Source organism: Talpa europaea (genome assembly GCF_964194135.1).
Source record: "Talpa europaea genome assembly, chromosome: X".
Classification (NCBI taxonomy): Eukaryota; Metazoa; Chordata; class Mammalia; order Eulipotyphla; family Talpidae; genus Talpa; species Talpa europaea.
In genome coordinates this window covers 93,570,465-93,640,999 of record NC_140081.1, presented here as the reverse complement: position 1 = coordinate 93,640,999, position 70,535 = coordinate 93,570,465, and the positions used below count along the sequence as shown (strand labels likewise).

General features: G+C 55.1%; 1 protein-coding gene across 2 annotated transcripts; it reads right to left on the bottom strand.

Annotated features, from left to right (window-relative positions):
* Nucleotides 1-21,481: 21,481 nt before the first annotated feature.
* Nucleotides 21,482-58,748, bottom strand: MAMLD1 (mastermind like domain containing 1; the record flags this gene model as incomplete). 2 transcript variants are annotated; one of them, XM_084258728.1, is made up of 4 exons in its annotated part: nt 21,482-21,522; nt 27,320-27,566; nt 45,502-47,242; nt 58,624-58,748. In XM_084258728.1, 4 exons carry the CDS (start codon nt 58,746-58,748, stop codon nt 21,482-21,484), a joined length of 2,154 nt encoding a protein of 717 aa, XP_084114854.1. The 2 variants fall into 2 exon arrangements, with proteins under 2 accessions (XP_084114854.1, XP_084114855.1); XM_084258729.1 differs by having other exon boundaries at nt 45,502-47,202; nt 58,653-58,748.
* Between the last annotated feature and the right edge of the window lie 11,787 nt (nt 58,749-70,535).

The window sequence follows — 70,535 nt, the reverse complement described above, 5'->3', positions numbered from 1 at the left end:
CTGGGTCTCCGGGCCTGAGGAGCAATGGGGCAGTGGGGTTAGCTACACTCCCAAAATACATGTGGCATCCTGGTCCGTGCTGAAGCATGGGCCAGGTCTCTACACCTGGTGAGCTTCTCCAGACATCCCGGACATCCTGGACACTTCTCCAGACATCCCAGGAAAGAGCAGTTCTGGAAAGACTGGCTCTGCCATCTACTCAGACCTGTTCCCTCCCAGCAAGGTGGCCAAGCCTCCTCACAGATGTCACCAAACCCCTGCCCATCAGCAGCTCACCATGGCAGGGCTGCAGCTGCTTGGGCTAGGCTTGGGGATCAGGAGGTGACACTCCTTTTGAGGTAGGGGCAGCATGGTGGCATCAAGCACTCACAGCTTCCTTCCCTGTTTCCGGGGCTAACTTGTGCTCATGACCCAGCACAGGAATCATCTGGTAAGGAGCACTTCCTTGCTCAGGCCTGCTCACCCGCACAGTTCCCCGCCTTCCTGTGGGCAAGACTGAGACTAAATGGTTAAACTGCTCTCAGATCCTAGAGCACAAAAGAAAAAATAAGTTATTGAACTTACTCTTCGAGACTCGTAGTCACAGGTGCAGATGACACAGCTTGAACAAGAAGTGACTAAAGTTGAGCTGAGCTCCAAGGCTGGCTGCAGCCAGGAGGCTGCAGGCACGGAGGATGGAGGCTGCCGGGCGCTGAGGGGCCCTCCCGCAGAGAGTCAGAACTCCAGCGGCCCACAGACATCCTTCTCCATGTACGAACTGCCCCTCCGCTGTCAATGAACGTCGACCAAGTTCACATTTCTTTACCCCAACCCACTTTTCAGCCAATAAAAGTTAACTCCTTTGTTCTCAACGGGGCCTCCCCAAGTCAACGTAAACCCTTTTCCTTTCCCGGCTGGGGAAGCAGATCCGAGTCTACCTCCTGCCTCCTTGCAATTGATTTGCAGTAAAGCTTCTGGCTTTTCTCAGCATCTGGTGTCGTCATATGGGCCTCTGCGCACGCCAAGGAATGAGCCCCCCGCCAGGGGAGGAGGCTCGCGACCACCCGCGGGGCAAGGGGCTGGGGACCCGGAGCAGCAGTGCTGCCTCCAGGGGCCCCGGAACCAGCAAGACCTGGAGCAGCAGCTCGCGCGTGCGCAGACACCCGCTCCACGTGGAGGTTTGCAGGGAGCTGAGCAAGCAAGGCCGGGGCCACCCCAGGAGCGCCAGCTCCCAGGCTGCGGCCCTTGGGAAGTTCCTGCCAACCTGGTTTCCGCAGCTCCCCATTGCCCCTTTGGGGTCTGCAGACCAGGCGCTGAACCTCTTCAGGTGCAGCTCCTGGCCCTTGTCCCTCATTTGCAAGCACAGGGCTGGGGGTGTCCCCGGGAGGTGGAGGAGCTGGTGGTGCTGCGGCTTCCTCTGGTGGCAGCCTGGCGTGGCATGGCCCTCCTGTGCTGAGGGGCGCTGGCAGGAGGGGCGGGGGTGGAGCTGGGTGACACTGGCTACAAGCAGGTTCTGCTCTTGGAGGCTGGAGGGGAAGCTGTGGGGTGGGTCCCGACATGTGGGGAAAGCGAGTAACCACAAGTCCCAGCACTGTCTGTCTGGAAGCCCCGAGCTGTAGCCACAGGGGGACCACTGGGCTCCCCAAGGCTGGCCCTGCTGTGGCTCCTTTAAACAGCTGAGCTGGTACCAGGTCTGACCCATCCCCCTCCCTCCCCCTGGCCTTTCCTGGCCTCTGACTTCATTCCCCCATCTGCCTGTCCTTGTCTCACCCCCTACACTTGACCCGCGCTGCTGCCCTCTGTCTGGTTATTGATGTGATCCAAGCTCACGCTCACGCTGCCTGCCCAGAGCGCTTCCGGGGCCAGGCCTGGGCTCGGGGTCACACCAAGCAGCCCTGTCTCCTCTCACCTTCGCATGGGAGGGCTTATGGTTGGGGTGTAGGCAGAGGGGTGCTGCCCGGGAGACTGAAGCCAAAGCCAGGGTGCGGTGCAGTGCAAAGCAGTCAAGAGCTCTGTCCAGGGAAGCTTCTAAATGGCCGAGTGTGGAGATTCGAACCCAGGCCGAGCACTCATCTCAGGCTCACTGGACCCTGAGGCCGCACCTGGCTTTGGATCTCCGCTCAGCCACTTAGCTCGCTGCCCGAGCACGGCGCCTTGGCTCAGGCCTCGCTCATCTCGCCTGTAACCAGGGGCCGAGCAAGGGGGCGCTGCAGGGAGGGTCTTGACCTGAAAGGGTTCTTGTGAGCCTGGCATGAAGGGCCAAATGAGCCCATGCCCATGAAGTGCCTCGTGCCTGCCTGGCACCCAGTAGTTGTTCCTCCCCACGTTCCCAGGACCCCTTTCGAGTCAAGCCAATTCTTTCTGTTGCTTTTCCTGCCATCTACCAACCCACCCTCTGTCACCTCATTCCCTTCCCACCCATGCAGCCACCACTTCATGTGAAGAGGATCTGTTGGGTGTCAATTGTGTGCCAGATACTACGCTGGGCACTGGAGACCTCGCCGAGGCTTCTGCCCTCACGGCCACTCAGTTCCAAGAGAGCTGGGCTACAGAAGCTGCCCACACCCCCACCAGGAGCCACAGGACAAATCCATCCACATCTCCCCAAGGCCATGTTCAACAGAGGATAGGGCCCCTGCCCTGGGGCTCCCACTTTCTGTGAGGCTCTGGGGGTGCTTCCTGATGCTACTGGAAGAAGGCAAAGGATGCCAGTGTCCTGTCTCCCCTGCAGCCTTTCCCAGGGCTCTGCGGGTGCCCTGGCCATTGGTGATGAGAGGCCACGCAAGAAGGGTGGTCCTGAGCCCAGAAGGCCCTCTCAGGGCCACTTTGGGTGATTCCTTTGGGGTTCAACCCAAGCAGCTAGAGAACTGCTCCCTCTACCAAAACTCAAATCCTAAAATCCCTTGAAATCACAGTCATGATGGCTGCGGGGAAGGGCGCATCGGAGTGACAAAAGTCCTGTTGCCTCGAGGGGCTTTCTGGACACTCTGGTCACCAGCGCAGCCCCCATCCTGCTCTGCCGCTTCCTGTTGGCTTCCGACAGCTGCCACCGGCCAAGTCAGGCAGTTTAAACTCCTCCGCTTGTTCTAGAGCCCTAATCTTGGTGGCGCAGCCTTTCTTCTCAGAGAGGCCTGGCAGCTCCACGCAGAGAGGATTCCCGCCACCGCCACGAGCCCCAGAGCGCCCCGGGGATGCCCGCTCAGGGACCCCTTTGCCTTTCACAGGCCCACCCCGCTGTGGCACTCTCTAGGTGGGCAGAGATGTCATTCTGAGCGGGGTTTCTGGCTTGGCGGCAGCTCCAGATCGTGTCTGTGACAGCCATGGGTGGGGGGCATGCCGATCCTTTTCCTCGAAGAGAGCCCCTCCTTTGCCGCTCTGTGCTAGTCATCGCTGGGGTTTCTATTCTTGCCCTTCTGCGTGCTAACCACGCACTTATTTTAGGCCCCTCTCAGGAAAGCCTGCTCTGATTTCATTCCTTTCAGTCACATTTTCACACAGCGCTAACCTATTTATACTTACCAGTGAGCACTGAAGCGCCTCGATTAGAAGACCCATTTGTGGATGAAGAAACACTTCCCCAGGGAGCTGTGCGCGGCAGGTGTCCTGTGCCCAGACACATGGGGAAGGGTGAAATCGAGTTCGATGGATCGGGCCTTCCACATGGAGTCATGAGCCAAGACAGGCTACCCCTCCCCAGAGCAGCTTCAGGTTTGTCAGCTTCAGGTTTTGGTCACCCTGTTGGCATGGGCACATTTAAGGATGATCCAGATTGGGGGATCTGGAGGGACAACGTCATCTTTCATGGGCAACTTCTGGCTTTGACTCCTGGACACTGGATGCCAGCTGGGGCAGGACAGCCACTTGTAGCCTTAGAAACGCTTTCCTTTTCTCCAATTCCCCCCTTGTAATTAAACCCTGTTGTTGTTACTCCATGTTTGAGGCGTGTCCTGCGATTGTAAGCACATGGGCGAGGACCACGAACCACATTTGTCAGGTTTGCAGGATTTCAGAAAAGCCTTATAACCCAGCAGTCTTCCTCTTGCGCGCTCACCCACAGAGGGCGAGACCAGCAAGAAACCCATCTATTCCCCAATGTTCACAGCAGCGTTATTCACAATAGCTCAGACGCGGAAGCAGCCTCCTAAATGTCCCTTGATGCACGGTTGGATCAAGAAGGTGTGCTATTTGCACACCGTGGAATATTACACATCCATTCAAAAGGATGAGAGGCAGTCACTCACTACAAAATGGAAGGGATGTGTGAGAATTGTGTGCAGCAGAGTCAGTCGGAACAGTAAAAACAAACACTGGACATTCGCATAGCAGGTAATTCGACGACACAAAACCCTTTCTAAAACTAAGCCTCCTAAGAGCCGGGAGGTGGCGAGGGAGGGGAGCAAGAGGGACAGGACACAGGGAGGGCGGGGGAAAGATGAACTAATAAAAAGTTTGAAAAAAGAAAAACTTGGAGACATTGCTCTCTGTGCCCTTCTTGATTTCGACGTTATGGTATGAGAACTTTTGCTTAGGGCAATAAATAATTCCCCCTTAATAAGCATTCCCAAGCCTTCTAAATCATTCCTCAAATGTCCCAGTTTCTCTGAAAGGGAGAAACCCCAGGACACTGCTATCTCAGGATGAAGGTCATGTCCGTGTGTTCACCCCTCCAAATCTTTACTTTGCACGGCGACGTGCCAGGCATTGTTCCACGTGCCAGGGGGGCATCAGTGCACCAAGTGGGGAGAGAGGCAAGCTGGGAAGAAAGAGAAGGAACAAGGTGTGATGTGGTCAAGAGCCGGCAGGCGGGGCAGTCAGGAGTGTGCTTGACGAGGTGTCGAGGAGTCATTTAAACCGAGGTCTGGACCCTGAGGGGCGGGTGAGGACGGGGCGGGCATGGCAGGGCAGGGAGTCGCAGGGGCAAAGAGCACGTGTGGGGAGGAACTGGTGTGTTGAGAAACAGAAAGCCAGCCAGCCCGGGGAGCCCGAGGGGTGTGGGACGGGTGCTAAGTGAGGGAGTTGGGCGGAGCAGGCCGCAGGACCTTGTAAACCAAGGACAGGGGCCCTCTGGGGGCCAGAAGAAGGGACTGGTGGAGGGAGGATGCTTCAGTGGTCCCTATGAAAAGGCCAAAGCCCCCTCCCCTAGTCTGAAAGGAGCTGGAGGGTCTTATCCCGCTTTGTCGTGCCCCACAGTTTACCCCACTTTCTCTGCTCCGGCCACACCGGCCTCCTTTAGCTGTCTTACATTCCTGCAGGCTTCTTCTCCCTGCAAGACCTTGTTCCTTTCTGGAACGCTTCTCGTTGAAACCAAGGTCAGGTCAACTCCAGAATGCTACACTACACAAAACTCACCAAAGATTTCCCCCTGAGACTCGCTCCCACAGATACAGCCAAAGTCTCTGCAAATGATACAGCCTGAGACCGCGAGCTGAACCCCAGCCGGCCGGAGCCAGGAGACCGCAGATGTAGAGGAGGAAGGGGAACCGGAGGCGGGGGCCCCATGACAGAAAACCAGACTCCGGTGATGCAGAGAAGAGCCTCTTCAGAGGGCCACGTGTGAAGTGCCCTGTGACTGGCCAGGAAACTAGAGCCAAACCCGCCTTTCTTTGCTTTTAGCCTCCTCCTTAGCCAATAAAAGGTAACTTCTTCATTCGCAAGCACAGTCCTCCGAACCTGCATTCCCCTTCTTAATCACAGAGGCAGATTGGGGGTTTTCTCCTGCCTCCTGGTCAATCAATTTGCAATAAAGCTTCCTTCTTTTCAGAATTCGACGTCATGCTATCAGCTTCTACGCACATCGGTGGTAAGCCCACGGCTCAGGAACGAATATCCCACGTAATTCCTCCTTATCCTTCAGACCAGCTCAGGTGGCCAGCTCTTTCCCCCCTGAGGGTGGGGGATGGGCCTGCCACTACACCACTATCCCATTGTTCCTGGGGGGCCTTGGGAGCCGGTGGGTGACAGTGTCCCCTCATTGGCTTGTCTCTGGAACGCCGCTTTGTCCTCTTAGACAGGTCTGAACAACAAGTTCTTCCCTTCCAGAACTTTCTGAAGCACCTCCCACCCCCTGTTCCTGCCTGGGTAGAGTGGAGACCCTCACCACCCCCATCCCTTCTCCTCTGTTCTCTGCGTCCTGGCATGGAGAAGTCACTCACTCTTCCAGAACCCCATCTTCTAATGAGTGAGTGAATGAATAAATGAACAAGTGGTTTGTCAAACCTATAACCCATATTTCTTGTGCATTGGTGCCCCATCTGTTGTCTTTGCTAGTGAAGCTTTAGACCACAAGACAAGTCAGTATAGGCTCTGGAGTCAGAATTTTGAGTCCAGATTCGGCCACTTTTCAGCTGTGTGACCTTGTCAAGTCCCCTCACATCTCTGAGTTCCAGTGTCTCCTCTGAAATGAAGTCGGCAGGAGATGGGATGAGATAACATCAGCCAACCGTGCAGCCTGTTGTCAGAGAAGGAGCTTCTTCACACAGTGGCTGCAGCTGGCAATGTGGCCTCATGGTCAAGAGTGCTGGCTCTGGACGTTCTTAGCTGGGAAAGCCGGATCCGGTCCTGATGTCGCCCATGATCATACAACCAGGAAGTAACCGTGTGTAATTCAAACCTACAATCTCCAGACTTCCCTAGAAAAAAAATGTGAAAGAGCAAGAAAGAGCCCAAATGTTTCGGCCATGAGATGTTGTTTGGAAAATGTGACTTGGAGGCCCTGCTGTTTGCTGCGCAAGCTCTTCTCTGCTTGTCGCAGCCTGGGTTTGAGACCAGAATGCTCCCCGGACTGCCCCTGCCAGGTTCCCAGGCTCTGCCTTGCTCCTCTCCCCAGCCTTTGGGCAGCTTGTCCCTGGCACCCCCGAGCCCCTCTCTTGGGGCCTGGAGCCTAGCCCAGCCCAGTCTTGCTCAGCTCTGTGCATCAGGACTTCTGAAGAGAGGCGGCCTTTGTCAGGCTCTGCGGGACCCTTCCTTCACTTTCCCAGAACCGAGAGAGGCCAGGCCTGGGATTCGCCAACGATAAAACAAACAAAAAAAAAAAAACCAAAGCAAAACACTGCCCCAAGGAGCTGGAAGAGACTGGCAGAGAGAGGGACGAGGTTTCTAGTTCCACCTCCCCCGACAGCCGTTAAAGATGCCCGGCCCAGGGCCAGGTCGTCCCAGAGAGAGCACGGCGAGCACTAGGACCAGCGGTCAAAGGAACTTCGGAGGCGAAGATATTTTAGGCCAAAGACAAAATCTCTCAGAATTTTTGGTGAAAAATTTCCATGTTTTAAAATGTTGCAGTGAAGTCACACGGGAAACAACACGACGTGCCCAGGGTCCTTGTCCTCGCCGCAGTTGTCTGCCAAGGGAGCGTGAGTCTCTTCGCATTGGAGAAAGCGGCTGGCATGTCTTTAAGGCATCATGGAAACCAGAAGAGCCACAGAGGGCCCAGCTGACCTCCCGGTGAAAGGGCTGCTCCGTCAAGGAACACCTGTGGAGACGCGCAGCCCTTTGCGGTTCCGGGCTGTCTGCCGTAGGCTTGTGGCAGGTCATTTTGCTGGCGACCGACCTTGTTCTGTGGACCTCTCTGACCTCGGCCGCCGCTGCACTGTGACGGCGGCTGCGCGTCAGACACTGTTGGATCTGCCCACTGGAGTTAGAACAGGAGTCAAAGGACCGTCCCCACTGGTCGCTCACAGGGGCTTTGTTTCTGTCCCACTGGGATGGCCCTGAGTGAGGGTGACTTGGTTGTCCGGGACTTGGTGAAGCTCTCCCCCGTGCCACGCTCTCTGTTCAACTTGGGCAGTCTCCCGCAGGAACACTGGCGAACGGGAAACACCCTGCTGTAGGGAGAAGACAGAGGGGCTGTCGTGGGCTGCAGGTTTGGGTCCCCCCAAATGGATGTGTTGAAGCCCCAGCCCCCAGTGGACCTGTATATGGAGATGGGGCCTCTGAGGAAGTCACAGGAGCCGAAGGAATGTACAAGAACAATCTTTTCTCTGCAGACCCAGCCTGGCTTTCAAGACTGTTGTCTGTTTGTAGACACAGAAATCCTGTTTGGGGCATCAGAAACCGACTCTGAGTTCGTGTTATCTTCCTTGTTGAATTCTGCCTGGGACTGGAGTATCGTGGGTGGGATATCACCCACAGGAACCCGACTGAGCAGCGCGTCACTACAGTTTCAGCGCGACATTTTCCCCAAGAAGGACATTGTGTTCACAATTATGCATCATCTTACTGGAGGATAAAAATAATCAACCAAGGAAACCACCGGTTCCCATTTCAGAAGGTGGGTGGTGGCGGGTCCTGGGCTGGGGGCGCAGGCTGCTAAAGCTCCAGGGAAGTCGAATCTGAAAAGAGATGAAGACAGAGCATGGGGCGAGCCGTTGGCCCTGGCTGGTACGGAGGGACCCCAGAGGAGGTGGGCCTGGCGCTTACGGAGGCAACTTTTTTAGTCAAGCGTTGTTGAGCACAGGGGGTCCGGCCTGAGAAATGTGTTCGTAGGCGGCGGTGTCGCTGTGTAAACAGGAGGGGGTGTCAGTACACTCACCTAGGCGCTCCAGCCTCCTGAACCTCAAGGCAGTATACTGGCTGGTGCCCCTGTCGCCTACGTGGTCCCTCCTTGACCGAGGTGTTGGGTAAGTGACACACAGCTGTATCCCCAGGTGCCGGAGGTAGGAGACAGACTCCGTCCCCAGCTGACTTCTCGGCCAGGGTCCATCTCGCCCGGCAAAGGACCAGCTAATGCCAGCAGTCACCGGGTGGGGACACTCACCTGAGAGAAAGAACAGTGGGCAGACAGGGTGGGTGGCAGCCCCTAACTTCCCACAGGGGCATCGTCTCGAGTCTCCAGCTGACCCTGGCTCCTGATCCCGGGTTACCAAAAGACCTGAGGCAGGGCAAGAGGCTCATCTGTGCACAGTAAACTTGATCTTGAACAGAGGTAGAGTAGGGTTTCCCAGCCAGGTGCTGTTGCCCTCCCTGACCCACACTAGCTCACTGTCATGTGGGGCCCTCGAACCCCAGGCCCCTTCTGGGCAGGGCCCTGGTCTGGTACCTTGATCTTTGTGTTCCAGCCAGTAGCAAGCAACTCCCTCCAACCCCGGAGGCAGTGTGGGTGAGGGGGAGCAGAGCAGCGGTCGGGATGGAGCCCTGTTCTCCAGGCTTCCTGAATTGATTCTTGTCCAAATTTAATTCAGTGCAAAGTTTCTTTCTTTTTTATTTTTGATGAACAGTGTAAGTAACATAACATGTTTGTTGTTTTAAAAGGCAGTTTGCTTGACATCTAATTTACCCACCATACATTTTACCCCTTAGAGCAACAGTTCAATGCTTTGAGTCTATTCCCAGGTACGTGCACCATGAAACAGTCATGTTACAACACTGTCATCAGCACATGAAGGCACTGCACCCTCTAATGCCCCGCAACCCTCCATGGCCCCCACTGGCAACCAGTAATTTACTTTACTTTCTGTCTCTATAGATTCGTCTGTTCTGATCTTTCAAATGAATTACAACAGATAATACATGGCCCTTGGTGACTGGCTTCTTTCACTTCGCACAATGCTCTCACGGCCCATGTCAGTTGAAGCCTGTATCAGGACTTCCTTCCTTTTCAGGGCTGAATAATATTCCCAGGTGTGGCCAGACCACGTTTGGTTTATCACATCGTCATTTGGATGTTTCCATCACCTATTGTGAGTCATGCCGCTATGAACATGTGTGGACAGGTTTTTGTGTGGACATGGTTTTCATTTCTTGTGGCTATTGCCCAGGAGCACCGAGTGGTAACTCCATGTTGAATTGTTTCACAAATGCATTGGTTATTTTGCTTCTCCTGGTAGCCCTATGAGGTGTACTTACAGTTGCTATGTTCATATGGGAGATGTGGACACTGAGGCACAGAGAGGATAAGTGTTTGCTGACCTGAACCAGGGACTCTGGTGCCGAGTTCCAGCAGTTACCGGCTGCCCAGCGCTTCTTCTTGGCTCGCTGTCTGTGTCCAAGTCCCATGAGTCCCTGGGAGTAGTCTGGTTCTTGCCTCTGGCCTGAGTGCAGGCTTGCCAAGTCCTCCCACTGCTGCTTGCAGGTTAGGGTGGTCAGCATACCAGGCCCGCTCCCTTTGTTCCCAGAGGAGCTGCACAGCCATGGCCACTCAGGAGGCAGGGCTGCAGGCGGGCAGTGGGCACGGCGTGCCAGGGCGCCACAGGACGCTTCGAAAGGACCGCACATTTCCTCATGTGTTGCTGTCTGTGGGCCAGGTTATTGAGTGCGATATCGATTTATTGAATCCAAAGGCAGAGTGACCCAGAGAACGGAACGAAGACGCAGCACTTCCACGAAGGCTGTGTGCTGGGGCCTGACATCGTCAGTGAGCGCAGGATTTCAATTTGCAGACAACCTGCAGGTGCTCCCCGGGCCGCGGTGAGGCTGCCGCTCTTCTAACAGGGCCGCGTCCACCTGTGGCCACTCGGGGCGGGAGCTGGAAAGAGAAGGAGCAGCCACTTTAGAAGAAAGGAGATGGAGATGGCTGGGGGCTGGAGCCAAAGGCGGCCAGCTGGGGCCGGCATAAGAGCAGAAACCTGCTTACTCCCGCCAGCTTAAGTTTACCCAGTCACCAACGTCTCATTCCACATCTCTCGGCCCTCACAGACTCTAGCTTCATACCCTTAGCACCGAGTCGTTTTATCATGGACTTTGGAATCTGAGACACATGTGCGAGGGGCCCAGGATGGCCAATCAATCACATGGAACCCAGCTTATCAGCATCTGAAGGGCACTCAAGTTACATAGATACCTTGACGTGGTAGAAAACACAGGAGGCAGAGAGATCTGCGAGGAAAGATGACAGCTGCCACCTCAGAAACCTGCCGGCCAGCCTGTCCCAGAGTGAGCCCAAGGTGCAGAGTGGAACATTCGCTTTCTGGCCCTGCAATGGGGTCAAATCTGCATAATTGTGCCCCTTGTTACGCGTCCATTCCTCGTAGTTGGCCATTTCCAGAAAGCAGCGTGGACATTCACGCCTGTCGTCAAGCTGCTCTGCAGCCCCAGCGCAAGACCAGCCTTTAAATGGAACCCCAGGGGCTTGGGAGGTTCCCTTTTGTGGAGAGAGGCCGAGCCTCATTTCTGCTCTCGCCTCTTCCTCTTTGTCTTGTGGGTGGGCAAGCCTTCTAGTGGGCACTGGTAGGACTGAAGGTCAAATTTCCGGAGGCCTCAGCTGGCACCCCTAAGGAGGAGAGAGGAGAGAGTGCTCTTCTCATGTTCACATTCAAGGAACACACGAGAAATCAAGTCCCCATCGATTGCACAGAGGCGGCAGGAGAGGGAGAGCACTGAGCGAGCTCGTCAGTCTCTCAAGGTCCAAACCACCCCGCCTCTAAGGGCCTGGTTTGTGGGCTCTCATCTTGACTGTCCCCCTCTTGAGGTAGCCTTCCTGGTCAGGGGAGGGCTGGGCAGTTGGGATTGATGCTGAGAGTCGCGTTCCTGAGGCAGCAGCATCTCTGAGGAGGAAGCATGAGAAACTGCTGTGCTTTCCTGGGAGTTTTCTTCTGATATCTGCAGAGACGCCAGAGCCAAGACAGGGCGCAACCTCTGTGTGTTGGAGGAGGGCCAGGCACAGCTTGAGGGGCCTCTTGGGTCGCCGGGTTGGGACAAGCAGGCAGTGCTTCAGTCTCTTCCATGGGTGCCCATTGGCCTGCAAAAGCTTCTACTCTACTTTGAACCGAGGACCCAGACCACGTTCTCCACAAAATGCTTTCAGCCATCTCTGCTGTGGACACTAGGGTGGCTCTGAGCGTTGGCTGCGTCACCAACGCGTACTCAACAATCCTGTACACACATCTTGACGACTGTGTGTAGCGGCAGGAAGGCACAGGTCAGGATCTCTATGACCCGAGCAGAGGGGTGAAGGTGGAGCCCTCAGTGGCTTTTCAGGCTTTTATTGTCATTTTACCCGGTACCCGGCAGGCAGGGGTGCCAGGGGGCCGGGAGGCTGGCAGGCCTCCCAGCCCCCAGCGAGTCTTCACTCTTTCTGGGCTCTCCGGCCTTCTCTCGTGGTCTCGTTCTCTCTCTTCTGCTTCTCTTTCTCTCTGCTGTTCCGTTCTCTGCTTGTGGTCTCTGGTCATTCTTCTGGTGTCCCCATGATGCCGCCCTTATAAGTCCAGTCTCTCAGCCCAGGTGTACCCACCAACACATGCCCACACCCCACTCCAGGTGCCCGCCATCAGGCATCATTCAGGACCACAGGATCCATCATCCGTCCTAATGGCAGGAGGGCAGAAAAGCCTGACCCTTTACTTACTCTACACTGCGAGTTTCCTCCAAAACACATTCCTATGAGGCACAAGCCAGGCCGGTTAGCCTTTGTCCTGGAGCTCACAAAACAGACTCCTGGGCCCTGCACTAGCCCCCTGAATGATATTCTTTGAGGTCTAATCTCTGGGGTATTTTTCAAGAGCTCCACTGGTGGTTTTGATGCACATTCCAAATAGAAACTCCCAACAATCAGGGCCGCGGGTTTCCTTGGCGCTCCCTTCTGAGGGAGGGTTAGCGTCCTCTGCGCTGGGCAGCCATTAGCTGTTCTTCTCTTACCTCACTATCCACGTCCTTTGCTGATTGGGTAGTTCCACTTGGTGATCTGAAAGCGCCCTTTTTATGTCATACATTCAAAAGAGTGGATGTTCATTCACGTAGATAATTTCACTCAAGAGATGAACACAGAAAATTAAAAACAAATTCAAGAAAATTCAGGCTCCGCAGACAGCTCAGGTGAGCTACACAGCGCTTTGAACAATCAGTCTCTGCAAAACGCTGTCAGAGTAGGCGCGACACAACCCTTTGGGCCTGGTGGGCTCGCGCGGCGAGTCCTGCTGCTGCGCTCTCCCTGGTTTCACGCCAAGCTGTACTGGTTTCTGGAAAAGACACTGCAGGAAATCTGAACGCCATCCTCTCCCCATTTTGCATCTGCCTCAAATTGCCAGATTTGGACTGAAAGAGCACCTTTTCACTTGAAAAAAAAATTCTCCCCAATATTTTAGTATGAAAATTTTCAAGTAATCGGGCACATTTAATTAATTAATCTGTTGCTTCCCTTACTTGCTCACATGGCTCTTCCCTCTACCCATCCCTGTTTGTCCCTTGTGTGTGTGGGTGTGCCTCAAAATAAGTTGCAGACATGAGTGAGCTTGAACCCTAAGCTCTCCAGCAGATCTGAACTTGGGTTCATTTTTTGTTTACGATTTTTCTATTTTAGGGAAAATTTCCTTAGAGCCAGATGTCTGGAGCTTAAATGAACCATTTTCTGAGTTTTAGCAACACATACACCCACGTCCCTATCAAGACAGAGAATTTACCATCACCAGAAAGTTCCCTTGTGCCCTGTGGAGCCACCTCCCGCTCCTGCCTCGAGGGAGCCAGTGTTCTGAGTTGTTTCACCAGAGATGACTTTTGTCTATTTTTTTCCCCCAAAGATCTACCTATTTATGCACACAAGAGCTGGGGCACAGGCCAGAGAAGTGGGGGGTGAGAGGATCCACCAGAGACAGAGCGGGGAACAAAACAGGCAGACTGACTGAAATACGCTGCTGAGGGGAGCAGCGGGCAAGACTGGAGAGGTCTGCCTCGCCACGCGGGTTGCTCCCTGGCCGGCTGGAGATCGAACTCGTGCTGCAGAGGCTGCGGACAGCTTCACAGTGCAGTGCCCAACCCCTTGCGCCAGCAGGGAGGCCCAACTTTTGTCTATTTTAGCACTTAAAATACGTGGAATCATGCTTGGACACATGTTCACGGGCTCAAGCAATGGCAGATCTCGTCTGGTTGAATCCTCGGATTCAGAATTTGCATATACACAAAGGGCTGAGTATTAATTATACTGGGATGTCTGACTGCGTGGAGGGTTGGTTGGCGTCCCTAAGCCCCGCGAAGTGCAAGGCCAACTGTATATATGCCTTCTTGTCTGGCTTCGCTCCTAGCATACCGCAGTGGAAATCCATGGAGCTTGTAGCTGGATCAGCAGTCCGTTGCATCTCATGTCTGCGGAGCGCCCTGTCCACTGATGCTGGTGCCAGCGTGGGTCTCCATCATCCTGGTGATACCTGGACTGGAGTCGGTGGTGACTGTATGTGAAATTGCTAGAAATTTTGTGTAGATGATCTGTTTTTATTTGTAAGTATTAGGTGTATCCATCTTCGTCCCGTGTTCCAAATAGCTTTTCATTTACTTTCCAACTGTTACGCTGTGTTTTTCCATCAGTGGGTCCCACTCTGCCTTCTGGGTCTCCTGTCAGAGTGATCGAAGCATCATCTGCCCTCACATTATAAACATGTTCACCCTCGGGGCACCCGCCTTTCCCTCCATGGCAGGAGTGAGGTGAGGGGGGCCCTGCTCCCCACACATTCTCCATTCCCAACTTGCTTCTATTTCCTTTCTGCCCACCCGCCTGGGTCGCCCTGTGTCATGGACGCCTTGTTCTCGATACAGCAGCCTCGTGATGTATTTTAATATCTGGTGGTGCCGGAGCCCTTTCTTGAGTTTGCTTTTTAAGAAATTTCCCAGCTATTCTTGCTTTGATGTTCCACTAAGATGATTCATCTTGAATCATGGAGTTATGTACCAGGAAAGAATCCAGCGGGCTTTTTATTGTGATCACAGAGATGTTACAGATTCATTTGGGGGCGAGAGCCCATCTGTCCAGGATACAGGAAGCACGAGGGGACGACAGAGGGTGAAGATGCCTCTCAGGTTGCGGAGAGCGAGTAGACTGGGGCCTGGGGAGGGGGCGCTATTCAGGGCACACGGACTGCCTTCCACTGAGCAGGACGCAGGGCTGGGGGCACATTGGGGAGTCTAGTTTGGAGAAGGCTATGGAGGTGGGCCTGCAGGAAGACACCCAGGAGGTGAATGCCTGGTTCCGGCACCTTCTCTCATTCTGGAGTGCATCCTCCACTGTGGGAGCAGGCCTGGGCCTTCAGGGCTCGGTGTGTTCTGTCCCTGCCCACCCTCTCCCCTCTCCTGCCTAAACCCGTCCTTGCTTGTTGCGCCCCACAGACCTTGCCCTTGGGGTCTCCAGGAGGCTGAGCCTGCTTTAAGAGAGGAGGGAGGCCCTGGGGTCTCACATAGCTCTTTGGGGACTTCTGGCAGTTTCTCCTGGGGTTGGCCTCACACTTGGGGTGGGGGCGATGGGATAGGGTGTGGAGGGAGTACCTGCTGCTAGTGACTGTGGTTCTTTCTGCACCTCCATTGGCAGGCTTCCAGGCATCCATCTGTAGTCTCCTCAGGAACTTCAGGCTCAGGACCTCTGCCTCCTGGTCCTCTCAGCCAGGTGTGGCGGAGCCTGTGAGGGATTCCAGTCAGCCTACCATCTGGAGCAGATGAGGGACATCCAGCCACCTCAAGCTCTTTTGCTCTTCAAGGGTCTAGAGCTCCTCAGCCTGATGTGTGGGCCAGTCCGGCAGCGTTACCTTGGGGACTAAAACCTTAGGCCACCCCCTTTCCCCAAGCTCCAGGCTCTTCTTGGCAGGGATGTGAAGAGGCTAAGAAGGTGGGGTTCAGGCTCATGAACCTGTTCATCTGCTCAGGGAAAGAAACTGGAAGACAGGGGAGGGTGCGGAAGTCCCAGGGGAGTGAGAGGAAGTGGTGGAAGGCGCAGGGTCTTCTTGCGGGTGACAGGAGGAGATGGATCTCAAGCCTCAGAGGTGGAGAGAGGGCCAGGCCGCAGGCCAGTGGGGAGAAAGGGCCCCAGAGGACTGTGATTCCCAGGAGCCAAGAGGCAATCTTTTCTGGAAGGGGAGGGTCCCATGCTGCTGGAGGGGCAGGTCCATGGGGAGTGAAGAGCTTGGATTGATTTGGCGGCCAGGAAGGGGCAGCACACGCAGCCACGTGGCTCTGGGCTGAGGAGAGAGTGGGAGGGGGCAAAACCAGGGCTGAAAGGGCTGTGGCTTCGAGGGTCTTTTGAACACCCGGAGAGAAGTCAGCAGAGGAGAAGCTGAGGCACAGGGGAGGGGAAGCCAAGCCATGCAGAATAGCAGGGAAGGGGCAGCCTGGGCAACTGCCACTGAGGGAGCAGGGGTGGGACTGCAGGGGTGCCAGGCTGGGGCTGGGAGGCAGCACGTGCTCAGGGAGCCGTCTATACCGCTGTCCACGCTGGCTCATCTTGAGGTCACTGCGGGAAGTGAGTCCTCTGGGAGTAGAAGATGGAACCAGCTCAGTGGGCAAAGTTCTGCTTTTATTTAGGGCTCGGAGGTCAGCAGGGCTGGGGGGGTGGGCACTGTGACGCCTGGTGCTCTCGGGTGAGCTGAGGAGGGCCCCTGGCAGCCCGGGATGGGAGAGCCACAGGACACCATGCCTGTCTGGCTGTGAGCATGTTACTGGGGGGGGGGGGGGGGGCGGGTCCAACACACAACCAGAGGACGCCTTCCACCTGCTCCCACCCCAGCACACCGGGAAGCAGGGCCTGGGGAGAGGGCCCTGGAGTGACTCAAGAGCAGGCTGGGACACTCGAGGCTTCCCATGGAGGTGCTGCCCGTGAGGGGCAGGGTGACAAGAACAAAGGCCGTGGGGCCTGCCTGGTGGCGCAGGCGGTTGAGCGTTACATTGTGGAGCTGTCCACAGCTTCTGCAGTGCCGGTTCGATCCTGGCCGGCCACGGAGATACCCACATGGTGCGGCAGACCTCTCCTGTCTCGCCTGCTGCTCCCCTCAGCAGTGTAGTTCAGTCAATCTGCCTGTTCTGTTTCCCGCTCTGTCTCTGGTGAATCCTCTCACCCTCCTGCACCTCTGTTTTGTATCCCAGCTCTGGTATAAATAAATAAATCTTTAAAAAGAAAAAGAGGCTGCCTCTTCTATTAAAAAAAAAACAACAACAAAGGCCGTGAGGGGGAAGTCATGGCTGAAGGACACAGTGGGAGACATCTGGGACCCAGATCTAGGAGGAATGCTCTGCAGGAGGGAGGAAGGGGCAGGCCAAGAGCCAGGGCTTCTGGGTAATGACGTTTCCACCACCCATGGCCTGTGGGCTGGGAGGTCTGGTTCCACCCCCTAGTCATAGCCATTGAGAGTGGTGGGTGGCGGCTTCTTCTCGGAGCAGTTTAGGGTCCATTGAACGGGGCAGGCCTGCCCAGAGGACCTGCTTCCCTCAGCCCCCAAACCGTGCCATCAGGCATCGCCCGTTGTGCCTTGAGGGCAGACCATGAACTCTTCAGTCAGGTGAAGGGGTACATGCAAAGTAATCGACTAACCACTTCTGACACCGACACTTAGAGCAAAGTGTCCAGCTAGCTTTGGGGAGAAGAGGTCCCATCTGCAGCCGGGCCATCTGTCTGCTACGTCCTGGCCACCTCATAGGAGAGGCGCCGGTCCCGGCCATCTTATTAGGGCTCCGTTTGGAATAAGGCCCAACCAGAAGACAAATTCACATGAAGCCAATTTCTTGCCATGAGGGGGTGGCCTGAGAGTGCGGAGCACGAGTCTGTGTTTTGTGTAGTTTCAATCGCACATGGCCCGCAGCACTCGCCTAGCTGGGTAGGGCAGGGGAGCGGAGAGTCAGGGCGGGAGCACCAAGCAAGCTGGTGCCGAGCAGGGCCTCCGGGGCGGGACTAGAGCTTCAGAGGGTAGGGCAGCCTTGCAAACTAGGGCAATAACTCCTGCTGGGTCCTGAACCTGAAGCGGGACCATGGGGACCACCCCCCTGCACCCCAGTTGACCCGGACCCTGGGGCCCACTGAGTGCTTTGGGGCCAGCACTCGGGATGCACAGGACTGAGGTTAGCCTAGGCTTTGGAGGGTGGGGAGTCCCTCCTCTTCTGGGACTCCACATCTCGGGGGGAATGCTCGGCTGCCCCCACCCAGTTTCACCAGGGTCTGCTTGGCTGCCTCGTGAAGTGAGGGAACGTCACTCTCCTGCGCAGCACACCCCTTCGTGGCCTCCTCCCGCCAGCCACGCCAAGTGGCATCCCACACGCAGGACGAGCTGGGGCTTTAATTCCACGTCACCCTCTTGGTGGAAAGAGAACGGGACGCGGAAAGCCCAGATTCCTAGGGCTGGTCTCCTGGCTCCCGCCTCCGGGGCTTGCCTCAGTGGCGCCTCCTCCCCAGCTTCCTCCTCTGCGGAACGTGACAGGTAACAACAGTTACACGAACTTCTTACCCTTGTTCACACCGTGCAGCGCCTTCGGATGCACAAGACGCTCGGTGGCCTCTGAAAGACGCGGCCGGGGCGGGCGTGTAGGTGCTGACGCTCCCTGGAAAAACCAGACATGGAGGCTCTTTTCTCCCATTTATTACAGAACAAAGGTGAGACGCACCGGCCGGAAACAGACGCCAGATCGCCAACGTAAGGGTGAAAACGAGGTGGCGATTCAATGGGATACACAGAGTCTGGACACTGAGCAAGGTTTACAGGACAGACACGGAAGAATACAGGACGAGAACTGCAGAGCGCCACCGTGAAGGACACACCCCGAACCCACTGTTATGTTTACAGCTTTCCCCCCAACCCGCAGGGCCTTACATCAAAACACATACTGAAAGGCTTTGCACATCTCCCCGCCAGGCAGGGCCCGAGCGCCGCCCCGGAGCCCCTCCCTGGCGGGCGAGAAAGGAGGGCTGGCCCGCGCTCGCTCCTCCCTGGCCCGCGTGCAGAGAAGCCCGCCTCGGGGGCCACGCAGGGGACACAGCAGGAGAGAGCGAGCAGCGACTGCAGAGCTTGCAACAGAGACCACCACGCCCGGGCAGAAGAAATTTTGGTGAAAATGCAAAGAGATGGCCCAGCGGCTTTCGCTTTGGCATTTGCCGGTTGGCACGACACGTCTCACAGGCGCGCTGCGGTGGAAGCCACAGCCGCCCCGCCGCCCGGCCGCCACGGGGTCTGGAGCCACGAACAGTGCAGATTTGCAATAATGTATAATCAACACAAAACAGTACATAATAAACACAACTCTACGAAAGCCGTCACTTTATTTACAAAGTCACAAAACGAAGTATAAATACTTCTGTCATTAATGTCTAGGAAAACCATTTACAAAATTTTCAAATATGTACAGGTAGCTTGAAAATCACCAGCTCTCCATGTTGTCACGGCGGGGGAGAGGGAGGCGCCCGGGCTGAAGCCACTCACACTGCAATGAGGGAGCAACTGCGCGGCTGGCGGGGGCAGCTGGGAATCTGCCACGGGTTCAGGCCACGCCCCACGGTGGTGTCCAAGTGGGGGTTCTATGCGCGTTGGAGTTGGAAGCTCCCCAGCGCCCTGGGGGGCGGGGCCAGCGCTCTGGGCTGAGGCCTTTTGGACAGCGGCCTGCTGTCCCAAAATGTCATCGATCAGCCGCAGGTCACACACCCAGGCTTCATCGGGGCTGGTGCTGGGGCCTTTCAGGAGAGCCTCGATGACACCCTCCTCACTGCAGTCAGGGGGTGGAAGGACATCACTGGGTGGGGGCTGGGTCAAAAAGTCGTAGGGTGGCAGCTCAGAGGGGGTACCCGAGCTCTTGAGCGGACCCGGGGACGGACTGGCAGCGATGGCAGAGGCGGCAGTGGCAGCAGCAGCCACATAGCTTGGTGGCTCGATGCCCTGGATGGGACTTAGGGGGTGTAAGTGGGCCACGCCCTGTTGGAGGGACGTGGTGGCACTCAGCACAGGCACGGGGCCCCGAACTGGGCTCTGTCTGAGGTTCTGGCTGCCCAGCAGGCTGAAATTGGGGTTGACTAGGGCAGCACCCACCTTCTGGCCAGACCTGCCTCCTGGTGCCCCCTGATTAGGGGGCACAGCTGCCTGCTGTGATGGAAACACTGAGGCGGCCAGGGGGACTCTCCCAGGTACCTTGGCGAAGTTGGAGTTGCTATTAAGACACTGCTGCATGCTATTATCTGTTCTGCTTGGGGGTGCTTCCCTTGAGACTGCTGTGGCCCCAGCTGCCACCGACGCCCCCCATGTGGCATTGTTGAACACGATGGGCATTCTTGGCACACAGGGCTGTCTAAGCTGGTGGGGACTTGGGGGCTGGCTGCCCAGCGGGCTGGGACAGAACCCTGACAGGGGCACCCCCAGGGAGGCAGCCCTGGGAGTCTGTGCGCGCTGGCAGACAGAGCCCAGTCTGCCTGCAGGGTTTGAGCCAGAGCGTAAGGGGACAGGAGCATGGAGGCTGGAGTGGAGGGTCCCCGGGGCCGCTGAGGTCATGCCCATGCCTGCTTGGCTCTGGTGCCTGGTAGGTGGGATGGTCCCCGGACTCGGGTTGTGAAGGAGGCCAGGTCTGGGTGGCATCTTGTGCTGGCTGGACGGGGGGCTGGCCTTGGTCCGGCTACACTTGAAGGTGACTTGTTCTTGGACGGCTACAGAGAGAGAGAGTGGAGGTCAGTTCTGAAGGCGTCTGCCGCTTGGGCTGCCGCTGCTGGCAGGGAGGTCCAGGCTGGCACTGACCTCTCCCTCCCGCCCTTGGCTCCTGCAGAGCACGCCCTGCCTCCCAGCTCTTCTTAGCCCCCGCTAGACTGCAGCTCTTTTGGGAAGCCTGGACTCCCCAGATCTGCACTCACTGCCCCCTGCCAAGAGCAGGTCATATGGGACCAAAAGTGCCAGCTTCTCTGTCTCCCCCAGGCGACAGTAAGCCCCGCAAGGCCAGGGTCTGATTCTGAGAGACCTGGTCCTGTGTGCCCACTGACTATCCCCTGGCCCCCATGGCACTTGACTGCCCTGCCCTGCAGCTGCGGTGTCGGGCTGACCAGCCACCACAGCCTGGTCAGCCAGGACACTGAGCTGGCCCTGGGCACAGCAAACAGGGGGCCTTGCAGGAGAAAAGGAGCTAAACTGAAGAGGCCCACTCCCTGCTGGAGGGCAAGCAGCCTCCCTGGAGCCCCAGGAGAGAGTATCCCGGCCTGGCCCAGCGACAGTGCCCTGGTAGTGAGGCCCACCTTACCTGTGTCTCTCCCGCCAGTCGCTAAGCTCCATGGCCCAGGCGGCCCGGCCTGTTTTGTTTGCTAAGTCAGTGCCCCCCATGTTGATTATACTTGTAGCTGTGGCAGTTGCTAGTGTCAGGGTGCGGGCCCCTGTTATCTGCGGAGGCTCTGGGAGACCCCGTCACAGACTCCTGGGGACAGTTTCTCCACCCCTGTCCCCATGGCCCACACCTCAGACATGGCCCAGGAACCCATGAGAAAGGCAAGGCCACGCCAGCAGCTGGGGTGGGGGCAGGCTTGTTTGATTGTGACAAACGCCCCAGGGACTGTGCCCTTCTCCCATTGAGAACAGCTGCTTTGAGGGGCCTGACCCAGTTTAATCCCAGTCGTTACTCAGAGTCGTGAGACCTGGCCCTGACCAGGGCCTGCACGTGAGCTTTCACTGTGACGGTTCCAACCCGGGGCAGGGCGCTATAATGGTCGTGCATGCAGGACCCCCCATACTTTCAGAAACCCCACTGCTTACTGGGCGGTGGAGCCTCACCCCACCCTCACATGTACCCCTTGGCCTGTGCCTTTGGGGACATGGCCCTTAACTGCTTACCTTGAAATTGACTCATCTGTTGGGCGATATATGCACTTCGCTGCTCAGGGGTCATTGCCATAAGACCTGATCTCTGCTTCTCTTGCTAAATGGAAGACGAAAAAGATGTGTAAGAGGATGGCTACCAAGAGGCCTTAGCCTTGGGATCACTGTGTGGGGACCCGGGACTTGGCTTTGGTGTAGCGGAAAGCATGAGTGAACACGCCCACACACGGCTGCATGCACGCCCCCCACCCCCAGCAAAACTCCACAGGTATGAACAAAGTCAGACTGCATCTGGGTTAAAAAACCAACTGCAATAGCATAGGATGGGGCAGGAGAGACAGAGCTGAACAGCAAGAGCGCAGAGAAAAAAGATTTAGGCCACTTGAATGTCCCTCTGCTCAGATGGGTCAGCAGTGAGATGGGTCACCAAAAGAGCAAATTAACATTAGGCTGCATTAATAGAAGCAGAGTATGTAGAAGGAGGGAGGTGACAGTCCTACACTACTCTGCCTTGGCCAGACCATGGCTGCAGTGCTGACAAGAGTCAGTCTTCTCAGGGAGACCCTGATGGACCGGATGTGTTCAGAGAGCAGTCAGCGGTGAGGGCGTGGACTTCAAACCATGCAGTCACGAACGACTGAGAAAACCGGGTGCTGTGACTGGGGCAGAGCAGATGCTGGGGCAGGCAGTGGTGTGCCCGGTCTCTGCCAGACTGTCACAGGGAGAGGAACGAGGCTTGTTTTGGGTGGTCCTGGCATGCACAGCAGGATGGCAGCATGGTCACACGGACCCCGGTCCAACACTGACAGCCACCCCCTGCCGACTTCCCCTCGTGTCCCTGACTGGCCATGGGCCTTTGGGATGAACTTCCTGTCTCCAGCTCCCAGCTGGTGGGCAGGGGAAGGAGCCTAGTTGCTGTGCCAGCACTGGGCCTGGGAGCGCCTCCAGGGCTGGAGGGGACAGCAAAAGCAGGAGGGAATCAAACGAAGGCTTCTAGGCCCGAGAAGGCAGGACTTGCCCTGTGACCCTCAGCCCTTGGGTGCCAGATGGTGACTGGTACCAGGTGTGACTCCCAGTCCAGTGCTCACCTGTGCCTCTCTCCCCCCACCCCTTCTCCTGCTGGCTAGTATGCCAGAGACCAGAGCAGCTCCACCAGGGAGCATTGCCCTCTGGGTATGCCCCCCACTCCAGATGCCAGAGGACTTGGCCCTACAACCTGGCCTGCGTGTCTGAACTCAGAGGGGCTGGCGCAGGGCGGGTCGGAGGCCGCTCCTTGGGTGTGTGCCCGGCTCCCAGGCCTGGCAGCAGCCCCTGCCTGAGTTCCTGCCAAGGCAGGGAGGACAAACACATGGCACTGGGAGAAATGAGTTTGCCAGCATGGGATTTGCTTCTCCATCCTGTCGGTCCTTTACTTGCTGCCTGTGCTTGAGGCCTGCCTCCCTCTCTGGGGTGCTAAGATGCAGGCAGTGGGGTGCTGGCTCTCAGGGGCAGGGAGGGCCTGCTCTCTTCATGTGGGTCCCTGGAGTGAGCACTGCCTATTTCCCAGCTTCTTGCAGTGACCCTTTGAAGCCACCACCCTGTCATCCCAGTGTGACCACAGGGGTCACGTGGCCACCCAAGGCTGGCTCCCCATCAGGAAGTGGGGAGCCCTGGGACCCACTGAGATACTCCTCAGGGCCAGATGAAGCCCTTTCCCTCCTGTTCTTTCACCAGCTTCCTGGCGCAACATCTGAGGCTCAGAGGAGTGAAACGACTTGTCCAGCGCGACAGGCGGGGAGGAGCCACGTCTCCTGGGGGCAGCCCCCTCGGCAGGGCGCTTGCCGCCTCTGCAGTCCACCGCCCTCTCGGCTGCCTCCTGCGCCCCGCTGGGCCACAGGGGCTCCAAGGCCGTCTCCACAAATGTCCCATTAGTGCCACCCAAGAACACAGTGGACAGGGGCTGGGTGGGGGGCAGGTGGTGGCTACAGGTTGCACCTGAAGGAAGCGCAGGGCCCTAGAGAGGAAGGGTGACCCCCGCGAGCAGAAATCTAAAGAAAAGGCCAGCAGATCTGGAGGGTGGAGGGCGCGGAGTGCCTGCCAGATGGAAGGCTGCGCTGCTGCAACAGCTGGGCCAGAGGGACGAGGGGTGTGGGCAGCGCTCATCCAAGGAAGCGGGAGTTACGGAGTGGCCGCAGCTGAAAGGGCAGTCTGCTCGGTCACCCCCAAGAGGCAGCAGGCAGCTGACACCCAGCCCTGGGGGCCGGGCCTCTGGCATCCTGAGGTGCTTCTGCCCTGAGGCCCGGGTCTCAGGCAGCAGCAGCACCCTGCCCCAGGCTGTGGGCCTGCTGGCTCTGGCTGCGCGGGCCAGAGCGGGTCTCCAGGCGTCCCAAGGGGGCTGCGTCCTTTGTTCTGAATCAACGTGCAGCAAAGATAAGCCCCAAGAAAACAGTTGTTGCCTTTGGACACTGACAATTAGAATCGTTGGAAATGGAGGAAACAGGAAATGACAAATGTTTTCAGTGACCAGGAGGAAATGGTGGCTGAAGTGGCTGCTAGTGACACAGGACGGCCGGCAACCTGTGGCTTTTCCTCAGCACAGCTATGGACGAGCGCATCAGTGACTTGCTTTTCTCAGGCTGTGACCGTCAGGGCGCCTGGTGCTCCTGTGCTAGGAGATGCTGGCAGGGCAGTGCCAGGAGCGCCCTGTGTGAGCCCGGCAGTGTCCCCCCTCGTCGTCACCCTGTCCCTGCCAGCCTGGGGGTGAGCTCAGCAGGAGGTCTCCTGGAGAACCAAGGCCTGGCTGTTGCCCTGTCGCTCCTCTTCCCAGTGCCTCACAGCCAAGGGGCCCCATCCATAGGATGATGACCCGAAAGTGCTGGGGCTGCCTTCCTAGAAGCTTCTTGCTGATGCCCAGGGAGCTGCGGAGCCCTCATCTGTCGTGAGGGGCTCATGCAAGGGCTGGTGCCTCATCTGCAGGAAAGAGAGGCGAAAGGCCAGGCCCATGGCACAACACTGCCACTGGCACAGCAGGCCCAACCCGGGCCCAGCAGCAGACCAGGCCACGGGCTGTGTCAACTTCACACCTCAGCCACCTTGGGCAGGTGTCTCCTGAAACCCCCCTACCACCTGGATGCTCCCCCTCACCACTGCAGGGAAGAATGTTCTCCCGACCCACTTAACCACTTAATCAGGAAAAGGGGTTTCAGGTGGGGGCCGACTCCAGTGGGTCAGAATAGCAGGACTCGCATGCAGCGGCCCACAAAGGACTCCTGGGTTTCAGTTGGATTCAAACTGAAGTTACCCATCCCATGACCCTGCAACCAGGAAGGGGGTGCCCATAGCTCCTTGGGGACAGCAGGGCAAGGAGGCAAGCACCTCAGAGGGAGGGGGAGGGGCAAGGGCAGTAGAGGGGGCAGGGGGAGGGGCAAGGATGGGGGGGAGGCGGGGGGGGGGGAATGCAGAGCGAGGGCGGGAGGACAAAGGTGGGCGAGACAGAGGGAGGAAGGGAGGAGGAGGAAGAGGAGGAGGCGGGGGTGGCTGCAGGGATGTGAAGGTCAGGGAGCTCTGCGCAGGCCTGGTGCCAGGGCCCTGGGAAGAGCGCCTTCTCGGGAAGCCGCGCAGTGGATTTGGAAACAACTCGCCCTCTCTCCTGACTTTTCCTTTGAAACGACGGAAAGTCAGCATTCTGCCGGAGACCACGGGAGCAACACCTGAATCCGGGGGCCCCACTCCCCTATGGACAGGGAACCCTCAGACCTGTGGGCTGTGGCAAGGTGGGTATCTGCGGAGGGGTGTGGATGCTCTTAAGCTACAATTCTCCTCAGGTATCCTCCAGAAGCGGCAGGGACTCCCGCAGGGAAGGCCAGAGTTTCCTAGTCCCTACTGAGGCTCAGAGCTCATGACTCAGTTTCTCTAGAGTGCCATCAGGCCACTTCCCTCCTCAAGCCATCAGGGCCAAGATGGGGGTGGGCACACACGTGCCCTGCGGTGGCGTCACCTCTGACGGCGGCCCCAGGAGGGAGCCTGCCCAAACACCTGGCAGGTACAGCTGACTTGGCGCCCAGCACCCCTGTCAGTCAGCAGGCGGCCCTTTGCCCTGGGCTCCCAGGCAGAGGGAGAGCCCTGCGCCTCTCTGCTCTCAGGGAGCCAACCACCGCAGGGGAGCCCGACACGACACAGCGAGTCAATCCAAGGCCACTCTCCTGCCTCCCTGCCAAGGGACTAACAAAGTTGTTTTCCTAAACCTGGCATCGTGGCCTCTGCCCGTGCACACAGAGCAACAAGGCCATAGCACGGAAGGAGGACCCAGGACGTGGTGGGTGCAGCAGGGACTGCGAGGGGCCTCAGAAGCTGCCACCACATCGTCCACACAGGCTCAGAGGCTGCGGAGAGCAGCAGCTTGCTGGGATCCTTCCACAGCCCCTGGTTTCCCGTGGTCCGGTGCCAGGCCACCCCCACAGGGATGGGGCTGCCCTCAGGCAGGAGCCGGTCTGAAGCTGCTGGGGGAGGGGGGAGATGTCACAGAATCAATGCCCTCTCTCCTCCCTCCGCTGGGCTCTGGGCCGCTGCTCCGGGAAGGGCCAGGTCTCAATGCTGGTCGCGACAATCGGGCAGAGGAAACACGTGTCTTTGCAGCCCGCCTTCTTCTTCCCCTGTGGTGCCCGCATCCTCTGTCTGGCATTCAGGGGCCTGGCCTTCCTGAGTTGCCGGTCGAGCTGCTGCATTCTGGCCCTCCGCGTTCCCCAGGTGGGCCCAAGTTTCCTAGGAAGATTTGGGGACCAAATATCTATCCCCACCCCTCTGCAGCTGGGTGGGAGGTGGTGGGTGGGAAGAGGCGTAACGAGGTGTGGGGCAGGGCTTCGCCAGGCCAGCTCGCTGGCATCCGAGGACAGGGAAAGGCAGGGCTGACCAGGGCGGGACGCAGTCACATCCTGAGTGGACGCTGTCCCATCTGTTCTGTTAATTGTTTCCCTGGCAGCTTTGTGCTGGACAAGATTGCCCGGGGCTCAGCTGCAGGGCACTGCGACTTCAGGAGCAGACAGAGAGGGGGAAGGCAGGGAGGAAAATCAATAGCTCTCGGAGGGAGGCACGGCTTGTTCTCCTAGGCTGGACGGAGCAGGCAGGAGGAGGAGAGCGCGGCCGTACATACCAAAGCAGAATCTCCATTACAGGCTAGAGTCCCCCAGGCCCTTGTGTGTGGCGAGCACGTCCAGATCGTGATCGCTCAGGGAGGCCACGTCTCCGGTCTTCTCTGCAGAGGGGCACAGGCCCACTGGACACTACTCCAGCAGCCAGCAACGGCCTGGTCCCAGTCTCTGTAGAGGCCCCCTCTGGCTGGCGTCCTCCCTCGCTCTCGTGACCCCCGCTGAGACTGGGGCAAGCCCAGCCCTTCCTGCTAAACTCCAGCGGCTGAGCCAAACTCCCAGCCCTCTCGGGCCGGCTCGCCTCGGATCCCTTCTGCCTGCCCTCCCAGGGCTGCCAGTCCTTGAGCGGGGCGGTCCAACTTCCCACTTCTGGGGCGCGTGCGTCCCGGGCGGGATCCAGAACACCGGCCTTGGGATTCGGAGTCCAAGCGCTGGCTGGCGGGGGTGGCAGGCCTGAGCGCGAGCAGCATCTGGAGCGGGACTCACAGGCGGGGAAGGAGCTGGGCTGCTGGAAGGCACGGCAGAGGGAGGGCAGCGGCACCCAGGCCACCCCTGGAGGAGAGGCTGAGGTGCTGGCTGGCTGGGTGGTCTCTGTGCAAGACTGCCCGGGAGAGAGTAGAGAAAGCACTAGAAGTCCGTCCTAGGTGGACAGAACTTTGTGGGCTGTCACCTCCTGTGTTCCTCCCAACATCCCTGCGAGGCAGGCGGCAGGCTGAGCAGGGGACTGTGCCCCGTTGACAGATGAGGAAAGCGAGGCTGGGGGGAGTGACTTACCTCCAGCGTCGCAGCTAGGCAGCAGTGGAGCGGGCACCTGCCTCCAGGCCTTCGGATCCCAGCCGCCCCAGGGCGCTGCCTGTGAGGTGCTGTGCGCGGAGGTGACTCGGGCCAGCTCATGAGCAAAGGAGCTGCCGCCGGGCAGGAAGGACTCACTCCCCAGGGCCTGGCAGGATGGGGCCTGTCGCCCGAGGCTGGCCTGCGGGGGCCTGGCTTCCCCCAGCTTGCAGGCTTTGTCTACATGACTCTACAACAACCAACCGATTGAACAATGCATCAGCGGCGTGGCCACCACCTGCTCTGCCTGGCCTTGTCGCCGCCCGAGCGCCCAGCGGGGAGGTTGGGGGGTCGTGCTTCTACACACTGACTGGGCTGGGGCGACAAAACCAAACAGCTTTGCACTCTTAATTGGTTGGGTCACAGACTGCTCTGACAATCCGGTCAAAGCTGGGGTCTCTGCCCACAGGAAAAGCACTCACGGTGGTGTGGCCCCTTCCCAGGCCCCCGGCATTTTACAGGTCATCTGTGGGGGGGCTTCCGGACCACGTAATACCCTTCACGGGCCTCAAGTTAAGGATCCTCAGCCTTGACCAACGCTGGAAATGGGGTAAAGCTAGGTCGGACAGCTGGTCCACTGGCCGTGACCAGGGCCCCTCCCCCTCTGCAACAGAACACATGGCTCTAGACAGACTTGTGGGCATGTGTGTGCAGACATGCTGAGGAATCTGCAAAACCAAACAGTCAAGTGTAAATCTCACAGCGCTCGCTGCCTTCACCTCGCCAGGGCCCTAAGGTGCTGGGCAGCACCTCCCCTTTCCATATGTCTTACAAGACGGGGACTTCACCAAAGTTGAACGCGTGACCCAGTTCTTTGAGCCCAAGTCAATTAAAAACCTCACACTTGCTTCTCTGGGTCAGGGAAAGCTTCAAAGCCCAAGGGAGTGGCTGGCAGAGGCCCTGGCCAGGAAGCCTGCCCCTCCCCCGACTCTTTCCAAGGGCAACAGCCTCTTCACTCTCATGCTTTTCTGTTAATGCCAGAGGGGGAGGGCCCACTGGCATCTCCTAAAAAAGGGCATCATTTCTCCCCTGAGTCTAAGCTAAACAGGTGGAGTCAAAGCAATGCCCTGCCCTCGGCACTCACTAGCACCCACAGTAGATACTCGGATGCGTGGCTGGAAACGGAGCTAAAATGGCCCCCACTGAATTCATCCAGTACTGGCGCGGACCCAAGCGCTTCCACGGGTCGGTCTCCCTCAAGCCTTTCAATGCTGCACGCGAGGCAGCGACTCTTACTCTCTTTACTGTACAGAGCGGGACAGTGAGGCCCGAAGAGGTGAACTGAGTTGCCCAAAGTCACACAGCTAGTTAGTAGCAGAGCGGGGTGTAAACAGGCTTGCTGGGTCCCCAAGCCTGGGATCATGTGCCGGGTGTGCGTGTGTGTGTGTGTGTGTGTGTGCACGCGCGCGTGTGTGTTTTCAGTCATCAACTTGCCATCTGGAAAACAAGTAAATGTAAAAACTATTCGAAGGCGCCACAGAGTGCAGGAGAGGTTCTGCAAGGGCATGCCGCGTAAACCTTAAGAAAAGTTATAAATACTTAATCGAGATGGGACCAGGGAGACCACCTTAACTGTGGAGAGTTTGGGAGATGACCCCCTCTGCCCCTAAACAAACCAAACCCCCAAAAGACCATGAAACGGTCAGCGAGTAAATCCAATGTCCTTGTGAAAAAGACGGCGTCGCCTTGGGGACAGGACAGAGGGCGCGGGGCCAGCCCGGCTTCATCAAGCTCCGATTCGTCCTTCGATCAAGGTCCTCTGGCACGCGAGCAGAAACGACGCTATCTGCAACTATCGACCCTTTATCCGCGCCCAGATCCTTGCACATTTGAACACGCCTCTTAGTGAGGCTGGGGTGTTTATACTCCCAGCATGCACGTCTCACTGGGGTCCTGATTCCTTGCCCGCCCACGAGGACACTTTCACCAGCCATGAATGGGGCTCTGTTTGTAAGGGAATGAGCACTTCAAGCGTTTGCTCAGGAATCCCTGGTAGTCCTGACGGGACCTGCAGGACACTAGCCATGGGCCAAAAGCAGGGTTCCCCAGGGCCCTCGGCCTACGCAGGCACCGGGGCAGCGCCTCAGCTGGAAATGACAAGGGTGGGAGCGGTCTCGAGAAGGGTGGAGGTCGCACTTCATGAAATCCTAGCTCCTCAGCACCCTGGCTCCCAAGTTCCCCTGGGCTGCTCTCTGGCAAGTGGCCCCTGGCGTCCCCTCATGTCCCTCCAGCCACACCCCTTCCTCCGGGCAGTGCAGGCGGGTTGCTGTGTGTGTTCAACCTTCCGTGTGCGCGTTTGTACAGCGGCGCAGCCGGGAGCGCCATCGCTCCAAGTTTCCACTCTAGGAACCTGCTCACCCTTCAAGAGCCAGCTCCTCCAGCCTGCCCTGCCTCTCCTTCCGTCTGACTGACACCTCTGGCTGGCTGAACACGCATGCTGGGCCAAGTGTAAAGCAGCTCTAAATCCCTCTGGTGCCCAGACAGTGCCTGGCATGGGGAAGGGGCTCAGTAAATATTTGGAAAATTTAATTCACTCTATGAGGTTATGACCTTGGCATGAGACCCCAGGCACTCGGGAGATGAGAATCTGGTGAGCACTGAGCTGGCCTCCTTTGGCATAAAAGTTAATGGTAAAAGGAGACTTGACCCTATTTAATCATAGCGACTCATTCCTTTTTGACCCTGTTGCATCAATAAAACCCATCAGTACAACAGAGCAGGGCCAAAATCGCCCAGTGGAAATAACACCTGCTCCACATTTATTGAGCACCCACTGTGTACTGGCCACTGGGCTTTGCACGCACTTGCATTTGAGATCATCCTGACTTTACAAGACAAAGACCGGAGATAGGCTGACATAGGACACAGTGGCAAGGTGGGGTACAGACCTGTCTGATTGGCAGGTTCACTAGAACCCGAGCAGCACTGGGTTTGGAAGTAGAGCCTCCTTACCCTGCACAGAGGCAGGAGTGGTCAAGTGGACTCCCACAGCCACACAGGAGTTTTGACTATTCTGGACCATCACTGTGGCTCAAATGGGCTCTGGCGTAAGGAGTTCGGATTATGACTAAGCCCCTCAGATATCCAGCTGCTTTGCAAGCCTTTATAAGTTATCAACCAGGTAAGATATTGGTCCAATCTTCTCTGCCCTGGAGGTTTAGAAGGAGGTACGTGTGTGCTAGGAAGGCTATCGCTGTTTACTTCTACTGGCTTCTAGACTTAACCAACCTGGGAGTTCAGGCAACAAAACCTGAACTCCTTTACTTTCTCCGGTCTTTGCAACTCATCCACCGGAGCTCAGCAGAGAGACTCCAGGAGAGGGACTGGCACTCTTAGATCCCAAGGTCCTAGGCTGGGCTGACTTCAGAAGTCAACCCTAGTGGTTCAAGTCACCAGCGACATGAACATGCCGGGGCACTGAAAGTCATGTAAATGAGCCAAAGAAGTGAAGAGAGAGCTGTGGAAGGACCTGGATCTTTGGGCAAACTCATGACTGTCCCTACATGTCAAACACAGGTGACAGGAGACAACTCGTGAAGCTGACGTAACACAATAGGAAAATGTAACGTGAGTCAGTCTTCCTGGCCTCTCGCTCGCCATTATCCTGCATGGCCAGCTGCAAATGGGATCTCCAACGATCACAAGTACGCGCGTATGAATAGCGCCACAAGAAAGCTGGACAAGCGATGCCCGAGATCTTGTAAGGAACAGAAGCCTAGAAGCTCTATAACAGCATCATCCAACAGGACTTTCTGAGTGATGCTGAATCACCCTTTGGAAAGAACTAACCCTCTGCACCTGTGCCATCCAATATGGCGGCCACTCAGCACTTGCACCGTGGCTAGTGCAGATGGAGACCTGAATTCTTCACCTTATATCCTTTTAGTTAATTTTTTTTAAGATTTATTTATTTATTTATTTATTTATTTATTTATTTATTTATTTATTTATTTATTTATTTATTTATTTATACAAGCACTGGGTAAAGTCAGAAGCGCGGGAGGGTGAGAGAATTCACCAGACCCAGAGCGGGGAGCAGAACAGGCAGAAGGACCGAAGTACACTGCTGAGGGGAGCAGCGGGCGGCAGGAGAGGTCTGCGCGCCATGTGGGACCCTCGCCTCGTGGCCGGGGATCGAACAGGCGCTGCAGAGGATGCGGGCAGCTTCGCAACCCAGCGCTCAACCCCTGCGCCACCAGGGAGGCCCTATCCTTTTAGTTTATTTAAAATGAAATAACCACATGTGGCTGCTGGATATAGTACCACAGAGAACAGCTCTTTGGCAAAGTGACCAAGGGGGCCGTGGCATGAATCGTAGAGTTGCCACTAGTGAGCTACATGCTTGTTTGGAAGATTCTTAACCTTCCTGTGCTTTAATTTACTCATCTGTAAAACGGAGGTGAGAGTTGTTCATTTTTCACAGAATAGTAGGGGCTGTGAGGCTAACTGAATTAACACACGAGCTGTGCCTGCATCTTGTAGACTGCCTAGGAGGTGAGTTTAGTGGTGGTTTTAAGTCACCATATTTCTGCCATGTTCCGGGCACTGTTGTATGGATGTATGTGGGCTAGCCTGGCACAGACACGCTGCTCTAGTCATGGCTTAGCCCGCAGAGCTCAGCAGGCCTATCTGTTTGGGTAAAAGAGACTGATGATGATGAAAAACCATTGTGAGGATGAGAAAATTTGGAGCATTTATTGAGAACTTAATGTAAGGACTGACAGGGCTGAGTCCTTAATGGAGTCTTTTCAATGTAGTCATCCTTAGAATGAACCGAGAGGAAGATACTATTATGATACCAGTGTGAAGATGAAGAAAGTGAGGCACAAAGGGGCCAAGCAACTTGCCCAAGGTCACACCTTGGAACATGCCAGTGCCTGGACTAGAGCCCCAGTACTGTCTCACTTCAAAACACACTCTCTGAATGGCGCTTGATCAAATTGTCCATCTGGAACCTTTGCCATTGCTATCAGCAGACCACAGCAAGAAGATTCTACGAGGCAGCCAGCCAGGTTCCATAGCTGTGCGATGGCTGCGGGTGTGTGACCTCGGTGTTCTTTTAAGTGAGAAGTCCAAGTCCAGGGATGTCTGTTACAAAACATGTGCTATGGGGTGGTGGGTGGGAGAGTCTGCAGGAAAGCCTAGGGGAGGGCCAATCCCACCCATTTGCTGGGGCCCTTCTGCAAATCTGCATCTTACAAAAGTTTTCTTGGAGCTGGGTACTCTATGCAAGAGCTATTAGGACGTTGAGTTATTCTGGATTTTTTCTTTATAAACCTGGGTAATTGACTTTAATACTTCACTGTTTAAATGTCTAGGATTGACTAAAATTGATGGGATCCCAAATCAAGTACACTTAGTCGATCAAGTGCTCAGACTTGGTATTTCACCGCAGTATTAAATTCCACCAGCAAGTTGCTACTTTACAGTGAGAAAGAGAGAGAGAGGGGAACAAAAAAGGTAAAATCGATAATGTGTAAATCAATTAAGGAATGAAAGGATAACTATTTTTTTTCTGCAACATTAAATCCAGTGCATAAGCAAGTGGCTTGCTAACTCCCTGCGTGGAGACTGTCTGGCTCCTCTCCCCTCCCACCATGCATTGCACTCCAATGTAGCCACTGGCAGTTTTCTGGGGGGCATATCTGCAGAGAGACCAGCACTGTGCCTATGGCCGGTTCTACTGGGGACAAGGGAGGAAGACTGCAGTTGGCCAGGTTGGGGGGCAAAGCGAGGTTGAGAACATTAGTGGCTGGGTCAAGGGGAAGGGAGGCCAGGGGAGGCCTGTGGCAAGACTGGCTCTTGACAGCTTCTGGAAGCTTCCTATTCGCTCACGTTGGTAGTGACAATAACACTGATCACGTACTGAATGTGTACAAGGTGCACCAAGTGAAACACCATCATTATTGATCTCATTTAACCCCACTGTGATGGGTGCCACCATTCCCGTTTTATAGGAGAGTAAGATTCAGAGGAGCAGAGTAACTGGCTCAAAGACACACAGCAAGTAAGTGGCAGAGCTGGAAGTCGACACTCCAAAGTCCAGGCGCTTAATCACAAACACGAAAAATGCTTTGACATGTCAAGCAATGTCGAAGTGTAACCCCATGGCCTCCTCCTGTCCCAGCTCCCCCAGTGTCTCCTGCTGGGTATTGCAGGCACTGTGATGGCCCTGGGGTCCAAAGGGGCCATCCCACGAACCTCACATTTGGGCCAGTACGGAAGGGAGCGGCAGGATTTCCTCTGGAGACTTCCGGATCTAGAGGCAGATTTGATGCATGCATCTAAATCCACTTCCTCCCAAAGCGCCACTAAAAGGACAGTGAGGGTTTTTTTTTTTTAAAGATTTATTTTTTATTTATACAAGAGCTGGGGTACAGGCCAGAGGTACGGGAAGATGAGAGGATTCATCAGAGACAGAGCGGGGAGCAGAACAGGCAGACGACCGAAAGCACTGCTGAGGGGAGCAGTGCGCTCGACAGGAGAGTCTGCCGCACCATGTGGGAATCTCCCTGGCTGGCCGGGAGTCGAACCCACACTGCAGAAGCTGTGGACAGCTTCGCAGCACTGTGCTCAAACCACTGTGCCACCGGGAAGGCCCGGGTTTTGTTTCATTTTTCATTTTTAAAGACACCCTCTTCCTCAATGAGGAGAAGGTGCCAGGAGATGACAGGCCATGGTCACCCCAGCCAGAGTGGGGCTGCCTGACACCCAGCCCCAGGGAGCCCAGGCACACAGCAGAGGGAAAGCAGAAGGTGGTTTGGCCTGGAGGGTCATTGGTACGCTCAGGAACACGAGCCCCGCCCGGGGGGTCTCCGGGGCTGGGAGATGAAGTGGAGGAGGAGGCCAATGTCACGGGGTGAGCCCCTGGGTTCCCCCTCTGACTCCATGCTGCCGGACTCCTGCCTCTCTCCACCCCGGCAGAGATCTCTCTTGGCAGCTGAAGCATTTCCTGCAGGTCCTGCTGCGCGGGTCAGCCTCCGACACCCACTTCCCCCGACCTCAGAGGTGGGCTGCGCTGACCTGCACCTGCAAGCTGGAGGGACAGGAGGCAGACAGGCAGCCCACTCTTCGCCCGAGGCCCTGCCCGGCGTCCGGATAGCAGTGGCCACACACAGCAGGCGCCTGACGCCTTTAGCCACTGGCTTCCGTAGAGGGGAGCTAGGGACACACAATGACCAGAGCGCTTGTCAGCTCCTTTCCTTCTGGAAGGCTTCAGAGGTGCTATGACTTCTGCTTGCCCACATAGGCTCTGCCTACCACTCACTTCTTCAAAACGGAGGGCTTGCCTAAGAGCGCATCTGGACAGTTGCACTCCATTATGAAATTGCAATCTCCAAGAATGCAAGCTGGCAAAACACAAGAATAACAGACTCAGTGAAGAATAGAGTGGTTGGGAGGGGCAGGGGCTTTGCTGGCGGGGGAGGGAGGCCTGGGCACTCATGGAAGGGTAGTGTTGTGCTCCCCAAATTCTGTATCTGCATAAACGGAGACAGGCAACTCAATAACATTCGTGAGGAAACAGAAGAGTCCATTCATATTGTGAAGCTGTATAGAAAAGTGGGCGAATGATTATGTCAGAATCATGCAGGGGGAGCTGCCGCCGTGGGAGGGGCTCTCGGGTGTTCTCATTATATGCTTTCACGTTCCACTTCTCAAACTGTACAGGTTTCTATATCTGCATCACAGTAAAAGAAAAAAGCTCTGCACGCACAGCTGGATGCCAGCTGTGGGAAATACATACTTCTGCATGGGAAAAATAACACAATTCAGTAGCCAGCACCACAGTGCTTGTCCCTGGCTTGCTGATGTCCCAGACTCGCATGTTTCATTATCTCACGGGCTTGCGTTTTTCTACACTTCTCTGCATTTCCCAGGTTTACTAGCAAGAGCACGTAATCAGAAGAGCAAAAACCGCGTGGAAAGACAGACACGGTCTCCATCTAAAAGGGCCACTCACAAGGACCAACACAAAGTGGATGGCCGAGCACGGGGGCTGCGGCGCAGAGAGCACCACCTGCAGGCGCCGCCGCACGCCCGCGCCGCACCGGGATGAGCCCAGAGCTCACTGAGACCCTTGGCCAGATTCCGCGAGTTGGCCTCAGAAGCCTGGGTGGTCGTTACCTCTGGGAAGAGGGAGAAATCCCAGGACCTTCTAAGATATTTTGAATGTTCTATTTTTTTTTTAAATCTGGTTGGTAGGTACATGTGTGTCGGTTTTATTATTAGATGTTTTATACACTTCTCTATGTTTTATATGGGTCAAAAAACCCCAAACAAACAGGAAACCGAGGAAAAACCAGGAAGCATGGAAGTAGAAATATGGCGCCAGGGCAAGGGAAGAACTCACTAGATGCGCCAGTGAGCGCTGCCTTGCCAGGCCTTCCAGGGCTTATGATTTGGGGCCTGTCTTCTGGCCCCTGACCTTGTCCTATGCCTCCCTGCTCCCCCCTCACCGGGCTCCCCATCTGGCCTCCTTCCTCCCCTGCCTTTATGTGGGGGTGGGAGGCATCATCTCCCCTTTTGCTGAGGGCTTATCTCCTCTGCCACCTTCCATCTCCCTGTGGCTCCTCTTCCCACCAGCCCAAGATTTCTGGTCCGCTCAGGGGAACTTCCACTCCAGTCACCATTCTCCACAGATGAAGGAGAGCTCCACGGTGGGCAACTGGGTGGAATATGGGTCCCCTTTGAGGAAGGGCCAGCTCTGGGAAGCATAACCTACCGCCAGGCCTGAGAAGTAGACATCCCTTCGGATGTGTCGCATGGACTGAGAACAGGACCCATCAGTTACACGACACTGAAGCCGTCTTCAAAGCCAACACGTGCAAGAGAGCGCTAACGTCAGTTCATGGATTTTATCTGTCATCGATCATTTGCCTTCTCTCAATAACTCATTTTAAGGGCTGGGCTGGATCTGAGTTAATTCTCGAATTCTATTTACTAGCAGAGAACAGCGGTGATAAACTGTAAAGAGTATATGAAGTTTTTATCTCAGTCCCAGATTTGAAGCTGCCCACCTGCTTCCAGACGCAGAGTTTGAGGTGTGAGTGGTAAGTCAGGGGTCCTCAAGGGCTGGTGTCTGGAGGGAGGAGGCCACGGGTGCCCGGATTCCCAGGGAGGGAGGAGGGCTGGGCGGAGGTGCGGGCCGCCAGAGACACCGGACTTGCCCATCAGCGTGTCTGTGTCATTCCTCGAGTGCACTTACCACCGCGCCCCGCGGACTGCAGAGCATCGATTGTTCGAGAGTTCTCAACTGTAAGAAACGACTGTGCTGGAATCGACTCCTCTGCCTTTTCGAACATTTTGCTGCCCCATCTACTGAGCAAGATGTGGGCCCTGTGCTGTGACAACACCAACATGGCCTCGTGGCGGGCAGAGCCATTAGAGGCGGCTTCTTGGAGAAACTAGCATGAAGCTGTGACCTGAGGTGCGAACAGATGTTGGCCAGGGGAGGGGCTCTGGGCTGGAAACGGGCAAAATTCCCAAATCAGCTTGATCTATATCACAGCTTCCCCCACTATCGCTCCTCTTCTGAAACCAGAGGATATCCAGAATGTTCTCTCTGGAGAAAGGGCTGCTTTCTGGAGTCACACTGACTCTGCCCTACAGTGGAGACAGCAGGGAGGTGGGAAGGATGGCAAAACCATCTTCATATTTCAGTTCCTGACTTACTGAATCCAGGAAAGATGTTCCTTTCCTGACGCCCTAAAGCGGCCTGTTGAAAATTACAAACCCAGTGTACGCTCCCAGACGTCCCAGCAGTTCACTTGCAAGAGTGGCGGCAGGGGGAGGAGGTGCCCCATTTATAAAGCGATATGTTGCAGGTCAGTGTCAGCAGAAGAAAGCACTAAGAAAAATCTATTCCCACATATCAGATCAGAAGGGCCTATGGGGATCATCTACACCCAAGTTCTTAAAGTGGGGGAGTCCTGGGAGCAGCAGCATTCTCCAACCCCTGTACCTGTTGCATCAGAACTGTTGCTTTGGGGAAAACTGGCTCCCCCCAGGTTCTAGAAGGGCGGCCCAGCTCAGTATGGTGGTTATGGCATTCAGGCAATGATGCCCTGGGGGTTTCTGAGAAAAGCTGGTCATTGTTCTTCTGCAGAACTTCTAGAAGCCACTGTCTTTCCTGCTCCGTGGATGTGGGCAGGAGGAAGTGTGGAGGCCCTGGAATTGCTGGTCACTATCATATGCCCACAAGGGGGGGCCAGTCTGAGAGTGAAGCCAGTGAGACTACAGAAGGCAGACTCCATAGCCTGGAGGAAACAGTATTTTGGGTGATGCTGCTGAGCTGTTAATTCAAGCCACCCCTGGAATCTACTCAAGCTCTGGGCTTCCAGTGGCAGCTCTCAGCAGGTCCCCTGCGCTTAAGGCAGCATTAGGGGGGCTTTCCGTTCTTGTGACCCCGTGTATCCTCCCTGAGGAAGAGGTGGCTGCAGCACCTCCAGCCTCACAACACCTGGGGGCCCTGTTCAGCCTTGACTCACGTTCCTTTGGCCAGAGGCCAGTTCGTTTAAAGAGGAATCTAACCCCGACTTGTCTGTGCGTCATGCCCCCACAAACACACCCATACGACCAAATCTCGGTCTGGGGCTCCCCATCCGAGCTCAGGTGCAGTGCTCAAACTCTTAAATACTCGTTTGCATTAGTCTAATGCACATTTTAGAAGCCAGGGCCTAGCTTAACAACATTAAGAATTTCTGGATTGTGGCCAATTGCGATGCAAATTCTACTGTGTACTTTGTGGCCTTCTGTGAGGAAAATAATGGACTATCCAAACTGGAATTCATCTATAGAAAATAGGCAGTGCTAAGCTCCTGAAAGCAATTATTGGCATCAAGCTCCTGAATTTTTAAATCCCTTCAGAATTCCAAGAACATACCAGAAAGTCAAGATTTGATTTCAGGAGAAGTAACTGTAAACAAAAAAAATTAAGAGCCTGTAAGAGGCGTTGCTGGGTAGGATGCCGATGGCTCTAGAAACAATAGATGAAGGTTTTGATCTAATATTGGACGAGAGACTGAGGGTGAAATCGACGGGAGGCCAGTGCAGGGCTGCAGGGAAACGAGTAGCCTTCAGGAGCCTCGGAGTCTGCCTGGACCCTGAGCTCAGGCAGGGCCTGGGGGGACAGGGACAAAGTAGTATTGTTGGGAACAACAGAAGGGACCTCCCAAGTACATCTGGAGTGTTTGGTGTGTCTGATAGAACCTGTCCTTCCTGAGGGCCTCGGGGCGATGCCGCCAGGAGAGGGTCAAGGAGGGCCCCCCCCCACCCCGGCGGCCGCAGCAGGGGGGACCCCGTCACACCTCCGCGGGGCTCTGAAGCCTTGCGGGGGCTTATTGAACTAGATCTCTGACCAACCTCAAGATTGTGTCATTTGTTTAAAAAACAGGGCCTGCAAGTGCATTCGGAACGCTAAACCTGCGACAGATCACAGGCCGATTTCCTGCTGGCCGCAGGGACTTGGAGTTTTGAGCCCCTGAGGCAGCATCATCATTCGCAAAGCTGAGTAACATCATTTTCTCTGGGATGAGTCCTCGTTAGGATCCTGCCTTTCCGGGTGACCACAGAGCCAGGTGGGACAGAGCCCGGGGATTCCCAAGCCTTGTGACTCAGAGGGGAGAGCTGCGGGTGGCATGGACCTCCAGCCTCAGGGGAGCACCCCATTCCTCAGGTTGAAGGGTGGACCCGGGGGGCCCTGTCCAGCCTTGGCTGCTTCTTTGTCTAGAGACCGCTAACGTGGCCAAGGTCGTGGCCAGAGGCATGGGTGAGGGGTGAGCCATCTGGACCCTCCTGCTGACTTGTGCTCTTGGTGGGTGGAACTAACACGACTTAACGACTGACACACAACCCGGCAGACAGAGCCGCAGTTGTCACCGCCGACGAAAGTGAAGAAAATGCAATCAAACCCCAAACTTTTTAACTCCCTAGGACAAAGTGGAAACCCTTTCTTTGGGCAGCACAGTGCCCTGTAAGGGTGAGCAGGATTAACCCTCTGCCGCCCCTTCAAGTTCACCAGGTGCCAAGCCGGGGCACCCACGGTGGGACTCGTCGGTCCCCAAGGCTACGGGTCCCTGGCTCCCCTGGAGGGGGTCACATCTCTGATGCATGCTGCCAGAGCTGCTGCGGGTATCAGGCTCAAGCGCAACCGTCGGAGACAGTGCTCTCTTGCTAACTGTTCTCTCAGCTCATCTGGGCGCCGAGCACCTGACCTCTGTGGCATCCAGAAGTCATTAACTCAGCAGTCGAAACCCTAGCCTGGTGGTCTCTCCTATGGAGGCATCTGTTTTGGGGGGCTTCAGGGTGTTGCCCTCATTGGCCGATGGCTCATCATCACTCCAGGGGTGATGGGGTGATGCATCATCTCGCTCTTTCTTCAACTTCTGGGGTGGGGGGCGGGACGGCTGTGGTTTCACAGCTTAGCACTCGCCAAGCTTCTCATTTCCAATTTCCGCTTTTTGAAAAAGGAACAGAGCTTTGAGGCAGAAGATCATTGATGGTTCTCAGAAACCAGAAAAGAAAGTGAAAAAACGAATCTGATTCTTGGTAACATTAGCATCAAGCCTGAGTCTGCATTTCTCAAATTCCACAAGCCGTGGAGTTTCATTTCCTGGCTCTTCCGGGGCTAAAACGAAACTTGGTCACCGGGGGACAGAGCACGGCCCGCATGTTCAAAATGTCCTGCTATGTTGTGTCTAATTACACTGACTCCCCAACAGCTTAAAAACTTCCCTAAACCAAACAGCTCTTTGCAGCACAAATAGAAAGAAATCGCGCTAACTGCCCAGGCCAGGCACGGGCTCAGGAAAACACTCCCGAGTCGGTCCAAGAGACGCGTGCGGGGCTGGCCTGGCGCTGACTCCATGCCTGGTCCCATCCTGCCCAGGAGCCCCGGAGCCTCCCCAGGCTCCGCCCTTGCTTTCAGCATAATTAACCTTTGACATGAACTCTGATGCTTCTGGCCAGAATTAGGAAAAGACAAACGGAAAACAGCTTCTTTTAGTACCCAGACAGCTAGCTGTGCAGCTCGGCCCCCAAACGAGCCAAGAATTGAGAAGCCAGTGAAAGGACTTGCAAGTCCAAGGTCACAGGCCCTTCCCAGGCAGTGCATGAGGCCTCTTCTTTCACGGGGGAGGGGGTGTCAGGTATTCGGCAAGATAATAGGTACTTGGGGTCTCCCTGGTGGTTAAGGGGTTAAGAAACAACACTATGAAGCTATCTGCATCCACCGCAGCACAGAGTTCCATCCCCAACCAGGGAGCAGCCCACATGGCACAGCAGACCTCTCCCGTCTCGCCCGCTGCTCCCCTCAGCAGTGAGTTTCAGTCAGTCTGCCTGTTCTGTTCCCCGCTCTGTCTCTGGTGAATCCTCTCACTCCCTGCACCTCTGGCCTGCACCCCAGTTCTTGTATGCATGAATTTAAAAAAGATAATCGGTACTTGGTGTCTGTGCTCAAGGCTGGGAGGCTCGATGGCAGCCTGGCTTTCTCCAGGGCCAAGTGGCGCCCACAGGGCACCAGAGGGATTTTCTGGGGCTGCAGTGCTGCTTTTGATGGCAGGTCACAGAGGCAGATAAAGGCTGCACTGCAGTGCTGAGGGAGACGCAGCAATGAGTTTCTACCCTGCTGAGCAGGGCAGGGAGGAGCGGTGGGGAGGAGGCCAGGAGAGGGGAGCAGGCCACTGGAGCAGCGGCGTGGGTGCCCTGTGGGCTGCAGCGCCTGCCGGGCCCGGCTCAAGGAAGGCTCCCAAACCCGTGCGGATGAGAACAGCCCTCGCCCCCTCCATGCCAACCTGGAGCAGAGCCAGCGTTCCGCGCGGCGCTGGCACCGGGCTGGCGGGCAACACGTCCTCCCTGCCCCTCCCATTCGTGCTCTCACAGCCCTTCTGGGCGGATCTGGGAGCTGCAGGTGTTCCTCAGCCTGTTGCAAGCAGCAGGGGTCGGGCAGGCAGCAGGCACAACTGAGCTCTCCTCCTGCCCGCCCTCCTCCCTGCCCACCTCACCTTGACTCAGCCTCCACACAGGCCCCAGAGGGCACCCAGCCCTGCCGCTGTCTACGCAGTCAGCACTGTTCTCTCCTCCGCAGCCAGGGGTGCTCAAGGTGCCACGCCCTGGCTCAGCTGCTCTGCTTCTGGGGTCCTCGCCTTGTGTCTGCCTCCGGCCTCTCAGCCACCTGGCAAAGTCTTCCCCGACACCCAGCTTAGAGGGCACTTCCTTGCCCCCTCCTCTCCAAGTCACCACCCACACCGGGGAGCTGGGGGTGAAGCAACCTGTCCCCTTTCCACTGGGTTACTGGTATCCCGGGTTTCAGGAACTTTCTTGAAATCCTGCAGCTAATATCAGTGGAGTGGGCTGCTGTGTGCCAGCCCCGGGCCAGGCACTTGCATGTGATCTCGTTTGTCCCCTCAGCCATGCCCTGTGACAGGTGCCTGCTGTAGCCATTGTAAAGATGTAGCCAAGGTAAACAGCTGGCCAGAGTCAGGTGCCCTCTGCCTTGTGCCATCTCCACTTGCTGGGTATTAGGGACACTGCACTTTGGGAACTCGGTTTGCCAGGGACAAGACATGAGAGAGCAAGGAGGCTGCGGCGCCGCTGTCCCTGCGTTGGCCGCACGTTCTCCAGCCCCTGAGATGTGCAGCTCAAAGCTGCATGCAGAAGCAGAGCAAAGCCCAGAGGGGCTGACTCCAGCCTCTAGCAAGGTGGAGTTTACTCCTCTTTGCCCTCTCAGAGTCTGTCAAAACAATATCATGCGCCCGCCCCTGGGATCAGGTTTCAGGCGTTTCTGTTCTTACTCCAACTGGCCGCCCCTCAATGCTTTGATGTGGCTCAGTGCACGTGGCGGAGGGCACCCCCCCCTGCCTCTTGCTGTCCCTGCTCTTGCAGGCGACACTCCTAGCAACTTAGTGTCTCTCAGTGAACGTGTGCCCCGTTTCCAGAGGCTGATGGTGCCACTGAGCCTAACCTTCATCGAGCACCACCCTAGGGTGTCTCCACTAGTCCTGCGTGGAACGGGTATGAAATCAGGAAAACAAAGTCCCTTTAGCCACACCTCGATGAACCCCAGCCCTGGAGGCGGGGGGTGGGATCCAGCCAGATGTTCAGGTTCACCTCCCTTGGCTGTGATTTCAGCACCCAAAGCTCTGGAGGCCTATTTCATTCTGGTAAACTTGCTGCCAAAACTGGGGTGGGGGGCAAATTTGACCTGGATTTAGCGAAACAGTCATATTTCTTGGCAAAAATAATAAAATGCTGCCCTGGACGCCACGCAAGAGCATGCGTGGTCTATTGCCTCCCTCGGGCCCCGAGCCGTCTGAGCTGGACCCAAGAGCTCGAGCCTGCACTCGCCCAGGCTGCGAAGTGGGCGGGCCCCACGGGGCTGTGGGCAATTTCAAGGTGCCAGTTGCTTTGTCACCCAGTGTCCTGAGAGATGGCACTTTTCCCTTGTCTGGGTGCAGCTGGGGCTCGAGAGGGGGTTACACTGCTCCCGGCACAAGGCCCATCAGTGCCTGTCCCAGGCTTGAACCCCAGGGCCTGTGCTGAAAGTGGCCTGCGGAGCTGCTGCCCTGAAGCCTGAGGCCATTTACCTTTCACCTTCAGCCTGAGTGAAAAAGGGTCACTGACACTGAAGCACTCACCGAGCCACTGAGTGACAGCCCCCAACGCAGAACCGCCTGCGTGCAAGCAAGACAGGCCCAGGCCGTTGGGATCGGCGTTTCTGCTTACTTAGGGGTCTGCTCCTTGTTTCACATGGACAAATGACTCCTTTAAAAAGCTGAGATCTGGGCTGAAATGATGCCCAGCCCTGCCTGGCACACACCTCATCCACAGCAAGCGCCACAAGCTAGTCACTGCCAGGTAGTAGGCGACGGTGCTTTCTGAGGTTCTGCTGCAAGCAAGAAGCATAGACTTGCCCGTCGGGGGCTGTGGTCTGTCCAGACCTGGCCTGTGGGCATTGGCTGGGCTGGACGGGAAGGCAGCTCTTGGCAGTGATGGCGCATGGTCTGGGGAGCCCGATCTCTGGCCTCTGCTCCCTTAAGGGGCTTGGCCACTAGGTCTTTCTCCTACACACTTTCTCCAGCCCCACCGAGGTCATGTGTTGGGGTGATTTTCACAGCCTCCACCAGTAGGAATGCTCCCTCAAACCCAGCTGACCTGGCTCGGAGGCCAGCCCACTGAGGACGAAAAAACCCAAAGCCAGCACCAAAATGCCTCAGGAAGTTGAAAGGTGACACGTCTGTAGGCTGAGACTCCTGTCTGCTGGGGCGAGGGCTGAGGTGTTGGTGGTGGCCTGCTCCCAGCCAGGCAAGCTGTGTGTGTGGACACACACCACCACCAGCCTCCAGCAAAATCAAAGCGCAATGCTCCTGCACTGTGATGCCCCACCCCCAGCCCCACCCCCAGCCCCACCCCCAGCCCCAGCCCCACCCCCATGGCTCTAAGTAAGAGGGAGGTGGCGTGGGAGTAGAAGGACTGGAAGGACCCAGAACAGTCAGGGAGGCGCTTCCTGTCAGGGATGGTGCCTTCGCCTTAGGAGCTGGGAGAGTCGCATGGGGAGAGTCGCATGGAGAGAGCAGGTGGGGAGGAAAGGCCAGCCATCTGGGGCAGTGGGGGGAAGGCCCAGGACACAGAATGGGCCAAGAAGTGAGTCCTTCCTGGTTCTAGAAATGGGATGCCTTGCAAGGCCTGGTGGATGCTGAGTCCAAGTAGTAGATGGGGCCAGGTTATGGGCTCCTAGAAACTTCTGAGTGAATGTGACACGTGCTCAGGACTCTGCTACAGCAACACATCACTTGGAATAATGGATGGCCCGTTGGGGAAACGGACTGAAGCGTTAACAGTATGATTCACACCTAGAATGCAGAGGACCTGAACCTGGGTGGGGGCAGCAGCAGTGGGGAGGCAGGCATCGGACATGGTGCCTTCTGTTCTCCACACCTTCCTGCTGGCATCTTAAGACCAGAATGCAGCAAAAGTGATGGCTGTTTGGGTTCTAAAGACTGTGGTTTTTGATTAGCTGGCACATTCTCTCTGTTCACTCAGATGAAACCAGCTGTCACGTCGTGAAATGCTCTATGAGGAGGCTGCATGGCAAGGCATCGAGGGAGGCCCCAGCCAACGGCTCATGAGGAACGAGGCCTCTGTCCAGCCAGCTGCAAGGATCTGCTTCCTGCCAACAACCATGGGGGTGGCCAGGGAGCAGAGCCCTCCAGCTGGGCCTTAAGATCTGAGACTCGGGGCCAGAAGACCCAACTGAGGCACGTCAGGACGCCCGACCCATGGAAAGCACGCGGCAACGTGTGTGCAGCTCTAAGAGCACCTGGGCACGCGGCAGTGAATGACCGACACGGGCGGGGTGGGGGGTGCGGTGGAACTGCAGGTGAGGAGGGAGAAGAAGCCTTGCGAATTCTGAGAAGAGCACAGGCTTCAGCGCCTGCTCCGACCCTTGCTAACTGTGTGACTCTGGGCAAGTCCTTGCTTGATGCCGTAAGTACTTAGAAACTGCGACTTCAAGTGCAAGGAGGTAGAGCAAAAGCGGGCCCTCAGACAGGATAACATCTTTTCCTTCAGTGTTGGCTGGGACTGATTTTTCTTACCAACATCATAACAAACTGACATTGAACGATACGTCGCGCCACCTGCTGACCTCTCCTTTTCATCTAGGCCCTGCCCCTGCACCCAGCGTGGCGATGACTAGCACACCAAGCCTGCTCAGGAAAACTGCGGTGGCATTTCTAGAAGGCCCAGTGTGCATCCTTATGCCAGCGAGGGCAAAATTCAAATGCTCCTGCGAAATTTCCTTCCACCCTAAAGCCATGGCATCACTAGTCCTGTGTGAGGGGGGTGTGCCAGGCGGCCCAGGGGCCCTGGTGCGCTGCCAGGCCTCATCTCCCCGCTTCCCTCCCCTGGCTGTCTCTGCAGCTGCAGCACGCCTCCCAGGGAGGTGAAGTGACCTGACCAAAAGCTGAGACTGTCACCTTGGATCGTGACTACCGTGCTCTGACCACAACGAATTAGCTGCTTTCAATCCACTTTTCCAGACTCGAGCCCGGTCTCCAAAAACAGTCAAGCACCACTAGCACCGTCCTTATTTCCAAAACAGCAGCGCGCAACAGAGCGAGATCTCTTACCTGTCTGGGCAGAGAGGGCATGGGCTCCGAGGCCAGCGAGCGCTGGCAGCGCGGCGGCGGCTGCATCATCTGCTGCAGGAGGTACGGGGCGTGGTCGGGCTGCGGCTGCAGCTTCAGGGTGGCCGTGGCGGGGGAGGAGGCGCTGGGCACCGAGGCCGAGGCCGGTGCAGGCTGCTGCAGGTAGTGGAGCAGGGACTGCTGGCGAGAGGTAGTGGGCAGCGACGGCATCTTCTGGGGGCCTGGGTCGGCCACAAAGTGTGACAAGGGCTTGGTGTTGCTGAAAGAGAAGGGCTCTGGGGCCCCATGGCCGGGGCTGGCCAGCCCCTGCTGCATGATCATGCTCAGGGTTTTGGAGGAGCTGGCGCTCATGGGCTTGAAGATGGCGTTCGCGGATGGTGGCGGCGGCTGCGGGCCCAGCTGGTTGCCAGCGGGAGCAAGCGAGCGGATGAGCGGGCACTGCGGTGTGAAGGACTGCTGCGGCAAGCTGGGGCTAGACAGCTTCTCGGGGCGGTAGGGCGGGGATGGCCCCGGGGTGCTGGAGGGCAGAGTGGACAGCAGGTGGCCCGGCGGGCTTTTGACGGTGGAGGACACCAGGTTGGCCAGGATGGAGTTCTGGGAGCTGAAAGGTGGTGGCGGCTGCAGCGCCGGGCTGGGGAGCTTCTCGGGGGCGTAGGGCAGGGCAGGCCCCAGTGCGGCGTTGCCACCAGGTGCCATGCTGGAGAGTAAGGCATTGGGCGAGCCCTGGACAGCACTCCCGGGTAGGTTGCTGGACGACAGGCAGGACACCATGAGGTTCTGGGGGCTGAAGGGTGGCGGCGGTGGGTGCGGTGAGGGCACTGGGCGGTAAGGGGGCGAGAGGCCAGGAGGAGGCAGACCAGACCAGCCAGGGGCGGGTCCTGGTGGCTTGGTGGCCGACCCCTGCTTGCTGGCCGCCAACACCTTCAGCTGGTGCGCATGATGCCACTGAGGCACGGGGAGGGGGGGCAGCGCGACGGGGAGCGTGGCCGGTGCTGGGTTCTTGGCCGGCGCCGCCGCATTGCTGGGGGACACCATCTGCTTACCGGCAGCGGAGATGGCGTAGTTGAGCCCTGCGGAGGAGGGTGGGACGGGCAGTGACACGCCAGCCGCCTGACTGCAGCTGGACGTGAACTCCTTGCCGGAACTGAGGCTCTCCAAGTGCGGCATCTGAACCGAAGGCTTGGGGGTTGCGCCCAGCGTGGCCTGGGGGTGATCTAAGACCAGGGGTTCTTCTGGTTTGGTCCCCAGTATCTTCTCCAGATCCAGGTCACTCGGAGAAGGTTCTTGAATTTTGGTCAGCTCCTCCAGCAGCTCCTGAAGCTCCTGGTCTACCGCAGGCAGGCTGCTGCTGGAGGCGCTCTTGTCGTAGTACGGAACGGGGGGCGCTTTCAGGCCCATCTCTGCAGGTGGCGCTCCCGCAAACGGCGAGCCCATCACACTGCCATTCATGGGGTTGTTGTCCAGTAGTAACCCGTGGCCAGCTAGTCCCATGGCCGCAGGGCTAGGGGTCATTGCTAGTGACGCGACCTGCAGCTCCGCGCAGGGCGTGCTGGCCTGGGCGCCTTGGCCCATCGAAAGGGTGACATCTTCAAGGCAAGGCCTCTTGATTTTATTAGGGTAGCCCCCGTCAGCCATGCCTGGAAACTGGAAGTTGTCTCCTTCCTGTCTCCTCTTAACGGTTCCCTGTGGCTGGAGAGAGAGAGAGAGAGGAAGAGAGAGCGAGCTTTTTACAGAGGTATGGCACACTAACACTAATGAACAGGAAACGTGCGAGCTAAAACAAATGTCTCGTTTACAGACTTCAAGTTGTCAAAACGACATGATACAGCCCATTTTTGGAACCCTCACGCTTGTTTCTGTGTTTCATTTAAACTGGCTTCTTGTATTTCTGTAGAGATAACAGAAAGCCCTGCAAGGGCCAGGCTCCGCCTGCCTCTGGGAGGGCTCCAAGAACCATTTTAAGGGGGGCACCACCAGCAGGTGCAGCGTCTCAGAGCAGATTAGAAACGGCTAAGACAGTCTTAGTCCCTACCTGTGTCTCCAGCTACCCTGGGGTTTACAGAAGGAAAAGCGCAACAGAGACGTGAACTCTGAGCTGCCCCCTGTCCTGGTTACACGCAGGGCCTGCAGGGAGCCTTTCGAGGAGGAGTCAGAGGTGGCATGTTCCTCAGGGCTGCTGCCTAAGATACGCTGCTTAAAGGAGAACTCGAGTGAGGATCAGTCACTGCAACATGGTTCCACTTATTTTTACACACACACACGCACACAAAGCTATGCACACAGAGAAACAAGTTGGAAGAAAGTACGCGCAACCATTTGGAGTCAACTCTTGCTTATTTTTAATAAGGATGACTTGTAATCCAAAAACAAACCATATAAAGCTATCTAAATAAGAAATTCCTCTCTGCAGATGCATCCTCAGGTTGTGAGATAGGAAACAACAGGAAAAGGCCCCACTTTGCCATCTGCACCTTGGGGGGAGGGCTGCCCACCAGCTAGAAAAGCATCGGCTTTGGGAACAAAGCAAAGCTGGGGGGAAGGTCGGATTTTCCTCCTCTCACACGGCTTCACATAGTCATCCGTGGCCGCCAAGTTAACGAGCATGGCCTGCAAGAACAGGGGACAGGGGAAAGGAACGCATTGTGTGGTAACGATCACAACAAGGACAGGAAGAGGGGGCGTGGAAGCCACCTCAGTGCCAACAGTCACACAGATACATTTCTCTGACAGCACTTTTGCACGTAGCTTTGGAAGCCTTACTAGGACATCTGAGCCGGTGCCTGCACTGGGCTCATGGGGACCACCTGCTAGTGTGATGGTGCTCAGGACATCTTAAGCCTTGCTGCACCCCAGAAGCTCTTAGAAACATCCAGAGCGCCAGGCTCTAATGGCTCAGGTTCCTCCTCCAGAGAGGAGAAACATCCTTGCTGGCTGATGTGGGGGAGCCACGTGGCTCAGGGCCCCATTCCCAGGCAGGCACATCTAGGTCCTGGCCTTGCCACGTGGGCCCTACGAGGCCCCATTTTTTTCATCTGTCCACAGAGCAGTTTTAGTTCTTGTGTCACAGAACTGCTTTACGAAGGGAAATGCAGGCCTGCTGGCTCCGCGCTCTCTGCAGGGCTGCACCCATTAAGGACAGGGAAAACCACAGCTGTCATTTTAGATCAAATGCAGCAAACAGCTCGGTACACAGGAATGACTTCCCCACTCAATGTCTTGTTGGGGGTGGCAGGGCTCCTGCCAAGCTTCTAGATCCTTCTGAATAAACCTTCCAGCATCACTCAGGGGCTTCCAGTCCCTGTGGCCTTGGTGACAGCAAGCTCTTGGACCAGCTACCAGCACAGGATCCTGCCCACACACTGTGGGACTTGTTCTTTTTTCTTGTACAATAAGCTACCCATCAACGCTGCCAGGATTTCCACAGAGCTTATCTCAACCTTCTCTTTGGACAGCAAATGAAATGGGGTGTGATTTGCTTGTGGCCACACAGGGGAAAATAAGGACACTAGACCCCAGGTGTCCGAACTCCCAGCCTGAGCCACATGGTCTGGCTTTTGGGGGGCGGTTGGGGGAGGGGAAGTGAGGACTGGGGCCCTGGGGTCTTTCAGAAAGGACTGACTTTATCTCCATCCACCACCTCCTGCCAAGCCCCATTTCATAAGCGGGAGGACAAAGCCACCAATGTGATCCCCGAGACCTTATAAACACTCGTTAAAATGCACTGGAAAGCATGTGATGTCTTCCCCACCCCCTGACGAGAAAACAAAGGCAACCCTTCTGAGAGGGGCCAAGTTCAGCTCTGAAGTCAACATTATTTGTGGTTCTGTCTGAACAATGACATACGGCAATTCCTCCTTTCCTCCGTTTTTAGTCCAGAATGGCAAAAAGGGGCACAGATCTCTTGGAAAAGGTCTAGATTTTAAGAGAACAGTCCAGGCTCATGAAGTGGGATCAGGAGAAAGACCAGCCCGTGTACACAGACAACTCTTCCCAAGGGAGTCTGGCAGCTGCGGAGACCCTGCGTTTGGACACTCGCTGCAACTTGACATGGGTGCCAACCAAAGGCCACCCCGAACAGGCCCAGTTCCTATGGGGGGGATGGGAGGCAAGAGTAAAGGCACCCTGGAGAGACCAGCTCAGGGAGCCTCGCTTTCCCACCACTGGGCACCAGGGATGTGGGTGCTGGGCAGAACTTGTCAGTCAGGTGGAAACCGCTGGGGTTCGTTTGGGCTCCCCCATCGGGCTCCCTGTCGCCCCGTGCTGTGCAGCTCAGCCAGTCTGCTCACTGGTTCTCTTGGCCTCTCCCCAGTACACCCATCAGTGACTTTCTGCCACACTGACACATCCCCCCAGCAGCTTCCCAGAACCTGAGTTTGGCCACCAAGATGGTTCTTGGGCCCTCTGAGACCACAAGGGTCCCCGGTAGACTGGCCTCTGGAGGGGAGGGGGCCCGAGAATTGAGAAGATAATGTCGCCCAGGGCTGGGTTTTCGGGAAGAGAATGAGAGGAGGAGCTGCTTGATGTCTTTGGGCAGATGCCTCTTCAGCAGGTGCTTTGCAGAGGCGAGTCCCCAGCCCTGAGACTGACATTTCGGGAGAACAGACAGGATCTCCAGCATTTCCAGAACGGCAGGACATGAGACTTTGGAGACTCCCACGGGGGTGGGGAGTGGCAGGGAAGCTTGAGTGAGGTTTGCCTTCAAGAGGACTTGGCCTGTCGCAGGAACGAATCTCTGCCAACAAATGGTTTGGAGCAAGACCCTGGAGGAGCCGACAGGGATTTATTGGTGCCCTGACTTGTGCTCAGCCAGCAGAAGCTGCGTGCGCAGCACCAGCGCACAGAGTCACACTGGGAAGGGGACCTCTTGTGCACCTCTTCCCACTGTCAAGTAAATGGGTCCCCACTTTGGTGAACTAATGCTGTGACTTTCTTCCTGGAGTGCGCCTGTGGAGAAGAGCTGAATTCCCTTCTCCCTCTCCCGTGTCCCTGGTGGGAGCGAAGGCCAAGGGAGCTGGATGGGCCAGTAGCATCCTTGTGCCAACGGAGACATTCCTGAAGTAAGTCCAGCCCAGACCACTTGGGGACATAGATCAGACAATCTCTCCAGTCAAGTTAAGGCCTCCCCAAAATATCTCTATGGATCTTCCACAAGGAATTGTTGGAACAAAGAGAGCGCGTGCAGGGACCAGTGAGGTATTAGTAGGGCTGCTGGTGCATCTCCGGGCATGACTCCCGGCAGAGCTCATCTGGGGCAATGAGGAGCCCCACCCAGGAGATGGCAACAACCAAGCCTTGGGGGATCTGAGCTGTGCAAATCACGCCCCACAAGGGGGGGCAGGCTCTCCATCACCTCACCTTTGGCACCTCAGCTGTGAGCACAGCAGCAGTGGCCCTTCCTACAGACAGGCCCCAAGAGGCTGCCATACATGGTCAGGACCAGAGTTAACAGTCTTGCCTTCCTGGGGGGTGCCCCTCCCCACCACCAGGACACCAATGAGAGTAGTTGAAATGGCGGGAAGAGAAAATCAGCTGCTCAGGGCTCAGCGCCTTCTGCCCCTATACCCAGGTGCAGAGCTCTGATTTGTGGGGATAGAAGCTTCTACAATTTGGGGGGGGATCCTCTTTATGAAGGAGAACATAAGCAAGAAGCACCAAGTGAGTAGCAGGCCCTGGAAGGCTTGGAGGCTGAGGCCAGCAGCTCACATGGTGACTTGGCGTCGGCCTGTGTCCCAAGAACAGGCTTCATAAAAAGGCAACGCGCCTGATTCCACAGCAGAAGCATCACTGCCTGAGAAGCCCGAAAGCCTGATAGTGAGGGTGGGAGAAGACCCAGAGACACCCGGAGGTCACATGCTTTCTGAGTGGGCACACAATGGCTGCCCAGCGCCAACTTCTGCTCGAAAATCTGTCTCCAGATGCACCAGCCCTGTGAGCAGGCCTGTGAGCCCACCATCCGCAAGCTGACGCCAGAGAAGCGGCGGCCCAGAGGGGCCCAGTGGAAGGCACAACAGGGTGGTCCTGGGCCCTGACGGGCTCCAGGTCCTCCTCTGCCCCCCGAGCTTTATCAAGGCTGCTTGGCCAATCTAAACGGTGTCTATTTAGGTGCGGGGTGTGACTTCCTAAAGAGCGCACCATCGCAGTGTAATGACATAAGTGTGTGACTTATGGCCTCTTTTTTAAAAAAATTGCAGTCAAATTCGCACTGCAGGAAGGGAATCTTGGGAAGCTCACGATGCTGCACTCAGTGCTGAGTGAGGCCGACCTTGCACAGGCACTGGAAGCTGCTGTGTGGCCGTGTGTGCCCAGCTGGCGCGGACACCACACAAGCAGTACCTCTGTCCACTCTGCAAATGCAGCTTTGTGGCCCTAAAATAGCCTTAAGCGTGGTCGACTTCACTCAGCAGCTCTGCCCTGTGGGGCCGGTCAGCCGGGCTCCTGCGCTGCCTTCCTGAGCCACCGCGGGCAAGGAGAACCATCGTACACCAGTCAGGGTAAAATAGTGCGCATCTGCCACTGAGAGAAGGGTCAGCTAATCCCGCTGTGAGGGGAGAGATTGCTCACCCAAACTTAAGCCTTCCCTCAGCTGTGCGTCCGAGACCACTAGTCTTTCCTGTAGTGAGTCCTGGTTCAACTCTGCCTCAGAGCGCACCGCAACAGCAGAGGGCTACATGTGCGGAAGAGAGAGTCTAAAATATCACTTCTTTCGCTCCATGTGGAAAGCGTCTGCGATTCCATCATGGACTGTGTCACAGGACCTGGAAAACTCCCGGCCTGCGCGTGCGCGTGCGCGTGCGCGTGCGGTGGAAAGCGACGACGGCAGTGGCAGAGGAGGTGGTGACATGACAGAGGTGGAAGTGGCAGGCGGTGGCGGCGGTGCTGGTAGAGATGGGGTAGTGGTGAGGGTGGGAGCGGAGAGGTGCGTGAGGTACAGATTGCGGGAGCGGCGGTGCTGGTGGTGGAGACAGACGAGGTGGAGCTGGGGTGAAGGTGGTGGTAGTGGAGGAAGAAGCGGAGGTGAAAGGCGCCGTGGAGCTAGTGAGCAGGGTGAGGTGGCGCTGGTGTTGACGGGGAGGTGCTGATGGAGGTGGCCATGCTGATGGCCCTGGTGGAGGCGGATGTGGGGGAGCTGCCATGTGGGATAGCGAAGGAGGGAGGGGTGATGGGGAGCGTGTGCCGTGACAATTGGGGGCTCTGCCTGGGGTGCTGCCTTCTGCTGGGACGTCTCTGAGAGCAGCTCCGCAGGCCGGACCGGAGGAAGAAGGCCCTCTCTCAACATGGTATCAAAAGAATCCTCAGCACTGGCTTCTCACAGTCATTCATAATTATCTTTTTCTCACCTGTAAAATTAAAGTTGAATTCCTGGTGAAAACACAGGAGACTTTTGTTTGCTAAAATGCTGCCAATGAAGTAATTTTATGTCAGATTTAACTACAGGAAAGGGCAAGGCATTGCTAAGTTCCTTAGCTGTCATGTAGTTAAAAAAAAGAATGGACAGCGCCGAGCTACTGTGCACTCAGCTCTTTGAAGCCATATATTCAGAAAGCAGATGCGGGGTGTTGGTGTTTGGGGGCTGGCTTCCTGGAGGTATTTTATATCAGCAAATTCATTGTTCTAGATGCCAAAGGCTTGGCTTGAAGGAGCAGAGGATGCAGGGAAAGGTTCTGCCTTTCTGACAGTGTCTCAAAGGCTGCACAGGCAGCCTGGATACTGGACAACTTCAGCACCTGAACCTTATTCTAGAAAGAGAGAGCTAGAAAGAGTGGCCCCGGATGCTGACCACATCCAGAGGGGGGGCTCGAACTATACAAAGCTGGATTTCCAGGGGCCCAGAGCAGAACCCCATCCCCAGTGGGAGCACACATGGGGACAGGGTGAACCAGCCACTGAAGGAGTTGGAATTCTGGTGGGACAGACAAGAGCCAGCACGGAGCATAAGCAGCACGCCTCGAGAACTGAAGCAGCAAGCGGTGATATCAGAGTGGCCAGGAGGATGACCTGGGGGAGAGCTCTTGGCATATTCCAGGGGTGGGCTGGTCGGGGGGGGGTGGGAAGTAGCAGGAGCCCCAGTGGGTCTTTTCTGCCAGGAAAAGAGGTTGGGTTGGAAGCAGCTACAGTGGGAAGCCATTCGGTGTCAGTTAAGCACAGGCAGGAGCGAGTGGAACTGCTTCAGAAAGGTCTCTGGCTGCTGGTGGGTGAGGGAGAGATGGATAGTGTGGGAGGGACAAGCAACAGTTATAGTGGCCAGCAGTCTGGAGAAGCTGGGGGCCAGGTCGACCACCTCACCAAAGGAGGAAGCAGGACTTCTGGGAAGGCATGAGGACCTGTGATTTTCTTTCCCCCTCATATGGGGACCCAGGCGACTATGGCCTCAGGAAAAATAAACCAAAACCCAGTGGCCTAGATCAAGGGTCAGAACCATTTTCTATAAAGGTCCCAATCGCAACTATCTTAGGCTCTATCTATGAGCCAGGTGGTCTCTGTTGCAACTTAGCATAGGCAATGTTAACAACTGGCTGTGGCTTTGTGCAAATAAAACTTCATTTGCAGGGTCTGTCAACCGCTGACCTAGAGCAAGAGCTGAGCATCTTGCTCCAGAAAGGAAGTAATTTCCAAATTGCCCTCCTCACACTGCTGGGCGGCGGCGAACTGCCTATGACAGTTGCAGTTCAGAGGCCCGTTTCTGAGCTGCAAAAGGCATGCAGTGGCCCCAAAGCCATGTCTCCCCTTCACTCACGACCTGTGACTACTACCCATCTGTTGGTGGGGGCCCTGGGGCTTCTTTAGCTTCCCCTAAAGGAGCGAAGGCTGCCTGCTCTGGAATGCCCACCTATCTTGCCCTTTCCAGCTTGGCGTGCGGTTGAACAACTCCTATCTCACCCGGCAGATTCAAGTATACTCTCCTCTCAGGCCTTCAAGGGTGTCTTTGAGATCACGATCTCTCCTTCTATCCCTGCACCCCAGTCGGGTTCTCTGGAGGCTGCCAAGTTAGGCCTGCACACTGCTGCCTCCTGACACATCCATCTGAAATGGGGCCTTTGCATCCCCAGATGCAGGGCAGGGCTCTGCTGGCATCTGCAGATTTGAATTACTCACTTGAGCCAAGGTTTCCTGCCAATTATCCTGTTCTCTCCCTATTTCCAACTCAAGGTCAAGAGACCATGGCTTTTTCAGAAATGGGTGAATTCACTAACTGGACCAATGACCTGGGACGTGTCCCCTGCCTTTGTGTTTCAACAATGGGGAATGCCTGGACAATTTCTAAGGAGCCTCTGGCCAATAATGAACAGCAGCAATAAGTGTCCTGGGCATCTGAGAGCAGATCTGGAGGTCTGGGGTACAATGGCACCGAGAGATGGTGGGGTGAGGGCAAGAGAATGGGAGCTAGTGACAGCAGCAGCGCACCTGGGCCCTGGTCTGCCTCCCTGCCCCAGACCCTATGGTCAAGTCCAGCAGCTTGTGGTCCTTGGGAGGGTGGAGATCTAGTTGGGGGAGGGGGGCTGCAGAGGGGAGGCTTTGATAAGTTGTTGTGTAGGGTCACAGAAATCTCAATCTGTAGCCAAACCTTCCAAGCATACCCCTCCCCCTGCCCCCAGTCAGGAACTCGACCCAAAGGGCAACTTGTGACTCAAATATGAGCAAGCAGAGTCACGCTGAATTCTCCAGGGGTGTTCAGGGAAAGCAAGAAGCCACAGTGGCACAGGCTAGTCGGGAGTCTGGGGAGCCACCAGGCTGTCCCCCTGGTGAACATGCCCCCTGCTGGGGGTGGTGCCTGAGGTTCCAGAGTGTCCACTGTCCTCCCTGGGGCAGCTCAGGCTACAACTGTTCCCCGGGTTTAATGCTGAGTAGGCCGGGGCGGGGGTCAGGCAGAGAGGCCAATGAGGTCAGCTTGGGTTCCTGGAAGTTCAAGGTCAAGCTCCCCAACGCCAGCAGAAGCCGGCTGCAAAATGGAACCCCTTCCCAGCATCCTCCCTTTTGAGCTGACTGAGTCTCAGGTCAATGACTCACAGACCCGGACTCCTGGGACAGAGGCCGCCAGATGCAAAGTCCCGGGGGCATGCCTGCCCCTGCCCTCGCAGAGAAGACCCTCTGCTGCCTGGCGCCCTACTCCGTGGGTGGCTGCACAGGAAAGGGCCCTGCTGCAGGGAGGAGGAGGGAGAGAAGGGAGCGGACAGCTGCGTGCTCCATGGGGAGGATCCCCAAAATAGAAAGGCGCATGAGCATGGTGGGCCTTGACCCAGAATGCTCACAGCTCCGCCATCCATCCGGCTCCCCTGGCGCAGTGCGGCTGCTGAGGGGCCTGAGCTATCCTCAGGGGCCTGGTGTATTTCTACCTGAGCTCCAAGGATGCACATTTCCCATCGTCCTACTGCCAGAAAAAACCCAGAGCCCACACAATTGCTGGCCACTAAACTAAGTGCCAAGAGCAGTAACACCCTGTGTGTTTTTTATTGCACTCGCATCCACAGCTTCTCTGACACCCGGGGAACCTGACGTGGGGGCAGAGGGCAGGTGATGATGCTATTTTACTGGCGGCCGCCCTGGAGCCCAGAGACTCAGGCGAGAGCTCACGGCGGGTGGAGACAGCTGCCTCGCCCGGGGCTGCACGATACAACATCGTGGTGATATGGGGATGCAGGATCCTGTACACCGAGCGAGGAGAGACGTGGGCCTTGCGTAGCTCCGCACTCCTCCCTGGGCATCTCTCTGCAGTCACGACAACTGGCTTGAGCTTTCCCGGCCATCGAGAGGGAGAACGGCTGGGAGCGGGGAGAGAATCGGGGCAGGTCGACTCACTGGGGCCTCGGGAGCCAGCCGCTATCGTCACTGAGTGCCGGGACACAGACAGGCAAGGCACACAGCGCCCCTTCCTTCTCCAACCACTCCTCTAATGCCTGAAGCACCCCGTTTCATCTGGCACTGCCTGAAGAAAGAAAAAGGTGTCTGCTCAGAGCTCGGACATCTTTGCAACTTGCAGGAGGCTGAGATGCGGGCAGACAGCACGGAGACTCCTGCGCTAGTGACCATGGAACTGCCAACCCGCTGACCCAGGGGTTGTGGGGGTGGGAGGGTGGGGGGAGGGGATGGAGAGCTTAACTCTAGGAGGGACCAAGCGTCCTGCCTCCCGAGCCCTGTGGTGACTGGTTGGGACAGCAGGTTGCTCAGTGATTCTGCCTGTGTGCGTCCTTCAGTCCACAAGTGCCAGGTCCCAGGGCTCCCGCACATGTGCGGCTGATTTCCACAGGAGCAGAGGCTGTCGGGATTGACCAGCCATGAAAATTCAGCAAGAGCTGCCTTGGCTCCTGGCTGGCAGTTGGAGCCGCCCCCCTGCATGTGGGCCCTTCAGAGACCACAGACACCTTCTAAGGAGACGTGGTGTGCACGGTGAAGAGGAGTTATCTGAGGAAGTTGTATTCAACTGAGGCATATTTTTTTGATGCCCTCAACGGGGGCAAATCCTTGTCTTCTAGCCCACCCTGGAGTTTCGGAAAGAGACAGGGAGAGACAGAAGAACATGAAGTGCCACAGAGAAGGGAGAAGGACCGATCAGGTTCAAGGTGTGGCTGTAAAGCCACGAGAGTGAGATTTTGGCCAGGCTTACTTACAAAGGGCTCTGAAGGCCATCTGCAAAGAGAGGCCAAGGCCAGAAATGGCGTGAGCAGTGGCGACTTTTCCAGTGAAGACAGGGGTGGCCTCTTCAAGGTCCTATTCTGAGAAAAACCCTTCCAGTCTACACCCGGTCAAAACCAAAACCAAAGCAGCTACTGACTAGTCTGTCTAAAACACTGTTGGTGGGTGAGAAGGGAGGAGGACCCCGTAGCTCCCAACTTGGGTACCCCCTCTTCTCCCCAAGGATGTAGGGACAAAGTGGGTGAAAAGAGTATGAAAGAAATGGAGCATGGGCTCAGAGGTAGCACCCAGAGCTTTCCCTTCACTGTCTCTGTTGTTGAACATGAAAGAGAAGCAAGACATAAGGGGTACTTGGGGTGGAGGCTAGAGATCACCTCCTGGAAGATGCATGTCTGATTTGGGGGACATGTTGCGGCCAAGTAAGTACTCCATCCTGCCAGGGCACCCGACCACCATCTCTGTGAGGACTGGCCCCCAGTAAACAAGGCTTTGTAAACATTCACATACTCAACTTGATACCACATTCTCCATACAGCGTCGGTGGTAGGCCAGCAGGGTAAAAACAGAAGCAGGATTTCAACAATGTTCCCCGACACCTGTGCATGTATCAGAACCCTAAATTAAAGGGAAAGCTCACTTACTGAAAAGTGGGTTGCCCTTGGAATTGGAGGAGACAGGTCCTCTAGTCATGTGAAATGACATTACCTCAGAGCCCTGAGCTCCCAGCTCTCTGAACAGGAAGGAAGCAGGCCCACGGCTCTATAAGAGCCATTTCCTCTCTGCTCTATTACTCTCAGAGATTAAGCAGGCCACTCCTCTGCGGCCCCAACACACTGAGATAACAGCCATTGTTCACTGCCGCTCCTGCCCACGGAGCTAATCTTGGTAGGCTGGTGATGCTGCGGGCCTTTTCGGGCAACTCAACCAATCAATGGCCGTCCTGGCCCCTTTATCATCCCGGCTCCTGGAACTACCACTGGAACCCTTAACTCTGACTGTCAGGCCGCGGATGGTGTCTGGTTCCCAGGGAAGAACGTAGGAATTTGTCAAATGAGTTTTAAGAAGGACACCAGGGCCAGAGAGTTGAATGGGGATCCCGTTTTTGTGTCCTACTCACTGGCTTCCGGTTCTCAGTGGGACAAGGAAGCGAACGCAATACATCTTGTGCGTGTCATTCCCACATTCCTGTTTCTATTAAGAGAAAAAATAGGCCTCTCTTCCCTCTCGCCCTTCCTCTCTTTCTAGTCGGCAGGAGGGCAGTGCAGAGATCACTGCACTGGGCCCAGAAGGAGCCTGCGCCTGCGTTTCCTGCTCTCCCCAAAACTCACAAGGGGCGAGGCCAGCTCATCTCCTAGATGTTTTCTAGGTCAGATGTGAGTTCCTTAGATGTGGGGTTGGTTCCCTGCCACCACGTCTGCACAGAGAATTTCAACAACACATCGTACGTTCAAGTTTAAGATTAGAAGCATTCAACACCCCCCTCCCCCCATAGCCCATTGTCTGACCGATTCCTGGAGCTTTCTGGGCTCCTGCCGGTTTCCCACCATGGCGAAATGGGGAAGCATGCTCTTGATTACAAGCCGACTTTTCCAGTCATCCATTGTTTGACCTGCAATTTTATTCTTGACTCTCCAAGGCGCTTCCCCAGCGACCTAGACACAGGGCTTAGGGAGACAAAAAGTAGACTGTCTTTCAGACACGAAGATGAGACCATCGACCCCGAGAATTACAGACTCTCACAGCCAGGTCTGGGTGGAGTCAGCCACATTCCTTTTCCTGTCTCTCCCCACCCCCTCCCTGCATCGCCCCGCCCACCCCCAGAGGCCGGAGACATTTCTCCGGGGCAGTGGGCTGTAACTCAAATAACACGGGGTTTCCAGGCCAGGACTGCGGGTCCTCGGGCTGGCCTTGCTTTGTGCGGCGTGCAGCGAGCGACAGCTGGGAGAGGCCTTCGTCCTCTGACGGGCCTCTTACATGGAGGGCACGGAGGCTGGTCCGGTGACGGCTGACAGCCCCCTCGGCAGGACGAGTAAGCTGGATGGGCCGTACTACGAGGGGCAGCCCCAACTCTGGGCCCATAGTTCAAAGCCTGGCACAGTGGAAGGCAGCAACGCAGGTTGGGAGGGCTCGGGAAATGCGGCACACTAGTTTCCAAGGAACGAAGCGGGGGGGGGGCGGGGTGATGCCTCCCAGCATAAGCGGCCCACGGCGGGTAAGCAGCCACGGCGTGGGGGAAGCTGGTTTTTTCATGACATGGACATGAAGTGAGCTCTGAGAAGGCGCTCCCATTTGAAGGGATTTTCCCTCCCATAAACCTCCCTGGCAGGAGAGTCATGCCGTGAACTGTCAGTGCACACACTTGTTTGGAAAAATGGAGATGTATCCATGACGCCCCGTGCCCCAGGGTGCTCTGACTCCTCGGGACCTTGTACGGAAAACAAGTATAAAAGACGCTGCACGGCGGAAGGCAGGAGATGGCTGTGCGGACGGCACAAGGGCTAGTACTGGGGGTTTTCTTTTCGCCTTAGAGAGCCCAGAGATGGCCTTAAAGAAGCTGGTAACCAAGTGCTAATGGGCACAGACAAAAAGGCCCGGACAAATGTCTTCTCTCTTTGTAGCTGAAGCACCAGGAAAAGGGCAACCTCCCAGCACAGAAAACCACTCAGGTTCAGTTAAACATCACAAAAGAAATCACAGTCCCACTCCAACCCAAGCGAAGGCCGCCCACCCCCACCTGGCAGCAGTGATTCCTCTCTTCCCGGCCCCTAGTGGACAGTCAGGACTTTTGTCCCTACACAGTGGGAGTGAAGACACCCCCCCCCCCCCCCCCCCCGCCAACGTGAGCGGATGGGGAGAGCAAAGGAGGCACTCCTCTGGTTCCAGCCGGAGGGCATCACGGCAAGACTAGTGGGGAGCTGCCACTGTCACCACTGCCCAGCAGCCATGACCAGCCCCCCTTCCCCAATAGCAATGAAGGCTGAGTGGGAACGTCCATGAGCATGTGGCAGACAGGAGATGGTCCCCCCTCCTCCCGGTCAGAACATCATCAGAGGAAGTCAGATAAAATGGAAGTTCTAAATAAGATCCACTTTTATAATATCCCAAAATGTCTGTGTTTCAGTAGAAAAGTCACTCCTTATACCCAGAAGCAGGACGATCTCAACGAGGCGCCAACACTGAGACAACACAGGAGTCAGAATCATTTACAAGGATTTTAAAACATGATCGTTAGAATGGTTCAACCGAAATTACACACATTATTGAAACAAACGAAAATAATAAAGTCTCAGCAAAGAAAGAGAATCTAAAGAACCAAACAGAAATTCCAGAACTGAAAAATACAATAACTAAAGTAAATTTAATGAAGGGCATCAAGAGAATGGGATCTACAGAAGGGACGTAGTGAAAATCAGAACAATAAAAATTCCCCCAGCTGGACACAGAAAGAAAAAGAAACTGGCTAAAATGAATAGCATCTCCGGGACATAGGGGATCATAAAAAAAATCTAAGGTTCATGTCACTGGAATCCCAGGAAAGAGAGGAGAGACTAGGACTAAAAAAGCATTCAAAGAAATAACGACTGACAACTTTCCCAATTTGACATTAGACATAAACCTGACAATTCAAGAAATGGAGTGAGCTCCTAAAAGCATAAATAAAACCCACATCAAGAGCCATCATCATCAAACTGCTAAAATGTTAAGGGAAATCTTGAAAGTAGTAAGAGAGAAAAGAGACTTAGAGACTTTACCTACTCCCTGGATCAATGAGGTAAACGTAGGAAGAATGATGTAAATGCTTGAAGAAAAAATGGAAAATCTTCATGACGTTGGTCTTGGCAATGGGTTTTTAGATATGAGAGCAAAAGTATGAGCAACGAAAGAAAAAAAACAGATAGATTGGACTTCATCAAAATTAAAAACCTATCTGCATCAAAGGGCATTATCAAGAAAGTGAAAAGACAACTTATCAGATGGAAGAAAACATTTACAAATCTATACCAGGTAAGAGTCTAGTATCTAGAATACATGAAGAAATCTTACAACTCCGCGATAAATAGAAAAGCAATCAGTAAAATATGGGCAAAGCTCTTGAACACACATTTCTCCAGCAGAGACACACTGACAAGCACACGGGATCGTTTTCATAGGATTAGGGAATTAGGGAAATGCAAATCAAAATTGGGACATACCACTTCCCTACCACTAGGATGGTTATCATTTAATAAAAAAAAAAAAAAGGAAAATAACAAGTGTTGAGAATATGGAAAAACTGGAACACTGATGTATTGCTGGTGGGAATATAAAATGTTACAGCTGCCGTGGAAAACAGTTTGGCAGTTCCTCAAAAGGTGAAACACGGAAATGCCTTCTGACCCTACAATAGTACTCCTAGGTATATTCCCCAAAGAACTGAAAGTAAGTACTCAAACCCTTCCATACAAGTGTTCACAGCAGTGTTGCTCACGATGACAACCCAAATGTCTATCAATGCATAGATGTCCGAGCCAGTTTTGGCCTAGCCACCCACGCTGGGGGCTGTGACCCAGCCAGGGAAAGGAATGAAGCACCCATCCCTGCTGCAACGTGCTAGAACCTTGGCAACAACATGTTCAGTGAAAGGAGCCAGTCACGAAAGGCCACGTAGTATAAAATTCCATTTACATGAAATATCCACAATCAGTAAATCCATAGAGACAGGAAGCAAACCGGTGGCTGCCAGGGGTTGGGCAGAATGGGGAGTAACTGCTTAATGAAGATGGGTTTTTTTTTTTGTTGTTGGTGATGCAAATGTTTCAGAACTGAATAAAGAGGGTGGCTTAGTACACTGGGAATGTACTAAGTACCACCCAGGGTTACGTGAATTTCATCTTTAAAAAAAAAAAAAGTGACAAAACCAAATGCTGGCGATGATGGGAGAAATAAAATAGGATTAGGGATGTAAACTGCTCACTCCGACAGTGCTGGTGGGAATGTACAATGGCACAGCCACTTCGGACACCTGTTTGATAGTTTCTTTAAAAACGGAACATGCAGCTGCTTATGTGACCCAGCAGGCTCGCTCCTGGGTATCTATCCCAGAGTGATAGAAATTGTATTCACACAACACTTTGCAAATGAGTGCTTACAGCAACCAACTACTAGCACCAACCCAGAAATCCTTAAATGAATGAATGGCTAAATGAACTGGTACATCATACCATGGATTACTGCTCAGTAATAACAAGGCATGACTATTGATACATACAATGGCCTGGATGAATCTGCAGAGAATTATGCCTAGTTAAAAAAGAAATCCCCCAAATTTACATACTGTGTGACTCCATTTCTATTACATTCTTGCAAGGATTAAGGAGCAGGTGGGAGTGGGAAGGAAGTAAATGTGTCCATAAATGGGCAACAGGAAGGATACATGCAGTGATGGAAATATTCCGCACCTTGCAGCCCCATTGTGATACTGTATTATGTTTTTGCCAGATGCCATTACTAGGTAAAGCTGGGGAAAGGGTATATGGGATCTATTTGTGTTATTTTTCATAATTGTATATAAATCACAATATCAAAACAAAAACTCAGTTACTATCACATTGATGCAGAAAAAGCAGAAAAAGCACTTGATAAAATTCAATACCCATTCATAGAAAAAGTCAGAAAATCAGAAATAGACAATATTTCCTCAACTTGATAGAGAAAATCTACAACAAACTTACAGCTAACATCACACTTAATGATTAAAGACAGAATGTTTATCCTCTAAGATGGTAGCAAGGTAAAGATGTTTGTTCCTTCATGGATAGTCAACATAGTGTTGGAAGTTCTAGCTAGTTCTTCATTAAGGGAAGACCATGAGGTAGAAGGCACACACACTGGAAAGAAAAGAAGTAAAACTATCTGTTTGCAGCTGACATGATAATCTACATGGAAAATCTTAAGGAATCTACAAAAGAATGCCTGGGGGCCTCCCCAGTGGCACAGCGGTTGAACGCTGGGCTGCAAAGCTACCCGCAGCCTCTGTAGCATTGTTTTGATCCGCGGCCGCCAGGCAAGGGTGCCACATGGCGGCGCAGACCTCTCCTGCCGCCCGCTGTTCCCCTCAGCAGTGTATTTCGTCAGTCTGCCTGTTCTGTTCCCTGCTCTGGCTCTGGTGAATCCTCTCACCCACCCGCGCTTCTGACTGTACCCAGTGCTTGTATAAATAAATAAATAAATCTTAAAAAAAAAGTGTCTGGAACCAATAAGTGAGTTCAGCAAAGTCTCAGAATACAAGATCAATATACAAAAATCAGTATGGACAAACAATGGACTCATAGACACTGGATTTAAACAATATCATTCACTACTGCACAAAAAATACTCAGGTATAGATCAAGTTTGGGACTTATATGCTGAAAACTACACAGTAATGATGAGAATAATCAAAGATATAGATGAATGTTCATCAATTGGAATACCTGACATGGTAAAGATGTCAATTTTTCCCAAATCCATTTACAGACTCAACCAATTCTAATCAAAATCCCAGCAAGATTTTTTTGTAGACAAAGACAAGATTATTCGTTATGTGGAAACAAGATTAAATTTATGTGGAAAGGCAAAGGAAGTGAAAGAACTCAAACAATTTTGAAAAAAAAAAGAATAAAATGGAAGGAATCAGTGTGCCCGGTTTCAAGACTTAATATAAGACTACATTAATCCAAATTGTAGAGTGTGGGCAGACGGATAGACACACAGATAAGTGGAACAAAACAGACAACCCAGAAATAGACCCACACAAATATGTCCCATTCATTATTTACAGAAGTGCAAAATCAATTCGGTGGAGGAATGGTAGCATTTAAACATGTGCTTCTGGGACAACTGAACTTCTACAGGCAAAATATGAATCCTTACTAAAATTCTTACACAAAAATCAACTCAAAACAGACCACAGAGTTAAACATAAGACACAAAACTCTAGAAGTTTTAGGAAAAAGTAAGAAAATCTTTGATATGTAGAGCAAGGCAAAAAGTGCTTTCTTAGACTTGACATCAAAAGCATGAGCCATAGAAAGAAATATTAATAAACTAGACCTTGTCGAAAGTAAAGCCCTCTGCTCTGTGGAAGACCCTACCGGCAGACTGAGGAGACCGGCTCCAGGCTGGGCCCGAGTCTCTTACAAGCCTCATATCCGGAAAAGGCCCAGTGTCTAGAATATATGAAGAATTTCAAAAAAGCAATAGTAAGAAAAGTAATCAGAAACCAGGCAAAAGCCCTCTTCCTCCGAGGAGATTATACACATGACCTAACAGCACACGCAAGGATGTTCTAAAACACATCATTCGCCACTGAGCTGGCACCGCACACCTACCAGGAAGACCTACAAAAGCAGCTCACTTGACATTGCTGTGGGGACACGGCGGACAGCCGCTCTGGAAAACGGCTTGGTCGTTTCTTGTAAAATGAAACAGCAACTCCTGTGTGAGCAACAGCGCTGCAGGGCACGGATCCCAGACAAACAAAAATTGATGTCCACGCAAAAGCCTGCAGCAATGTCAATTTCCTGGTGGAAATCAGGGTGGACCCCTAATTTTGATGCTGTCCAGTTGTTATATGAGATGGAACCATCGGGGGCCTCTTTGTACCATGTTTGCAACTTCCGTGTGTCTGTAATAATTTCAAAATAAGACGCTCACCCCTATGCGATAAAGAGCTCAGTGTCCAGCCTCTGGGACACTGATTCGCCTTAGTGCTTCTGGGACATGTCTTAGTAGCGTGGGTTTTTTTCCCCAAGCAATTTATAAGAGCTTGTGAAGCCTTATATTTTTATATTTTTGAAAAAGCAATTCTTATTCACAATAGCCAAGGTGTGGAAACAACGTAAGTACCCACGGACAGAAGATGTGGTCTATACATGCAGCGGAGCACCACTCAGCCATCAGAAGAGACAAACTCATGCCATCTGCGACAACATGGACAGAACCCGAGGGGATGACACTAAGCAAAATAAATGAGGAGAAAAACAAATATTGGATGACTTCACTCATATGTGGAATATAAAGAAACAAAGCAAAGGGACAGACAAAACCAAACCACAACGGTCTAGAAACCTGACTGCAGAGTTGAGGCTACCAGGGCAGGAGGAGAGAGGGTGGGAAGCAAAGGGGGAGGGGCCCCACGGACTATGGTGCAGGACTGTGGGTGCCTTGGTGGTGGGTGTGGTGTGGGGCCACGCATCTGAGGAGGGGTGAACCTGCACCTCCCAATCAAATACAGCGTCGTCCACCAATGTTACCTCGACAACAAATGAAAAAGTAAAGAAAGTTAAACCATTCCCAGCCCAATCTTTTTTGAGAGTCTCCGGGGTCAAGTCTGAGGCCTCAACTGCTGACCTTATTTGTTCACATACCACAGTCTGGAGACACCACAATGAGGGTGCGGAGGCACAGAACATACCATCAGCCAACAAGGAGACCTGCCGGCGCAGTCTGCATGAGGAGCGCAGGCCAGATCGCCTTTCAGGTCTGGGAACAGAAAACCTACGGACATCAAACAAGCTCCCCATTCAGTCCTAGAGAAAAGAGGTAACAACAACAACAACAAAAAGCTGCTTTAGCTTTTAAAGATTCCACTCCACCGATTTCTTGCCCTGCCCCTTAGAGGCCCCCAACAGCCAACGTAGAGGGGACAGGTGGGGGCAGTGGGCAAAGCGTCGGAACAAAGGCCCGATTCTCTCATCCGCAGCAGTAGCCTCCTGGCCCCACCAGTCCCTGCGCTTGGGGGCCGCTGTGCCCGGGGCTGCAGACTGGAGCCAAGGGCAGAGGAGACTGGATGCCAGTGAGATCTCCGCCTGGGAAGTGACTTCACCCCAAGTCAGAAGGGGGTCTCCCCACCTCGGCACACCAGCCCCTGCTCGGGCGCTCCTTTTCCTCTTTCCCTCTAGAACCTGCACCGGGAAGCAGCCCGGGGCAGACTGTGCTGTCCGGGCATGGCTAAGCCACCTCGCCGTGTCTTCACCCACGCCTGCTTGGCTTCCTCCCCAGCCCCGTCCCTGAGCACCTGTCCAGGAAGCCTACATCCCCCACGAAGAGAAATCCACCCTGGGCACATTTCTCACTCAAGCATGATCCGGGCCTCTGGACGGATTGCAAAGCCACCCACCTGTCACAATGCACTTGGGTTTCAGCCTCATAAACTCATGTCAATCGAACTTTCTAGCTCAGACCGTCTCCACATTGGTTTTAATATTGAAAGAAAACACCTTCCACTCTCAAGCCCTCCAACGCGCCGGGGCCATGCGTCCCTCTGTGGCCGCGCAGCCTGCACACAGGGAGTCGGGTGGGGTGAGGTGCTCACATGTCAGTGACCCAGCAGAGGTCTGGGGCCCTGTCTGTTGCCCCTCAGGCTCTAAGCAGGCATCTGGGAGCCCTGATTGCACCGCCAGAGGAAGATACCGGAGAGCAGAGCCCTCTGCCCGAGCTCTGGGCACCCGGCACCTGCAGGGTTGTGCCCTTCCCATGTGGGCCAAGGTCCCTGGGACCTGACCTCTTCAACCAAGGATTGCCAGATAGACCCCTGATATCCATCTCAAGGTGCCAGCTGGGGCCAGCTCTATCTTGCTGCCTTAGCAGTGGCCGCAGCTCTATGGGGTGTGGGACACACAGGGGGAGCTCAGCAGCCATCTCCGAGAGGCTCTGCAGAGAAGATCCAGGTCTGTGTGGAGGGCTGCCCAGACCGGGTGCAGGAGCCCTGGGCCCAGAGCCTCGGGCTGGGTGCACTGGAAGCACGTTGCACCATACTCTGGGCACGTGGAAGGGCTATTCTGACACTGTGCGAGAGCTGCAGAGCGTGCAATTACAGCCATGTGCAAACAAGTATGTCAATATCCTATGCCGCAGACCAGCACAGCAGTAGACGATGAGGCCACCTCAGGGTTGAGAGAAGCGTGCAGGGTGGTCAGGGAGTCGGCGAAAGAAATGACAAACAGACACACTTCAAGAGTGAAAATCTGAGTGTAATTTTCTTTAAGTTTGTGACTAGTATATATATGTTTTCTAAAAGCACAGGAATGAATATCAAAGAAATTAGCTTGCTCGCTGGCTCAGTCTATCACTATCAGGGAGGTGATCTACATAACAAGCAATGACCATTATAGAAGAAAGGAGGAAGTTTAGAAAGACAGATAAGGGATTAAAGTTTGTAGTTCTAGAAAGACAGGATAAGATTTTTAGCATTCTTGTAGTGGTTCTTGGTGGTCGTTAGTTATCTTTTGATAAGCTTCTGCCTTTTCAGGGAACTTCTGCTGCACTTTCTCTGCTTCAGGCTGTTCTCCCCCCACGCGCTGGTTGCCCAGCCGGATCTAGGGACCGTGGCGAAAGCCATTCCTAAAGATCACTGCGGGGGAGGTGCAGCAGGTAGGGTTTTGCTGTTCTCCCCCTGCCCGCTGGTTGCCCAGCCGGACCTAGGGACGGTTAGCCCTAAAGGTCACTGCAGGGGGAGGTGCAGCAATCCTAAAACATCATTTTTGCTTTTAAAAGTTGACTTTAAAAAGCCCAAAGTGATGTGGAGAAATTAGAACCCTGGAATACTGCTGGTGGGAATGTCAAATGGCGCAGCTGCTGTGGAAAACAGCTTGGCGGTTTCTCAGTAATTTAAACGGAGTTACCACATGACCCGGCAACTCCACTCATGGGTAGAGCTCCAGAACGACCGAAATCATGTCCACATAAAACTTGTATCTGCACATTCACAGCAGCACAATTCAGAACAGCCACAAGGTGGAAATCACCCAAATGACTGGATTAGCAAAATACACAGGGGAGTATTATTCAGCCATAAAAAGGAATGAGGTAGTGACACGGGCTATGTGAACGAAGCTTGAAAGTATTGTGCTACATGAACCATGCCAGGCCCCAAGGACCATGTGGACACTTCCCATGAATGGCCCCATATGGCCCATGCATTCTAACCACATGAGCTTGTCCAGCACGGATGAGGCCACACAGGCAGAACGCAGATTTGCGTTTGGCCGGCCTGGGGGAGGAGGATGAGGACTCACAAGTATAGGATTTCTTGTCAGGGTGATGAGAAGATTCTAGAATTCTATGTAGTAATGGTCACCCAGCTCTGAGAAGATACACACCTTGAATCATGCAATTTCAAAGGGTGGGTCATATGGCGTTGGGAGCTTTACACACTTGATGTTTCTTTCATAAAGCCGTATTTGCTATCATGCCTCAATTTAACTCGGGGTTCAGATTAACTTTCAGAGAAAGGATGAAGCAACATCTTTTCAGTTTTTGCAGAAAGTAAGATGGGTTCCTTAAAACTGGGATGTCAAAAGGCCTTTCCTCCCGTTGCTGACATAGCCTGTGTGTGTGTGTGTGTGTGTGTGTGTGTGTGTCCCCTCCCGGTGACCCACCAATAAACAACTAGTAAACTTGCTGCAGGAACAGTTTCTCGAGCTCTGGTGGAGACGACCTTTGACACCACTGCTGCTGCTCCCCGGAAACTCCTGGCCCTCCCCACTTTCCACTTTTGATTTTGGGACATGGTGCCACTGATGTTAGAAGTGCCCTCCCCCCACCCCCATACACACGTGGGCATCAGGTGCCACTGAGTGACGAGTCAGCTTGGGGCCTGGGCTTCCTGGCCCTCACACAGTCCACGCAGGGGCTCGGATGGCACAGCCCTGTTCCCAGCAGCCAAGACACGTCCCAACTACAGTCAACAGAGAATGACCTGTCCCTTAAGCTGGCCATAGCCTGAAAACTTAGCTGACTCTAAGACTGAACCGCACACAGTGGCTACCTGTTATGGCAGAGAACACAGTTTTCTGGAACTTGGGGACACCAAGAAAAGAGGACGGATGAAGGCATCCTCACGGCAGCAGCAACGAAGCCAAGCTCGCCACGTGCTCGAGGCAGGAGGGCGGGCCGGCATGGTGACGAAAGGCTAAGCTCACTTCTCACTGGGCTTGTTCAGCATCATTCCATCCTATTCCAGAAACGTCATCCACTGACAGTGCCTTGGATTGGAAGGGGCAGTCCACAGCCCTCTGTGTGCTGAGCCCCCGCCTGCCGGCTCTGTGCCCCCAGAGTTTCCATAGCTGAGCCTCAGAGAGGGCCTGCGAGGTGTTAGGGAGCTGGTCCTGTGGCCTCTGCAGGGCCAGACCATTCCACTCATCTGGTTCACACGCAGCCACACCTGGGCTCACACACACACACACACACACACACAGAAACACATACATATAGACACAGCGAGACACATGCACACGCACAGAGGCACACACAGAAGCACGAACACAGACGCAGAGATGCACAGGCATGCGCACTGAGAGGCATGGACACAAGGTACACGCGCGCACACACACACAGGCACAGAGACGAACAAACACACGCAGACACGCACACAGGCCCAGACTCTCCTCCTTCCCCTCAAAAGCACAGAGCATCGGGGGAAGGGTCCCCTGTCCAGTTGGTGGTCCCCAGAAATACCAGCAGGTGCGGCCGTGGGCCACCTGCCCCGCCTGTCCTCCCTCCTCTCTCCTGTGTCACTGAGACCCCTGTGATGTCAGCACTGGGAGGTGAAACTAGAGATCACAAGGCAGCCTCCTTCCTGCACAGATAGGGAAGTCGAGGCAGAACCTCTTTCAGGGCCATCAAGAACCACGGACGGTGAATCCCACCCCCATGAGTCAGGTTCACTGAACCCCACGTCAGGGCATGACGTGTCCAGCTGGACTGAAGACCTACACTCCATCTGCCAGTCCCCAGGGGCCATCTGAAAGGTAGGCAGCACGTGGCACAGCAGCCTGATAAATGCCAAGGCAGCTCCCTGGACCCCTGCCACCCTGCGTCGTCTGAGTGAGGACGCGCTGAAGCTTCAGCCTGCCCCTGCCAAGGTGGGTGAGCTTGTCGCTCCAGCCCTCTGGCCTTCGTCTTCTCCCAGTATGTGAAGGAGCTCTGTATGGAAGACCCCATGGGCTTGCCAGTGGGCACCCTTTGCATTGGTGGCTTCCCAGGACATGGCACCTTTTGGGGTTCCCGGGCAGGGCATATGAGCAGAGGCCCTAGAAAGGGAAGCAGCTAGGCCGGGCCTAGGCTCCCAGCAGGGCTGGATGGCATGCAGGGCCCCTCCTCCACATTAAAGCAAAGACTCGTGAGCCACTCAGCTTCTAAACCGGCGACCTGGAGGTGGGGCCCTGGACTGTGGAGCTGGGCAAAGCCCAAGGGTTCTCTGTGAACCTAAGTGTGGGTGTTCTACCAAGAACGTGGCAGGCCACCAAAAAGGCCACAGCCACAAGAGAAAAGTGGGCTGCCGCCCTGGGGCACTAAAAAGGCTGTGCCCACAGGTCCGAGCCCCCAGCTACCACATGATGGGTCCCATCACAAAAAGGTCCTAAGAG